Source organism: Tursiops truncatus, chromosome 7 (assembly GCF_011762595.2).
Source record: "Tursiops truncatus isolate mTurTru1 chromosome 7, mTurTru1.mat.Y, whole genome shotgun sequence".
NCBI lineage: Eukaryota > Metazoa > Chordata > Mammalia > Artiodactyla > Delphinidae > Tursiops > Tursiops truncatus.
The window spans coordinates 18,102,432-18,163,379 of NC_047040.1; the positions used below are offsets into that span (position 1 = coordinate 18,102,432).

Below are 60,948 nucleotides of genomic sequence, written 5' to 3' on the forward strand. Positions count from 1 at the left end.
AAAAAAAAAAAAAAAAAAGTTCTTTCCATCCAGCGGAATTCTCTTGCCACGCTCTGCCCTCCATCCACTTATGATCTAACCGAGGAGAGCGGCTGGAATAAGACAAACAACCACAGCCACGTGTACATCAAGTATCAGATGAGTGGCCCAGACCAGGAGGATTTCAAAAGTTCTAACAGGGGAGTGATCCCCAAGGTCAAGAGTCTTCATGTAAGGAGGGACTTGAGCTTTGCAACGTCAGTGCAGCCTTCCCAATGGGCTGCGGAACCTAGTACTACATACCAGTGGGTCCAGGAGAATCCACCTCATCCCAGGTTGGTTGCAGCCTCAGCAGGTCTAGTAGCTGGAGACTGTGACCCAGCTCCCACTATGGACGGGAGAACGCTGATGGCAGAGGGGGAAAACCAATCAGAAAGGCCAACCATCCTTGACAGGTGGGTGACAGCTGGGCAGCAGGCATCCCCCGCTCCATCAGAGCTCCTTCAGCAGATGTAAAGACCCGGTTTTCTCACCTGGTGAAGCAGGACATCAGTACCTTTCTCCCAGAGCAATTGAGAAGAGCAACCGTTACTATGACCACCAGCTCCACCACCATTGATGGAGCTCCTTCACCGGCCAGGTACAGTGTTCACCACTTCACCCACTTTTGTTTTCTTATTGAAGTATAGTTGATGTTTAATATTATATGAGTTAGAGAAGTACAATATAGTGACTCACAATTAATTAATTTATTTTTTTGCGGTACGCAGGCCTCTCACTGTTGTGGCCTCTCCCGTTGGCGGAGCACAGGCTCCGGACGCGCAGGCTCAGCGGCCATGGCTCACGGGCCCAGCCGCTCCGCGGCATGTGGGATCTTCCCAGACCGGGGCATGAACCCGCGTCCCCTGCATCGGCAGGTGGACTCCCAACCATTGCGCCACCAGGGAAGCCCACTGCACCACCAGGGAAGCCCGTGGCTCACAATTTTTAAAGGTTATACTCAATTTATAGTTATTATAAAATATAGGCTATTTTCCCCATGTTGTACAATATATCCCTGTAGCTTATTTTATACCTAATAGTCTGTACACCTTAATCCCCTATCCTTATCTTACCCCTCCCCCTCCCCTCTACCCACTGGTAACCACTAGCTTGTTCTCTATACCTGTGAATCTGTTTCTTTTTTTTACATTCACTAGTTTGTTGTATTTTTTAGATTCCACATGTAAGTGATATATATTTGTCTTTCTCTGTCTGACTTATTTCACTCAATATAATACCCTCTAAGTCCACCCAAGTTGTTGCAAATGGCAAAATTCCATTCTTTTTAATGGCTGTATAGTATTCTATTGTATATATGCGCCACATCTTCTTTATCTATTCATCTGTTGACGGGCACTTATGTTGCTTACAATATCTTGATTATTGTAAGCAATGCTGCTATGAATATTGGGGTGCGTGTATCTTTTCAAATTAATGTTTTTGTGTTTTTGTGGGGTTTTTTTTTTCAGATATATACCCAGAACTGGAATTGCTGGGTTATATGGTAGTTCTATTTTTACCTTTTTAAGAATACTTTTTTTTTTTTTTTTGCGGTACGCGGGCCTCTCACTGTTGTGGCCTCTCCCGTTGGCGGAGCACAGGCTCCGGACGCACAGGCTCAGTGGCCATGGCTCACGGGCCCAGCGGCTCCGCGGCATGTGGGATCCTCCTGGACCGGGGCACGAACCCGTGTCCCCTGCATCGGCAGGCGGACTCTCAACCACTGCGCCACCAGGGAAGCCCTATTTTTACCTTTTTGAGAAATCTCCATCTTGTTTTCCACAGTGACTGCATCAACTTACATTCCCACCAACAGTGTATCAATACAAACCATATCACCCACATTTTGATCTCTGTGAATCCACCCAACAATGATGGGAAAAGCACCATTATTATATCCCATTTTCCAGAGAAGAAAAACATCCTCTAAGAGGTTAAGCAGTTTTCTCAAAGTCACATAACTAATCAGTAGCACAGCAGACTCAAGCCCAGCCCTATCTGATTCCAAAGCCCCTACCCTAAACCAGGACACAACACACAACAGGAGTTTATAACCTGAGTCTGAGACTGGCATGGGGGTCTGTGGGTAGAATTTAGGGGTTTGAGAACTTGGATAGGGAAACATTACACGCTTACTCAGTGGCATCCTGGTGTTGAGGAGGGCGGGGCAGTGGGAATCTTCGGCCCCTGCAGGGATGTTTTTGTCACTGATATTATTTTAAATTGATAGTGCATGGTGATAATAAAAGCAAGATTGACTTCAATTTTGTTATTGTTTTTAAATTTGCCGAAGACTATGTACCTTTTTGCCTGCACTAACCTCTAATTAAAATTTAGCATCTCGGGACTTCCTGGTGGCGCAGTGGTTAAGAATCTGCCTGCCAATGCAGGGGACATGGGTTTGATCCCTGGTCCGGGAAGAGCCCACATTCCGCGGAGCAACTAAGCCCATGTGCCACAACTACTGAGCCTGCATTCTAGAGCCCTCGAGCCACAACTACTGAGCCCGCGTGCCACGACTACTGAAGTCCATGTGCCTAGAGACTGTGCTCCACAAGAAGAGAAGCCACCGCAATGAGAAGCCCACTCACCACAACGAAGAGTAGCCCCTGCTCTCCATAACTAGAGAAAGCCCACGCACAGCAACGAAGATCCAATGCAGCCATAAATAAATAAATAAATAAATGAAATGAAAAAAGCAATAGCTTTAAAAAAAAATTAGCATCTCCCTCAACTATAAGTGTAGGAATGCCCCCCATCCCCCGTGCAGATGTATTAGAAGTACCTGTGATTTTTGTCACCAATAAAAATCACAGACATTTTGTACCATATTACAGTTGTTGCAGGTATCTCCCAGGTTCCAGTATGTCATTTATACTCATTGTTACTTCAAATTTATGGTGGTTATAAGACTGCTGTTAGATCTTATTTAATGGATAATACAGAAGATTAGCTGTTACTACATTCACAGATTTGTTTTGGTTTTGGTTTTAGCGTTTGATTTCTTTTGTAATTTTATATATTATAAAAGGGGTTCCTCCCTCTTGCACTGTTGGCGCAAATGTAAATTGATACAGCCACTATGGAGAACAGTATGGAGGTTCCTTAAAAAACTAAAAATAGAACTACTATACGACCCAGCAATCCCACTACTGGGCATATACCCTGAGAAAACCATAATTCATAAAGAGTCATGTACCACAATGTTCATTTCAGCTCTATTTACAATAGCCAGGACATGGAAGCAACCTAAGTGTCCATCAACAGATGAATGGATAAAGAAGATGTGGCACATGTATACAATGGAATATTACTCAGCCATAAAAAGAAACGAAACTGAGTTATTTGTAGTGAGGTGGATGGACCTAGAGACTGTCATACAGAGTGACGTAAGTCAGAAAGAGAAAAACAAATACCATATGCTAACACATATATATGGAATCTAAAAAAAAAAAGGTTCTGAAGCAACTAGGGGCAGGACAGGAATAAAGACGCAGACGTAGAGAATGGACTTGAAGACACGGGGAGGGGGAAGGGTAAGCTGAGACGAAGTGAAAGAGTGGCATGTACATATATATATACACTACCAAATGTAAAATAGATAGCTAGTGGGAAGCAGCTGCATAGCACAGGGAGATCAGCTTGGTGCTTTGTGACCACCTACAGGTGTGGGATAGGGAGGTTGGGAGGGAGGGAGATGCAGAGGGCAGAGATATGGGGATATATGTATATGTATAGCTGATTCACTTTGTTATAAAGCAGAAACTAACACACCATTGTAAAGCAATTATACTCCAATAAATATGTTTAAAATAAAGGGGCTCCTGGGTCCCATCAGACTCAAAAAATGTGGGAAGTACTTGATACCCATTCTCAAAGATAAACACACTATTTAAATGCTGGAAATATTATAACCTTTGGCCTATTTTACTTTCCATCTATGTGTCTTATTTCCCCAAATCAATTACCAGCTCTTGAGAGCTGGTCACATAGTTCTTTATTTCTTCCACAGGCAGTCTCTCTATTGCTGTTTGTTGATTGACTAATAGAACTCCTGGAAGCTTCAACGATCTAAACCCAGTTTCATATTCAGTAATCAGGAGATGAATAACATGACAGAAGAAGGAAACGTACTGAGATCAAATCTTCCATATAAGTTGGCAAACCATGGGATAACCCCTGGATCTTGCTTCTTGGAAACTAAATATAGCTGTAGAAGGAAAAGGTCTATTGGAATTTTCCATCAAGGCTGATAGAGTAGGGCAGAATGCCCAGATGTCAAAGCAGACTCCAAGCTAGGAAAATACTCCTGGGCAAGATGGCATCATTTTTTTTTTACATACTAGAAGGCTTATAAAATAATACCAGACAGCCTGGGATCCTAGTATTTGCAAGGGACCCCCCTCTGCACAGAACACACATCACTCCCTGGCACCAGAGCTGAAGAGGGTTTGGGGTCCTCAGTTGTACTTTTATACCAAGAGACTCTGACTATTCCAATTATCTTTCTTTTATGATAAACAGCCAGGACTGCATGGCATAAAATAAACACCAGTTTCTTTTGGTCACAGATTCTGTGTCAGGAATTCAGGCACAGTAGGGATGGCTTTTTTCTGCTTCCTGATTATCTGGGGCTTTCAGGTTGGTTTCTGCAGGTGCATGTCTGGCACCTGGGCTGGGATGGCTGGAGGACCAGCCAGAACATCTGTCTACGCGTGGCCTCTCCATGTGGGTTGGGTTTCTCATGGTGAGAAGGGGCTTCCCAAGAGGGGGTCTCTGGAGAGAGAGCATTGTGAGAGGACCAGGTGGAAGCCTCATGGGCTTTTCCAGCCCTCCCGTCATATTCTATTGGCCAAGGTGGTCACAATCTGTCCAGAATCAACAGGAAGGGACACAGACCCCACCCCTGATAGGAAGAGTGCCAAAGAAGTCTGGAGCCATGTTTTACAATCACCACACTGACCACATGAGCATGACTGCTCCCAAGCTTAGAGATAATATACAGAGCCACAAGTGGGTCAGACATGGGGTGGTCTCTCACCTGGTGGGAGAAGAGGGGGAAGTGGCCCCAGCAAACTCCCCAAGCTTGTCTTTCCAGCATCTTGAGTCCACCCTGCCCCAAGACAGGCATCCCGGAGGAGTCTCACCTGCCAACAGTGCTTCACAAATGAAAAGATCCCTCCTGTTATCATCCTAACCCACCACCCCACCCTGATTGCCATTCTTCCTACACATCCTTAAACCTCCAGATTACCCTCCAGCAAAAAACCTGCTCCCACAAAGTGAGTTCAGTTGGTGTGTCTCATTGTTCTTCTATTAATACACATCATTCACAAACACTACATTCCTTAAAAGATACCCTCAGCTGTTACTTACATAAGAGAACTTGGCAAGACAGATGGAGCGCTCCAGTGGTGTCTTTGCCTGAGGCAGTATATATGCTAATATCTCGGCACAGACACCTTGAACTGCTTTGATTCCCAACTAAGTTCCATCAGCTGGGAAGTTCAAAGAGGTGAGCAGGATCTTAGAAGAGTGAGTGAAGGAAGCTTTTCTTTCTCCCCAAGAAAATAGAATCACCTTCTCATTTGTCAAACAGTTGAAGAAATCTACAGAGCTACTCCCCAAAATCAGCAGGAAGGGAGGAAGCTTGATGCTATCTAAAGAAAGGTCCTACACATAGAAAGAAGAGACATGGTACCTAGGACTTAGGCAAAAAGGGCATTTCAGAGAGAAAGAATGGCATGCACAAAGATGCAGAGGCAGGACTGTGCCAGGCTTCTTCCCAGAGCAACAAGATGGATGACCTACCTGGAGAGGAGGGTTTGGGTTTGGGAGCTGGAGAGGACATGTATTATTTTGTCTGCCCAAACCAGGACTCCCCCACCTTCTTTGGGCAACAGCTCCTTCCCCATTTGGTTCTCCATAGCCCTGGAATGGGCATGTGACTCAGGCTGGACTAATTCTCCATAACTGGTCCTTTTGACATCAGTGATTGGCCCAGGGATAGGCAAATGACCCAGTAAGGCCAATCAGAGCCCAAGCTCAGGAATGTTTCCAACTGGAGTTCGTGGGAAGAGCTCACTTTTTTCTCTGCTCTGGAGAAGAGAGAGAAGAGAGTAAACAGACTTGAAGGGCCCAAGCTCTTCAGTAGGAATGACTCCAAATCCCAGGCCCACCTCTTTCCTGGCTCTGTGAGCTTGTGCAGGTTTTTCACCAAGGCTCAATTTCCTCATCTGTAAAATGGGGGTAACCACACCCACCTCACAGGGTTGTGCTGAGGATTAAATGAGAATATATGTCACGCGCTTAGAATAGTGCCTGGACCTACTAAGAGCTCCATAGATGGTTGTTATTATGTTAAAGACAATATCTCCAAAGCTGCCTACACCATGGTACCAGCTTTAGGGGTAAATCAGTCCTCGAAGGAGGTAGGAAAGAGCAAACTGTCCTCCCTGCAGCTTGTTTATAGGAATCAAGAAATTCTCTTTTTATTTAAGCTGATTTGATTTTGATTTCTGTCACTGGCACCCAAAAAGTGGCTGAGTGGTTAAACAAAAAAATTTAAGGGCAAAAATACTTAGAAATACATCCTTAATATGTTCCCCTAATTACACAATTCATTGAATTAATGCTAGTTTGGTGACTATTTCTTTTTTGGGGTTCCTTTCCCCTAAGGTTACTTGCTAAGCTCCTGAAAATACGAGTCAAGCTGGAGGAAGTTCCAAAGAGAAGTTGGGAGGGGGACAGGGATACATGCTGGAGACGTGGAGAAGATTAAGTGGTCCATCACCCTTTGGATTCCAAGCCCTGAGACACTTCGGAGCCCCTCACACCTCTGACTCCCAGCCAATGACAGCCCAGAGCGCTAGGTCAGAGCTCAGGTTCAGTATCCCAGATCATAAATGGGAATCAGAGAGGCAGAATCCTCATGAGAAACCAAATAGAAAAGCCAAGCAAACAGGAGAAGGATGCCCGCTCTCACCACTATAACGTAACAGTGCTATGAGAGTCATAAACATAAATAAGAAAAATTATCATTATTTGCACCTACTTTTGAATCTACACCTGGAATGCCAAAGAGAACCAGGTAAAAAAACAACAAAAAAGAAAGAACTATTAAAATCAGTAGGAAAATTCAATAAGGTGGCTAGCTATAAAAATTTATATGTGAAAATATAGCTTGCTACAGACACATAACTAATTGAAAATATAATGAAAGAAAAAAATCCCATTTTAAAAGGAACCATCAAAAAAAGTCAAAACAGGGGCTTCCCTGGTGGCACAGTGGTTGGAAGTCCGCCTGCCGATGCAGGGGACACGGGTTCGTGCCCCGATCCGGGAGGATCCCACCTGCCGCGGAGCGGCTGGGCCCGTGAGCCACGGCCGCTGAGCCTGCACGTCCGGAGCCTGTGCTCCGCAACGGGAGAGGACACAACAGTGAGAGGCCCTCATACTGCAAAAAAAAGTCAAAACAAAACTAAGGATAAACCTAATAAGGAATGTGCAGAACCTATATGAAAAATAACTTTAAAATGCTAATGAGGGCCTTCCATAACTTTTTTAAAGCTGGGCAGATGATTAGGTAGAGTGAGAGAATACACACATGGCACCAGAGAACAGAGATCAGAGAAACCAGATAAGAGAGAAACCAGAAGCAGAGGTGGGAAGGGAGAACCTGAAATTCTTCTCGGGCCAGTGAGAGTGGTTACAGGAGGTTTCTGGGGGTGCCCATGGCTCTGGGCATGCCTCGGCAGGAAGCTGCTCGTCATCCAGCTCTGAGTCACCACTCCCTCCCTGGGGACAGGTTGCATTCTAAGCCCCAAGATTTAGGGGCAGGCCTGGGGGCTGACCAAGCCAGCAAAGGCGAACACTAGGCGGCAGAGGCATTGCTGCTAACAGAAGTGGCATCCCATTCCAGCTAAATGAAAATCAGACCCTCTGGTTTCTGTTTTTGTTTTTGGTCTCACCGTTCGGCATGCAGGATCTTAGTTCCCCGACCAGGGATCGACCCCCCTGCATTGGGAGCGCAGTCTTAATCACTGGACTGCCAGGGAAGTCCCTAGATCCTCCATTTCTAAATATATATTTTAGTATTATTTAAGTATGGTACAGCCAACAGACCAGGCGATGACTTCCATTGAAAACGATAGTTTGTGTTTTTTCAACAAATGGTGCCGGAACAATTGGTCATTCACATGTAAAAAAAAAAATCTAGACACAGACCTTATACCCTTCACAAAAATTAAGTCAAAATGGATCACAGATCCAAATGTAAAACACAAAACTATAAAACTCCTAGAAGATAACATAGGAGAAAACCCAGATGACCTTGGGTATGATGATAACTTTTTAGATAAAACACCAAAAGCATGATCCATGAAAGTAATAATTGATAAGCTGGACTTCATTAGAATTTAAAATGTCTGCTCTGCAAAAGACAATGTCAAGAAAATGAGAAGGCAAGCCACAAACTGGGAGAAATTATTTGCAAAGGACACATCTGATAAAGGACTGTTATCCAAAATATACAAAGAACTCAAAACTCAACAATAAGAAAACAAACAACCTAATTTAAAAATGGGTCAAAGAGGGGCTTCCCTGGTGGCGCAGTGGTTGAGAGTCCGCCTGCCGATGCAGGGGACACGGGTTCGTGCCCTGGTCCGGGAAGATCCCACATGCCGCGGAAAGGCTGGGCCCGTGAGCCATGGCCGCTGAGCCTGCACGTCCGGAGCCTGTGCTCCGCAACGGGAGAGGCCACAACAGTGAGAGGCCCGTGTACCGCAAAAAAAAAAAAAAAAAAAAAAAAAAAAAAAATGGGTCAAAGATCTCAACAGACACCTCACCAAAGAAGATATACTGATGGCAAATAAGCATATGAAAAGATGCTCCACATCATATGTTTATCAGGGAAATGTAAATAAAAACAAAAAGATACTACTATCCACCTATTAGAAAGGCCAAAATCCAGGACACTGACAACACCAGATGCTGGAGAGTATGTGGAACAACTGGAACTCTCACCGGGAATGCAAAAGGTACAGCCACTGTGGAAGACACTTCAGTGGTTTCTCACAAAGCTAAACATACTCTTACCATATGATCCAGCATTTACGATCCTTGGTATTTACTCAAAGGAGTTGAAAACTTACATCCACACAAAAACCTGCACATGGATTTTTATAGCATCTTTACTCATAATTGCCCAAACTTGGAAGCAACCAAAATGTCTTTCAGTGGGTGAATGGTTAAATAAACTGTGGTACATCTAGACAACGGAATGTCATTCAATGCTAAAAGAAATGAGCTATTAAGCTGTGAAAAGACGGAGGAATGTTAAATGAATGAAACCAATCTGAAAAGGCTCCATGCTGTGAGATTCCAACTATATGACATTCTGGAAAAGGCAGAACTACAGAGACAATAAAAAGATCAGTGGTTACAAAGGGTTGGTGGTGGATGAATACATTAAGCAACAAAGAAATTTTAGGGCAGTGAAAATACTCTGTGTGATATCGTAATAGCGGATACTTATCATTATACATCTGTCCAAGCCTACAGAATGCACAACACCCGGAGTGAACAGTAATGTAAACCACGGGCTCTGGGTCACTGTAGGTTCATCAACTGTAACAAATGTACCACTCTGGCGTGGGGGGATGTTGACAGTGGGGGAGGCTATAAATGTGCGGGGGCAGAGGGTACATGGGAAATCTGTGTACCTTTCCCTCAATTTTGCTGTGGACTTTGAACTGCTCGTAAAAAATAAAGTCTTAATTTTAATATAATAATTAGTTGATTCATTCTTAAAGATCGTCTGTTACACTCACAGGTCTCAAAAGAAAGGCGCCATGCCGTGACACCCCAGGACACACAAGGAAGCACCAGGGCCAGTCAGGAGGCAGAAGGAGCAAGGGGAAAAGGGGGTCAAGAGCCTTTATTGTGGTTTCCACGTGAAGAAAGAGGTGAGGCAGGGTAGGCCGGCTTAGCATTGGCTAATTTGAATGAGTCACTGGGCGCTGGGGCAGAGGGGCTGTCCCTAGTTGGGTGGTACCTGGCCCGCATGTGATTAAGGCGGGAGAATAGTGGCCCAGAGTGTACGAATTTGATGCGGGAGGTGGTTGAGGGTATGGGCTCTGGAGTGGTGGGCTTACAGGTGAGTCATCTGCTATCTCTAGGAATTAGCTCTCCCTGGGAGGGGAAGTCTCTCCAGAGTCAGCAAGGCCCCAAGATACCAAAGCATCAAAAATACAAAACAGGGCTTCCCTGGTGGCGCAGTGGTTGAGAGTCCGCCTGCCGATGCAGGGGACACGGCTTCGTGCCCCGGTCCGGGAAGATCCCACCTGCCGTGGAGCGGCTGGGCCCGTGAGCCATGGACGCTGAGCCTGCGTGTCCGGAGGCTGTGCTCCGCAACGGGAGAGGCCACAACAGTGAGAGGCCCGCGTACTGAAAAAAAAAAAAAAAAAAAAAAAAGACATGATGAATACACCCTCCTGTCACATCTCCCAGCTCACAGAGCATTTTCACTTTCAGGAGCCAGTATCTTCTTCACTACTTCCCTGGGGCAAAATCCACGCACCTTGGGACTTCCCTGGGGGCGCAGTGGTTAAGAATCTGCCTGCCAATGCAGGGGACACCAGTTCGAGCCCTGGTCCAAGAAGATCCCACATGCCACGGAGCAACTAAGCCCATGCACCACATCTACTGAGCCTGTGCTCTAGAGCCCGCGAGCCACAACTACTGAGCCCACGTGCCACAACTACTGAAGCCCACATGCCTAGAGCCTGTGCTCTGCAACAAGAGAAGCCGCCGCGACGAGAAGCCCGTGCACTGCAACAAAGAGTAGCCCCCGCTTGCCATAACTAGAGAAAGCCTGTGCGCAGTAGTGAAGACCCAACACAGCCAAAAATAAATAAATAAATAAATAAATTTATTAAAAAAAAAAAAATCTACACGCCCAGTTTTCTAAAGCTCATCTTGGATAAACTAACTACCCAGGGTCACATGTGGCTCTTTGATGGCAGAGTCAGGACAAGAATTCGCATCTTCCAACTACCAGACCAACATAGTTTTCCTCTATAACACTCAATAGACAACTTCATGCATACATATCTACTTGTTGATATAAAAGATGGGTGAGGGGTGCCTGAAAATCCCTGCCTTAGCAATGAGCTAAGGGTTAAAGGTATTGAAGCTCCCTTTTAAAATGCAAATAGCATCTAGGATTGTGGACACATAAACCTCTATCTTTCGTTAATCCTACATCCCAGACCAGTTTAATCACTAGCTTTTCCCCATGCTGCTCAGAGAACACGAACCTAGGACATGTCTGGACTAGATACTGAATAGGCTTGGGACGGGGTCTGGCAGGACACCTGTGTTCTGGCCTCAGTGTTTTCACCTATAAAACAAGGAGGGCTGGATTATCTTATTCAACAGTAAAATGGTTGTGTTATTTTGATTACATTCTCATTCCTTGGCAACTGTCTCATTTTCCTTTTGTAAAAGGAATTCAGACACCTAACACAATTGTACGTTTATCTCTAAAATCCTGGGGTCAATGCTCCCCTTCCATCAGATGGTAAACTCTAACTAGGACATGTCTTGGGACTCCTGGCAAAACAGTGTCCCCCTGCCAGATCCCTCTCCGTTTGGTATTTTTATCCAAATCTCTTTGTTCTGTTAGGCAGCTGTTTAGGGCTTTTTACTCATTTAACAGGTAGATCTTTTTGAAATTCTCATTTGAAATAATTTGATATTCAAGGAGTATGTGTGTGGTTGAAAGTCATAAAATTATTCATTTGAAGGACTTCTCCTTTTCTCTTGGATACCAACTGAAGTGCGTAGCAGTTCCCTGGAGCAAAGCTCACTGTCTAGAAAAGCCTTTTTTCAGCAGTGCTTCGCCACCATCACTAAATTGAATTATTCCGACAGCCTTTGATGCTCTGGGATTTTTTTCCTACATGTGCATATGAAAGCTGAACAACAGCATAATTTAATTCTTTAAGATTTACTTTTTAATCACTGGGGTGGTTCTTCTGGAGTAGAGAGAGTTGACCCTATTTTCTCAAGTTGAAACTGATTTAGGTCAAATAATTTTTGGAATTTGAATTAGGTATTTTTCTCCTTATCAGCATGAACTTCAAGCTTCATTTTCCAGCAGCTGGGAACATCTTTGCTACCTATGAATCACGGATGATTGGAGGAAACCAAATGTGGACAAAAAGGGTATTCACAACGCACTGAATTCTATCCACAAAATTCTTCATGGTGATCTGAATTGGTTGTCAACGTACAATTGTGTTAGGTGTCTGAATTCCTTTTACAAAAGGAAAATGAGACAATTACCAAGGAGTGAGAATGTAATCAAAATAACAAAACCACTTTACTGTTGAATAAGAAATCTTTCTTTATACACAATGACATATTATTCCAGAATAAGAAATATTTACCCCAAGGGGATTCTATTGAAAAATGTGTAATGAAATGTTAAGAGCCATCTTCCTCTCAACTCCAACATGCATCCCCAGCATTAAAGTCTGATTATTTATTCAATGAGCAGGGGACAAATCTATCTATAATAAAGCACCCAGCTTATATCAAAAAGGTGTTTCTCCAAATAGGGATTGAGTTTAAGTATATAAATACTTCCATATGGTTTGTCAATTACCTTTAGTAATAAAAAGTGCTAACTTAGGTTCCCCCAGTAGAAGAAGATTCTCTTAAAACTAATTGGAAATGGAAGCAGAGGGCAGGTTAACTTAAAGTTCAAGGACCTAAGGCAGAGCATCTCTGGTGATGTCCACCTGCAGCTCCACCCCTCAGCTGCCTGCAGATTCATACCTTCATTTGTTTGACCATCTAGACACCCAGTGAATTAAGCTCCATGGATGTCCAGCTACCCTCTCATAAACCTGGGATAGGATTTTTAGGAGGACAAGGAAGGGTAGATCCCTAGACCTGGTCCCCAAGAGGACATCAGTGTCAGGGAAGTCCTAGAGATTCAGACTGGATCAGGGTATCATGAGAGCATTTTTCTCCCCATCAAGGCAACAAAAACATCCCCAGCAAAAGAGAGAAGACTGAGACACCTTTATATTAATTAAATAGGTACCTCCTAAGCATCAATTATATACCCAGAACGGTAATCAAGAATTCAGAGACAACCTATGGAATGGGAGAAAATATTTGCAAACAAGGCAGCCGACAAGGGATTAATTGCCAAAATACACAAATAGCTCATACAGGTCAATATCAAAAAAACCCAAATGGCCCGATAAAAAAGATGGGCAGAAGACCTAAATAGACATTTCTCCAAAGAAGACATACAGACGGCCAACAAGCATATGTAAAGATGCTTAACATCGCTAATTATTAGAGAAATGCAAATCAAAACTACAATGAGGTATCACCTCACACCAGTCAGAATGCCATCATCAAAAAGTCTATAAATAATAAATGCTGGAGAGGGTGAGGAGAAAAGGGGACCCTCCTACATTGTTTGTGGGAATGCAAATTGAGGCAGCCACTATGGAGAACAGTATGGGGGTTCCTCAAAAAACTAAAAATAGAGTTACCATATGATCCTGCAGTCCCACTACTGGGCATACATCCAGAAAAGAAGAAACTCTAATTCAAAAAGATACATGCAGCCCAATGTTCATAGCAGCTCTATTTACAATAGCCAAACAAGCCATGGAAGGAACCTAAATGTCCATCGACAGATAAATGGTTAAAGAAGATGAGATAGATGGATAGATAGATAGTTAGATAGTAGATAGATATAGACAGATGTAGATATATAGACTCAGTTATATACATATAACTGAATCACTTTGCTGTATACCCAAAACATTGTAAGTCAACTATACTTCAATTTTAAAATAAATAATTTTTTTTTAAAAAAAGGATTCAGGCATAAGACGACACAGGTCATGTTCCAGTACACACTAAGCATTTGGTGTTTATTGAATGAATCAACTGAGGAAGATGGCAGTATGAACCAGAAGAATGAACATAAAGACATTGAGCTCATAATAATCACATAATAATTACACACAAAAAAATTTGAGGAATTAATGAGTGGTTGGATGGAGAAATAAAGGGGGAAATTGAACTCTGGCCCCAAAGGTTTTGAACCTTGGGGCCTATATAACAGGAATACCATGGATGCAAATACAGGATTTGGAGGGGAAAAGTCAAGGATACTTTAGTTTACAGTAACAGCAGGACATTCTAGTGGAAATATGTAGCCTACCTCTCCTCACATAAGGCCAGCCCAGAGCTGGTGCAAACTGCCCTGGGATGGAGCCCCAGGGGGAAGACTCTGAAAGTCCAAGTTATAGTTAAAGAAACAGAAATTCTCACAGTTGGGGGTTTCATTAAAGGCCTATAATTCAGCCATCCATATTATCCATTAATTTATGGTTTATGTTACCCAGATTTTCCTTAGATGAGCCCCCAGTCTGCCTTTCTGTAATAACTCAGTTACATCATGTCATTTCCAAACTTTTACATTTCCATCTTTTTAAATCAATTCGTCCATGGTATCTAAAAACACGTTCTTCAGGTCTTTCTGCCTCGGTTCAATTTTGCCCAGCCTTCTCCCTCAGTGGAAATAGCAGATGCTCATTCCCTTTGCTTTCCTGAGACTTGGCAGATCTGCTCTTTCTCACTTAGGAGTGAGGAGTCTAGTGTCTGGAGAGGGAAGCCATGGGTTCAGGCTCACCCAGGCCGTATCTATCAGTTGTTCACGATCGATCAAAATAATCAGTTTTTCAAAATTCCACTTTCCCGTATAGTGTGACAGCCCCACTCCAGTGCCCTGCACTGAGGATCAGTCTGCCTGTTTCCCCTGGGAGCCCCGCTCCCAGAGGTTGGAGGGGGTAGGGTCATGGGGAGGGCGTGGGCATAGGATGGGGCAGTCACTCGACTGACCCAGTGACTCATCTCTGTGGCCGTTCACAAGTGAAAGAAAAAAAGAAGCCAGGAGGAAGCCAGAGGAAACTTCCTGCTAAGCACCCTCACCCTGAATGTAAAAATGCCCAAAGATGTCACCAATCTCAATATTTTTGTGCTGGAAATTCTTTTAGACAAAGTGACCTAGTCTACTACTTCCGTCAGTTATGTCCCACCGTAATCATTTTACCTTCTTCATTTTCCACTTATATCTACCATTTTCTTAATATTTTTGTTTAAATCAACTTACATTTTATTTAGGTAAAGTTATGTCACTAGAAAACAAACTTATGGTTACCAAAGGGGAAAGGGGGGGTGGGAGGGATAAATGAGGAGTATGGGATTAACAGATACAAACTACTATACCTAAAATAGATAAACAACAAGGATTTACTTTACAACAGAGAGAACTATAGTCAATATCTTATAATAACTTATAATGGAAAATAATCTGAAAAAATATATATAGGCAACTGAATCACTCTGCTGTATACCTGAAACTAACACAATATTGTAAATCAACTATACTTCAATTTAATTTTTTTAATTTTTTTTAAAGTTATGTCACTGTTATAAAGAGAAAGCCAGTTTCACTCGCCATATAAATAGGAGGTAACCATAAAAATAAATATAATGAAAAACAGTACCATTACAGTCTAGCTAACTCTGAAACTAAGCCCTGCTCTCTATTAAAGAGAAATTAGCAAATGCCTAGAAAGGGTGTTAAAGACATGTTAGCATCATACTGAGACCTTCTCTTTAACCAGAATCATTGAAAATAAATTCATCCTCATAACAATAAACACTTATATAACTATGTGCCAGACACAGTTCTCATGACAACCCCAAAAGGCAGATAATCAATCTTATCCCCTTGAGAAATGTGGCAAGTGAGACACAGAGAGATTAAGTAAATGGTAAAGCTGGGATTCAAGCCAGTGTGACTCTAATCAGAATCCCTTTCTCATGATGTTACTTAATGCTGTACGTCCACCACCTAAAATCCCCATCCCTTAGCAACCGCTGAGCAAAAGCAACCTGAATCAGAAGGGAGACATCCCAGCCCAGGTCCACACATCTAGAGTCAGGACTAGTATTAGCTCCACGGAGACCCTGATAAAAAAAACAACTCCTGCTCTCAAGGTCAATCTGCCTTATTGACATGTTACCTTGAACAAGTATTTCTTTTACAACTCACTGGTCGTTTCCGTTTCTAGGTGAGCTCTACCTGTTGTTCTGCTTCTTTTTCAAATGATGTGGTCCTTCTTAAAAGGAACGGACACATTTCAAGAGACTTGAACATTTAGCACTTAATTTTCAGTTTTACCATCTTCAGACTTTGATTCTTATCACATGATTCCCCAAGGGATGGTAAAAAAAAAAAAAAAAAGACATCCAATCCAGGCCTCTGCAATTCTTCCAGAGAAAACATGAAGGAGGCAGAAAACAGGAGCCTCTCAGCCTCCTCGGTCCTGAGACCTGATTGAAGAGGCAGCAGCAATTCCAGCCATTTTAGAATTACTGACGGACGAGGTGCCGCTGGAAATTGCTAAAACCGGGGTTGGAGACTAAAGATACGTGTGCTTGGATTAGTTAATAGTTCAATTCCACGAGGTTATGATTGTAAATCCCAGGACTGCTGGTTTAGCTTAATTTGCGGATCAGGACTGTCTGTAAAGTTGCCATTTACAGTCAATTTCCTGAGAGAAAGAGAGGAGGAAATGAAAAAGGGGAATATTTAAACATCAAGTGAGTCCTTTCAATGGAGTCCCAGGAGAACCACAGTGAAGTTGACAGCACATTAGCTGAGACCACATGTTACACCCTTTGGAGTGACACATCCTTTGATTTAGAATCTCCCATGGTGGGTACTGATGGTGGAGAATGTTTGAGCCTGATCCCACATCTCCCAGATTCATGCCTCATCCGTCACCTCAAGCCAGGTCCCTACCCCACCCCCTGGCTTGTCTCACTGCCTCTCCTGGCTTCAATCCTGTCCAAATCCCTCAGCTGACACTCCCAAAGCCACCTTGATCATGTCCCTGTTTTAAGAACACCCCAGAACCAGTTTCTGGCATAGCCCTGCCAGCCCCGAGGGGCCCAGGAAAAGGCTCTAGAAGCTACACATCTAGCTTTGCTACCTGCTAACTTGCTTATACAAAAGGCTGGGGCCCTGATGAGGCCACAGCAAGACCACTCCCTGACTGGACTGTGTTTATCAAACATGTGCAGGAACAAGCTAAAATAAGTACGAAACCAGCGAAAGGGAAGGAACTGGGGTCATTTGTTGCAACCGATGGCAGCCTGTCCCTTGGAGCCCAGCCGGGAGAATGCCAGCTCCTTTTTCACAGCAGTGGGGTCCTAACGTTGGACTCAAACACTACAGGGGCCTCCACCTACTGCCTTGCCCTCTTGATAAACCCCTATTCTCCTAAAGGTGGCAGGATGGGGTTTCCTTGTTCTCTCCCGAGCTAGGATGATAAAAGGCCACCCCAGGGCTTTGGTGAAGTGAGAAAAAGAGATTCCAGGAACGTATTCATGCACTTGACTTTTGCTCTCAAAGGAGATGGACATTAGCAAGAGAAAGACACGAGTCTTTCCACTCTGGGATGGCTGGAAAAAAACAGGCACAGAACCAGAAGCAGCTTTTCTGAGAAGCTAATGAGGCCCCCTCGGAGGCCCCGGGTGGGGACAGAGGGGTTCTACAAGAACTCACAAGGTCAATGATTTTATAAAATTTACAAAACAAGACATTTTTGTATTTTGTTTTCTTAAAGGAGACTCCCCAGATAGCATAAACTTCAGGCCCTATAAAATCCAACTCCATCCCTGTCCAGACCCGGGACCAGGCCCCCAGCCCCTCCTCCTACTTGCACCATCCCACCTATCAACCACAGGAACCTGAGGGTAGGGGGTGAGGAGTGGGACCAGGGGCAGGACCACCAGACCACCAGGGGAGGAAGAAGGAGCTAGGAAAGAGGGGCTTTCTGAAGTGCCCCTCCCCCACCCCAAGATAGCCTCCAAGGGGACTGGTGAGCAGCAAGGCAGAGATGTTTCCCAAGGTCTTTTGGACTCAGAGTGTAGTCAGGCAGCAACGTCCAGTGGAACCAGACCGCCTGGATTCAATACCGACTCGAACACTTATGGGCTGGGTGACCTTGGGCAAGTTACTGAACTCTCTGTGCCACAGTCCCTTCATTGGTCGAATAAAAGAGTAGCTACCTCACTGGATTGCAAGGATTGAACCAGCATATGCATGTAAAAGGCTTAGAACAGTGTGTGGCGTGTAGAAAATGCTAGGTGGTGGCAGTACCTTCCTGCTCTTCTCAGCACTGAATGCATAGCCAAGTCATTCTGTAAGTAATGCCAAGACCACTATGTTTTGTCACTCCAATCACCTTGCAAATGACAACACTACCTTCCTGAAACATCTGGAGGCCAGCTTGCCTCCTGTGTACTTGCTACCCCAGCAGTAAAGACCTGCCCATCTTCCAGCATCCTCCCCACTTCCTCTCACACAAACTGTCCTTTCCGGCCGGTGGCCTCCTCTCTGCCATGATCAAGTCATGCTTCTGCCAGCCTCAAAGCTTTGCTCTCCCCTGTCAGGCATACCTTTCACCCTCCTCTCTACATCTAAATCTCTGAGTTCCTCTGACACTTAGCTTATTTCCTTCTTTTTCATTCTTGCACTTAATGATTGACCTTTGGCTCAATAAAGAAAGAATCTCTTTGTGTTTCATGTTAATTATCATCTGAGCCTCAGCTTACACATATCCCCTCATCATCCTTTCATTCATTCATCCATTCATTCCAATAATGGGTATGGATGCCCGCCATGTGCTTGGATTCTATAAAGAGGCACAACGTTAAAGAACAGTGAGAGTCAGGATCACCTGAAGGGCTTGTTAAAAACAGATTCCCAAGTATGGGGTTGGTCTTGTGAATGCATTTCTAACAAGATGCCAGATGATTCGAACACCGCTCATTCAAGATCACACTCTGAGTAGCGTTGCCACAGAAGGCAGGCCTGTGATGACAGTGACTGACCTACGATTCCTAATTCACGGGCATCTTACATGCGTTATTCACGCACCTTTGCATGAATGTCTGCCTGTGTCAGGGCCTCTGCACGTGCTCTTTCCTCTAAAATACTCTTCAACCCCTCCCTGCAATGACCCCTCCCTCCACCCTTCATTACATAGCTGGCCTGTCCTCATCAAAAAGTCTCCCCACCGCAACACATACACCCAGACACACACACACACACACACACACACACACACACACACACACTATATTATCTATTTCTGCTCCCTGTGTGTCTCTTCTATAGAACTCCCCAGAATTTGTTTTAGGTACTTGTTTGTTTACTTATCTCTCCCACTAGACTAGAAACTTCATGACAGCAGGAACAGGGTCTATTCCACTCTTCTATGTATCCCCAGTGCCTAGCACAGAGCCTGGGATACAGCAGGTGATCAAAAAATATGTTGATCCATTGACTAATTCCTTTGACAATTATTTCACGAGTGTTTACTCTGTGCCAGGCACTGTTCTAGATGCTGGGGATACAGCAGCGGACAAAAATGGCAAAAACCCCTATTCTTAGAGCATACATTTTCATGCGGGGACTGACAATTATCCATGAGCATAATAAATAACTAAACCATATAAAGTGCTATAAGGTGTTAAGTGCTATAGAAAAAATAGAGCAGAGTGAGGGGAGCAGGAATGATTGATAGGGAACTAGGTTGTGGGGTGAGATTTTAAATTGGGTGGTTTCAGCGGGAGGCTTCTTGGAAAAGGTGGCATTTGCGCAGAGTCAGGATTTGAGGGAGTTTGCCATGTGGATGTCTTTGGAAAGAGCTTTCCAGCCAAGGTAAAGTCTTAGGGCAGCCCTGTCCAGTAGAACTGTCTGAGATGGTGGAAATACTCCATCTGTGCCCTGTCCAATATGAGTCACTAGCCACATGGGGCTGGTGGGTACAGAACTGGGTGATGCAGCCGTCAAGTGTGGGCGTGCCAGGGACACTGAGGGAAGGCTCAGTGGAGAGAGTGGCGGAAAGCAGGAGCAGATGAGGTCAGGTAGGAGGACGCTGCCAGTCATCACAAGGACTCTGACTCTTATTCTGAGTGAGATGGGAGCTATCAGACGGTTCTGAGAAGCACAGTGAAATGATATGATTTATGTTTTAAAAGATTCCTCTGGCTGCTATGTTGAGAATAAACTGTAGGGGCTGAGGGTAGACGCAGGAAGACAAGGCAAGAGGCTGGTAGGGGCAGGCAGGTCAAAGAGGATGGGGGATCAGAGCTGGAGAGCAGCCGTTTAAGTAGGTGCTAAGTGTCAGGGCCTAGATATATTTTGAAGATTGACCCCAAAGGATTTTCTGACAGCTGCTGATTAAAACATATATTAAGCTCCCAATAAATGCCAGGCACTAGCTATGAACTTCTTCTAAGCCAGATTTCCCCAAGAAATGTCACCCAGGTTTTGACTGGTACCAACTTTTGCCAAGACAGATTGCGCTATGGGGCATTTCTCACTTTCAGCCTCCTACGATTTGGTCTTCAAACATTGCCTCTTCAGATCAGAGCCAATATAGCCTGCTGGCACTGGGAAATTTTTTGTTATTATTATTCACCCAGGATCACTCCATGATATGCACATTAAGAAAATAGATGACCCGGGCTTCCCTGGCGGCACAGTGGTTAAGAATCCGCCTGCCAATGCAGGGGACACGGGTTCGAGCCCTGGTCTGGGAAGATCCCACATGCCGCGGAGCAACTAAGCCCATGTGCCACAATTGCTGAGCCTGCGCTCTAGAGCCGGCAAGCCACAACTACTGAGCCCACGTGCCACAACTGCTGAAGCCTGTGCACCTAGAGCCCATGCCCCACAATAAGAGAAGCCACCAGAGTGAGCAGCCCGTGCACCGCAACGAAGAGTAGACCCCGCTCGCCACAACTGGAGAAAGCCCACGCACAACAACAAAGATCCAACGCAGCCAAAAATAAATAAATAAATTTATTTAAAAAAAAAAAAGAAAAAGAAAACAGATGACCCAAGTTCTCCATAAATCCTTCATTCTCTTGTTTTATTCCCCTGTCCATCACCTCCTCATCTCTTCTTGATGTTCAGGTTTTGCACTCAAGGCCAGCAGCTCTCTGGAAGACTTACATCTTCCTCTTCTCACATCTGCTCAGTCCTCCTCCTGGGACTCACACAGCCTGAGGATGGGAAATTAAGTCATCCGTCTTCTGTAACCATATGGATAAGATGTAGTCATTACCATTGTCGGCATTGTTGTGCTTTGGAAGCTAATTAAGACAATTAGTACTAAATACCAGAAACAGTTAAGCTAATTGAAATAAAGTATATGCAGTTTACACCCTTGCATAGACAAAAAAGTTAGCATGTGGCTGGGTGGCGGCACTTACAGACGTTCTGGTGTCAAAATAAATCAGGGAATATGGGAGCCAAAGATGGAGGTGTCCTAGCACGCAATCAGTGTACCACCACAAAATGTTTCTCAAAACCATTTGGCTTGATTCTTGGAGGTTTCTTCTATATTGGAAAAAAAAAGTGTATTCCTACCCAAATATTTTTTTCAGGCTATAAACCAGCAGATTCGTGCTGTTACCCTGCCTCTGACTCAACTCCATGGCTGGCTGAAGCATCCAAAGACACTCAGAGGAGAGAAGCAGCCTACTCAGGGGCCCTCTGAAGATTTTCTGTAAGTTCACCAGATCCCTAGGTGGAAAAGTGTTTCCCGGGGTTTTAGGTTGTGACTGTCAGTTTTAGATCACATAAGTAAATTCCAAATCAAGAACAGGAAAAGGGAAGAGAAGCCATGGAGACCAGGGAAAACTCTATAAGGAATATGTGTTCATCTGGAATTTTGGGTGGTGCACGTGCCAAAAAACTCTACTAGAATTTGCTTCTGCAAAAAGTGGAATTGCCTGGGAAGGATGAGCTGCCAGGAACAGAGCCTCAGGGGCTCCCCGGAACTCAGCCCAAATAGTACTCTGTCTGTCTGTCTGTCCCTCACCTCTGCCAAGTTCTGTGCTGGCCACACTCGGGCTGCAGAGAGGTCCTCTCTGTGTGGCAGGGGGCATGGAGGCTGCAAGTGCCAATTTAGCAATCCTAGTGGATGAAAAGAACTCACACCAAATGTCCATGTATCCCCTTGTCCGTGTGTGCCGACACTTTGGACCAGTCACTGTGGCCAAAATATGGGATAGGATGGTTGATTGGATCCCCATCCACAGGTCCACTGCCGCCGACTACCATGCCACATATAGGCAAATGGAGAAGCATGGGAAGGAAAAGTTTGCTGGAGGAGCAAGACCAATAGCTACATGGGTCCTATACTTGGTGCTAAAGAAAGAATCAGAATATGATAGAGAGTAGAGAGGATATTGCCTAGGAAAATGTACAAAGATACCTGAGCCTTCATACAGTTCCATTTTTTTGTAGTTCCACCATCTTGCCATTTCTTTACTGAATATTCAAAGAACAAGATAATCAACAGTAACGATTTCATTCCGCCAGAGCCCTCCTCACCTGCAGTCCACAATTGCCTTGTATAAAATGAGGGTGGCAATGAACTAGAGAAGAAGTATCCTTAAGAAGAACCCAGTTTTGGGCTTCCCTGGTGGCGCAGTGGTTGAGAGTCCGCTTGCTGATGCAGGAGACATGGGTTCATGCCCCGGTCCGGGAAGATCCCACATGCCGCGGAGCGGCTAGGCCCGTGAGCCGTGGCCGCTGAGCCTGCGTGTCCGGAGCCTGTGCTCCGCAACAGGAGAGGTCACAGCGGTGAGAGGCCCGCGTACCACAAAAAAACCCAAAAACAAACAAAAAGAAGAGCCCAGTTTCTTCTTCCTCTCATAGTGATCTGAATCATTATTCATTTTTTGATAGACATTTGTTATTTGGGGGGTGAGGTTGTCACCCAGTATCTAAACCCACTTTCTGTTTGGGAAATTCCTTACCTTACAAGCAGTGGTGTCCTGGTAAAAGTTTAACAACCTGCTATGAAGGGAGAGGAGACCTAACTTGCAGTGTTTGCCCATTTCTGTGGTGTAGATCCTCCCACTATGGCTGATTGTAGGCTTAGCAATGTGATGTCACCGAATGCAGAGTTGGGAAGAGAGGCACCGTGGCACATCATTACAGAATGTTTCCACCATCCAGATACAAAAGGCATAAAAATCTTCAGGAGCATCAATAATGATAAAAGCAATAAAATAATTAGGAAGTGACAACCTTTGAGTATTTAACACCTTTGTTTTTAATATAATGTATTCAATTGAGCTTATACGATTTACTTTTTTTAATTGTTTTTTTATGCTGATATCAATATCACAACAAGGATACTGACCTTGACACAGCCAATATATATAACACTGCCATCACCATGATGACCCTTCATGGTGTCCTTTTATAACAGCCCACTTCCTTCCTACCCACATACCCTCCTTAACCCTTGCAAATCACTAACCTGTTCTTTATTTCTATAATTTTGTCACTTTAAGAATATTATATAAATGGAATCTGGGGACTGTGTAACCTCTGGGGACTGGCTCTTTTCACTCAACATTATGCTCTGGAGATAAACACAGGTTGTGTGTGTATCAAAAGTTCATTCCTTTTCATTGTAGACTATTATTCCAGTTTGTTTAACCATTCACCCATTAAAGGATATCTGGGTTTTCCCAGTTTTTGGCTATTATGAGTAAACTGCTAGAAACATTTGTGTACAAGTTTTTGTAGGAACATAATTCTTCATTTCTCGGGGATAAATGCCCATGAGTTCAATTGCTAAGTCATATGATACTTACATGTCTAAGTTTTTAAGAAACTGACAAACTGTTTTCCAGAGGGGTAGCTCCGGGCTTCCCTGGTGGCGCAGTGATTGAGAGTCTGCCTGCCGATGCAAGGGACGCGGGTTCGTGCCCCGGTCCGGGAAGATCCCACATGCCGCGGAGCGGCTGGGCCCATGAGCCATGGCCGCTGAGCCTGTGTGTCCGGAGCCTGTGCTCCGCAACGGGAGAGGCCACAACAGTGAGAGGCCTGCGTACCACAAAAAAAAAAAAACAACAGAGTGGCAGCTCCATTTTACCTTCCCACCAGTAATGCATAAGTGATCCAGTTTCTCCACATCTTCATCAGCCTTTGGTATTGTCACTATTTTTTATTTTAGCCATTCTGATAGGTATGTAGTGGAATCTTACAATTTTAATTTGCATTTCCTTAAAGGCTAATAACACTGAACACCTTTTAATGTGCTCATTTGTCATCAGTGTATCTTCTTTAGTGCAATGTTTGTGTGTTTTGCCTATTTTTTCAAATCGGATTGTTTGGGTTTTGCTGTTGAGTTTTGAGAATTCTTTATACATTCTAGATACTACTCCTTCATCAGATACGTAGTTTGCAAATATTTTCTCCTACTCTGTAACTTATCTTTTCATCTTCTTGGGGTCTATTCAAAGCAAAATTTTAAATGTTTGATGAAGTCAAATTTATTAATTTTTCCTACTATGGGTCATGCTTTTGTTCTCAAGTCCAAGAACTCTGCCTAGCCTTAGATCTCAAAGATCTTCTCCTATATTTTTCTGAAATTTTTATAGTTTTAAGTTTTACAATTAAGTCTGTGATCTATTTCAAGTTAATTTTTATATAAGGTGTGAGGTTTAGGTCAGGGTTCATCTTTTTGCCTATGGATGTCCAGTTACTCCATTCTCTTTTGTTGATAAGACTATCTTTCCTCTATTGAACTGTTTTTGCACTATTTGTCAGGACTCAGTTGGGCACACTTGTGTGGGTCTATATCTGAGGTCTCCATTCTGTTCCATTTATGTGTCTGTCCCTATACCAATACCACACAGCCTTGATTACTGTAGCAATGTAATAAGTCTTGAAATCAGGTAGACTGATTCATCCCACTTTATTCTTCTTTTTAAAAATTGTTTTAGCTATTAGTTCTTATATCTTTCCATATAAATATTAGGACAATCTTGTATATATCTTCAAAAAATATTGCTTTGATTTTAATAAAAATGAATTAAAACTATATATCTGGATGAGATTAGAGATTATCATACTAAGTGAAGTAAGTCAGAAAGAGAAAGACAAATACCTATGCTATCACTTATATGTGGAATCTAAAATATGACACAAATGAACCCACCTATGAGACAGAAACAGAATTAGGGACATAGAGAATAGACTGGTGGTTGCCAAAGGGGAGGAGGGTGGGATAGGGCTGGATTGAGAGTTTGGGATTAGCATATGCAAGCTGGTATATATAGAATGGATAAACAAGGTCCTACTGTATAGCACAGGGAACTATATTCAATAGCCTGTGATAAACCATAATGGAAAAGAATATGAAAAAGAATGTATAACTGAGTCACTTTGCTATACAGCAGTAATTAACACAACATTGTAATTCAACCTATACTTCAATAAAAAAATTTTAACTATATATCAATTTAGGGAGAATTGACATCTTTATGATGTTGAGTCTTCCAATCTGTGACTACAGTGTGTCTCTCAATTTATTTGGGTCTTTTTTGATTTCTTTCATAAACTTTATATAGTTTTTTAGCATGTAGGTCCTGTACATTTTTGTTATATTTATGCCTAAGTATTTCATTTTTCTGCATGGCTATGGATGGTATTGTATTTTTAATTTTGGTGTCCACATGTTTTTGCTAGGATATAGAAATGTGATTGATTTCTATATGTTTATCATGTATCCTCTGACCTTGTCAACTCATTCATTAGTTCTAGGAGTTTTGTTTTGTTTTGTTTCTATAGATTCCTTAGGCTTTTTTATGTAGACAACCATGTCACCTGTGAACAAAGACTATTTTATTTCTTCCTTTCTGATCTGTATGCCTTTTATTTCTTTTTCCTGCCTATTGCACTGGCACAATGTTGACTAAGAGTGGTGGGAGAGGACATTCTACCTTGTTCCCAATCTTCGGGGGAGTGCATTCAATCTCTCACTATTAAGTACAGATTAGTTGTAGATTTTTTGTAGATGCGCTTTATTATGTTGAGGAAATTCCCCTCTATTTCTATTTTTCTGAGAGTTTTGATCATGAATAAATGTTGAATTTTGTCAAATGCTTTTTTCTGTATCAATTGATACAATCATGTGTTAACATAGTGGATTACGTTGATTGATTTCTGAATATTGAACCAGCTTTGCATCTCTGGAATAAACCCCACTTGGTCATAATGTATAATTCTCTTTTATATTTCTTTCTTTTTTTTTTTTTTTCTTTGGCAGCAATGCATAGCTTGCGGGATCTCAGTTCCCCAACCAGGGACTGAACCCAGACCACAGCAGTGAAAGCCTGGAATCCTAACCACTAGGCCCCTAGGGAACTCCCTCTTTTTTATATTTCTGGTTTATATTTGTTAATTTTAAAAAATATTTCTTGCATCTGTATTCATGAAGGATACTGGTCTTCAGTTTTCATTTTTTGTATTATCTTTGTCTGGTCTTGGTATCAGGGAAATAATTCATCAAATGAATTATTTGGAAATAATTCATCAAATGAATTATTTGGAAAAATCTTTCTGGAAAAGATTGTGTAGAATTGGTGTTAATTCTACTTTAAATGTTTAGTAGAATTCTCCAGTGAAATGATCTGGGCTTGGAGATTTCTTATTCTGGAGTTGTTAAAGAATTCAGTTTCCTTCATTGTTACAGGACTATTCAAATTATCTCTTTTATATTGGGTGAGTTATGATAGTTTGTGTTTTTTGAGAAACAGTACATTTCATCTAAGTTGTCAAGTTTATACGTACAGACGTCTTCACAGTATTCCCTTATCGGTTTTTTGATGTCTGTAGGGTTGGTAATGATACCCCCTGTCATTCCTGATAGTGCACACCTGTGCCTTCTCTTTTTTTCTTTGTCAGTCTTGCTAGAGATTTGTCAATTTTTTTGACTTTTTCAAAGAACAAGCTCTTCATTTCATTGATTTTCTCCTTTTTTTTTTTTTTTTTTTTGGTTTTCATTTCTATTGATTTCTGTTCGTTATTATTGGGTTGGCCAAAATGTTCATTCTGGTTTTTCTGTAACATCTTATGGAAAACCCAAACGAATTTTTGGCCAACCCAATATTTCCTTCCGTTTGCTTTGGGTTTAGTTTTGCTCATCTTAATTCTGGATTCTTTAAGTGGGAACTTGGGTTATCAATTTGAGACTTTCCCTCTTTTCTAATGTATGCATTTAGCACTATAAATTTCCCTCTGAGCGCTGCTGTATCTGCGTCCCACAAATTTTCATATGTTGTATTCTCATTTCATTCAGTTCCATATTTCTTTTACTTCCCCAAGACTTCTTTTTGGACACATGGATTATTTAGAAGTGTGTTATTTAATTTTCAAGTTTGAAGTTTTCCTGTTATTTTCCTGTTGTTGATTTTCTAGTTTAATTCCACTGTGGCCAGAAAATAAATTCTGTATGATTTTGATTCTTTTAAGTGTGTTACAATTTGTTCTATGGCCCAGGATATGGGCTATCTTGGTATATGCTCCATGATCACTCGAAAAGAACGTGTATTCCGATGTTGTTGGGTTACTGTTCTATAAGGCTCATTTGATCCTACTGGTTGATGGTGTAGTTGAGTTTTTCCACATCCTTGATGATTTTCTACCCATTGTTCTATCAATTGTTGAGAGAGGAGTGTTGAAATCTCCATCTAGAACTGTGATTTGTCTTCTTCTCCTTTCAGTTCAGTGTTTGCTTCACGTATTTCATTGCTCTGCTGTTTGGTGCATACACATTTGGGATTGTTAAGCCTTCTTGGTGGATTGACTCTTTTATCATTATATCATATTCTTCTCTGTCTCCTACTGCTGGGAAACAGTGAAAGTTCCAACTCCCCACTAGGTCTCTTCTGAAACCACCCTGATGGGAGGGAGAAGGGGCCTCATCACCGCTACGTGGGGTGGAAATCCAGGCCCCCTACTTGGCCTCTATGATACCACGCCAGCAGGGCTGTTGAAGTGCCTTGCCACAGTCTCTCAAAGTTGGAAATCAGGGCTCCCCACTTATCCTTTCTTGGCATGGGTGGGAATGGGGCCACAGTTTTCTATGGTGTTTGGTGGTTACTGTATGAAAGTTTTCTGTCTTGCTGTGTTGTTCCTTTCCTGGTCCTTTGGCTAGAAAAAGCAGACTTTGCTGGAGTTTTTTTTTTTTTCAAGCTCATTGACTTTTCTGACTTGCCAGCTACTTCAGCTCCAAATTTGGGAAATATGAGGCAAAAAAAAAAAAAAAATCCCAAGGAACTCATTGATGTGTTCTTCCTCAGGTCCCAAGGTCCCTCCTGGTCTGCCACCTTCTTTCCTTTCAGTTTTCTTGTGTTTCTTTTACATATAATATCCAGGGGGTTAGTTGTACTTTTCAGGAGGAGTAGGGGAGAGTATACCTACTGTCATTTATTTTTTAATAAAAGCTGTATTCAACAACCAGCTCACCAGTCCCTAAAATTTAACAACTGGCTCTTGTAAGCTGGCTCCAACATCACACTGCTATGAGTTTCAGAGGGAGTCAGAGACCATCTGCCACCACAGAAGCTAAAAATGCCACATGCTCTCATTCCCAGCCTTCCCTGCAGCTTGGGCACAGACACATGATGTCAGCTTGGCCAAGGAGATGCATCCACCTGGGACCGTGGATCAGGCACTAGTGGTGCAACAGGGTAGTGGAGGATCCTTCTGGTGGCCATTCCAGGGGCAGCCATGACAGCAGTACCAGGGATGGCATGCACCACCAGGGGCTCAAACCGCGGCAACTCATGCTCAGTGGTGACAGCAGCGTTCTCGCCAAACTTTTTCTATGACGTGTCTTTGTGGTTCTGGCCAATGTCACTTCTGAGTTGAATTCTCCTACTTTCCCAGTGGTTCTACGAGTGGCTTTCAACAGCTCTGTTTCTGCTTAAATTGGCTAGGTCTGGCTTCTATCGGGTGCCAATAAGCATTCTGACTGATTGCACACTGCACTGGCTCTCAGCTGCAAACCCCTCTGGGAAACAAAAACCTCAGCCTCTACCACAAACATCTTTATTCTTACTTAGGGGAAATGATTTGGGGAGTAACTTACAGCTAACAGAGCAGTGGAACTCAACCTAGAAGGGGCTGCTGAGAGGGGCTGCTAGGAGCCCAAAGCCACAACGAGGCAACTCACTGTCTTAGCGGCCAAATGCCCCCGTCGGCTATTCCGACCGCCCACACAGTGACTTAATTATAGTCTCTCCCTGTGAGATGAGCAAGTGGCCATTGGGTGGAATGCACTAACTAGCCTGACCTTGGGAACAAGACAATCCAGATGACACTAAAATCTTATTCTCCCTTCTGCACTTCCCACTCATCCCGCCCCCGCTTCCACACTGCTGAAGACCTGATCACTGGTTCTTTATGTCCTTGAGGGTGGCTTTTGTGCGTGAAAAAGACCACTTATAGCTTTACTCGGGTCTTGAAAATTAGAATTTGATTTAATAAATGTGTCGATTCAGAAATATATGGCTCTTCCTTAAGCTTTAAAAAATCAGCCTATTATACTATTTATAAGTCTAGCAAATATTAACAATCACTTTGGGAGGGCTTTTGATTAATGTTTAGTCCCATTTATACACTTAGCTAATTAAACCTCTTTAACATTTTAAGCAGCTTTTATAAATGTAACATATTCAATTCCTTTTTAAGTACTTCATCTGACAAACCTTCCCGAGTACTAAAGTGACTCATAGATTTAATAAATTAAGCATACAAAAAAACAGTCAAGCTTAAATTCTCTTAAATTTCCAATATTTCCAATCAAATATTCCAATCTATATGTAAACTTAGATTTCAACTTAAAATCACAAATCTCAATCAATTATTCAAGTGAAAGCACAAAAGAAGAATGTTAGTGGTCTATTATGCTAATAGCCAAATTCTCTTTAAAACTGTATGAACATTGGGGCTTCACTGGTGGCGCAGTGGTTAAGAATCCGCCTGCCAGTGCAGGGGACATGGATTCGATCCCTAGTCCGGGAAGATCCCACATACCGCGGAGCAACTAAGCTCATGCGCCACAACTACTGAGCCTGCGCTCTAGAGCCCGCGAACCACAACTACTGAGCCTGCGTGCCACAGCTACTGAAGCCTGCGCACCTAGAGCCCGTGCTCCTCAACAAGAGAAGCCACTGCAATGAGAAGCCCGTGCACCGCAATGAAGAGTAGCCCCCACTCGCCGCGACTAGAGAAAGCCCACGTGCGGCAACAAAGACCCAGCACAGCCAAAAATAAATTTAAAAAAAATTGTATGAACATAAAGTATCATTGCTATTGACTGAATGTCTGTGTCCCCCACCAAAATTCATATGTTGAAATCCTAACCCCCAAAGTGATGATATTAGAAGGTGGGGCCTTTGTGAGGTGATTAGGTCATGAAGGTGGAGTCCCCATGAATGAAATTAGTGCCCTTATAGAAGACCCCAGAGATTTCCCTTGTCCCTTCTGCCATGTGAGGACACAGCAAAAAGACAGATGGCCAACTGCAACAACATGGATGGACCTGGAGGGTATTATGCTTAGTGAAATAAATCAAACAGAAACAAATATTGTATGTTTTCCCTTATATGTGGAATCTAAAAAATAAAACAAATGAATGAATATAACAAAACAGAAACAGACAAACAGAACAGAGGACAAACTAGTGGTTACCTCTCCCCAGGGGTAGGGGAGAGGCAAGATAGAGAAAAGGGATCAAGAGGTACAGACTAGTAAGTATAAAATAAATAAGAGGGACCTCCCTGGTGGTCCAGTGGTTAAGATTCCATGCTACCACTGCAGGGGGCAGGGTTTGACCCCCAGTCAGGGAAATAAGATCCTGCATTTTGTATGCCACATGGCACAGCCAAAAAAAAAAAAGAGAGTGATATATTTATTTTATAAATAAATAAATAAAGATATCAGTATGTAATGCACAGCACAGGGAATATAGCCAATATTTTAGAGTAACTTTTAAGTGGAGTATAATCTATAAAAATATTGAATCATTATGCTACACACCTGAAACTAATATGATATTGTAAATCAACTATACTTCAATTTTTTAAAAAAAGAAGACAATTGCTATCTATGAACCAGGAAGTGGGCCCTCACCAGACATCAGATCTTCAGCACCTTGATCTTGGACTTCCCAGCCTCTAGAAGTGTGAGGAATAATTTTCTGTTGTTTATAAGCTACCCAGTCTACAGTATTTTATTATAGCACCTTGAATGGGCTAAGATAATAACATACGCACAGGGCTTCCCTGGTGGCGCAGTGGTTGAGAATCTGCCTGCCAATGCAGAGGACACAGGTTTGAGCCCTGGTCTGGGAAGATCCCACATGCTGCGGAGCAACTAGGCCCGTGAGCCACAACTACTGAGCCTGCACATCTGGAGCCTGTGCTCCACAACAAGAGAGGCCGCGACAGTGAGAGGCCTGCACTGCGATGAAGAGTGGCCCCCACTCGCCGCAACTAGAGAAAGCCCTCGCACAGAAACGAAGACCCAACACAGCCAAAAATTAATTAATTAATTAATTTAAATAATAATAATATATGCACAAATTCTTTGAACTTGAAAATATTAAAACTACAGCTTTGATTCCCTTAAACAGTTGTGTGCTGAATTTTCAAGTTTCCCTAGGCTTCTGAAATGTCTATGCATAAGGGAGATAATTTCCTTTGCTCTGAAGTTGTTAATCCATGAGATTTTGGGTGGGATGCTGACTGCATCCTCACTGGTGACCCTGTGGACCAGTCAAGCCCTACTTGCAGTCTCTAATTTTCTGACTTAAAGATGGAGGTGGCCAAAGAGATCACTCCCTTAGATACAAGTGGTTGATTACTGGCTTTTGAACCAGAGCCCAGTCCATAACCCCCATCCAAGACCCATACCTGATTTTGTAATTATTTGATTCTTAAAGTATGTAGCTATGGGGCTTCCCTGGTGGCGCAGTAGTTGAGAGTCCGCCTGCCGATGCAGGGGACACGGGTTCGTGCCCCGGTCCGGGAAGATCCCACATGCCATGGAGCGGCTGGGCCCATGAGCCATGGCCGCTGAGCCTGCGCGTCCGGAGCCTGTGCTCTGCAACGGGAGAGGCCACAACAGCGAGAGTTCCGTGTACCGGGAAAAAAAAAAAAAAAAAAGTATGTAGCCATGTTTATTCCCATATAACTTTAAAGAATCCTGCATTCTTTTCATATGATTCCTCTCCCTTGGGGCTGCACAATTCTTATGGATGTTAAACTTCTATCTAATTTAATTCTGGTTATGTCTCAGAGCTTTGTCTGATTATTCAGTCATAACTCCCAAGGTCATTCTCCAAGGTCACTGCTCAGCCCCATCTCTTCACCCTACTTTACCCACTGTGGTCCCTGAGTTCCTAATTCCCCTGGGAATAGAAGAGCAGGGTCCCTCCAAGATCTATGCTCCCTTCTACCTGGCAAGGCTAAGTAAGAAACTTCTTAAGCCTAGTACCTTCTCCCAGAGATTGTCTGGAGCTACCATGGCACTACACCTTCCTGCTTCCCACCCTCCCAAAGCAGGCACTACAATGACCAAGGTCTCTTGGAAGAACAAGGTCCACATCAGAGGCACTGGAGCAAATCCCTAACCTCCCAGAAGGATGAGAGGACATAACCAAGTCACCAACCAGTTCCTGGACTAAGGTTACAACCCAGGACTCCCATCTCCCAGCCCCGCACTAAGACCACTCAACCACAATGCCTTCAACAACAGCAAAGTCAGCAGAGCCAGGAAGGAGTTCACAGATTACAGCCCCAGCCAACCAGCCCAAACATTAGAGTGTGCTGCGTACAGCCCTTTCAGTTGCTTGGTAAACAGCATAGAAATAGGCATGGTTCCTGCCCTCTCTAAAATAAATATACATACCATGTATTTGTGTTTTCACACTAGGGAGAAGCGACAATAAGAAATGACTGTCAGCTATAGTGGGAAGAGGGGGTAGGGCTGGGCCCCAATGAGCAGAGGCTGGAGGAGAGAAAACAAGGCATAGGGGTGGCCTCCAGGGGTCCCATCCTTGGGGAAAACTCTTACCAAAAAAGCCCTGTACACAACGGGCCCTCCAAAAGCCGGATTGATGATGCTCTGGTCCCTCCATCATTAGCATTTCAAAGAACCACTGGTGGAGGAGGAACAGGACAGCTAAGAGAATGCAAACCTTCCTGCCGCTGGAACCCCAGGGCCATCTCCCAGGCTCCCGTCCATGTCCCATCTTGTCTCCTACGGCTCCTGGGGCTTCTGATGACGCTTCCTCTTTCCCACCGGCCACTGTCTACTCATCAGCCTGGTATGCAGCCTCGCCAGCATCTCTCCCTCCAGCTGGCTGGGAAAGAAACCCACGATGCCTCTTTGGGTTTTGAGGGGATTTTTACTAACAGACACAGAGAAAGTGACGGCTGTAATTGAAACTAACAAACATGAAAACCGAAACATTCTCAGAATTCTTTAAAAGTTCTATTGCTGTCACCTTGGTTGTCACTGAATCCTCGGCGGGGCAGTGTCCTTGACCCCTTGGCCCTTCCTCCTCTGCCACCTGCTCAGCCGTAGGCCCTGAGCACCCTGTGCCCAGGCATTGTTTTGTTGTTGTTCAGGGTACAAAAAAGGTACAGGCTGGGTCTCTGCCCATCTTACGGCCGAGAAGGGAGATAGACAAGTACGAGTCACGGGGGTGCGGCCGGAGCGGCGCCTTGGCAGGCATGTCAACAGAGTCTCTAAAGAAAGTCTTGTCAAATGTCGTATGATACTGCTTATACGTGGAATCTGAAAAAAGGCTACAAATCAACTTATCTACAAAACAGTAATACAGTTGCAGATGTAGAAAACAAACTTATGGTTCCTGGGGGGTAAGGGAGGGGGAGGGATACATTGGAAGATTGGGATTGACACAAACACACTATGATATATAAAATAGATAACTAATAAGGACCTACTGTATAGCACGGGGAATTCTACTCAATACTCTGTAATGACCTATATGGGAAACGAATCTAAAACAGAGTGGATATATGTATAACAGATTCATTTTGCTGTACACCCGAAACTAACACAACATTGTAATCAACCATACTCTGATAAAATTTTTTTTAAAAAGTCTTGTTTCGCGTGCTCCTCAGCGCTCCCGTCCCCCTCCGTCATTCCAGCAGCGTCCAGCCCCTGCTCCATCTCCAGCTGTACCCCACCTGCTCTCTATCCCTCCCCTCCCACGGTCCAGGCAGCCTTGTCCCCGGAGCTCCCTGCTCCTCCTCTCGGTCTCCAGATCCAAGTGGGACTCACCCACCACCCAGAGAACATCCCAACAGCTGTGTGCTTACTCAGCACTTGATAAAGCGTTGTTCAAGACAAACATTTCTAACTAAATTAAAAATAATCCAAGCAGAGGCTTCAAATATTAAATCTTCCTTCTAGAACATAAACCCTACAAATATTGAAGTTTGCTCTTGGCACAAGTGGTGAACCACACAACTGATCAAGTTCTCTCTCAGATAATTATATCTTTTATTTATCTAGAACCCAAACTCCTCACTCTGAGTTTCCTATCTGCCACATTGGATTCAATCCCTGGCTCAATGCTTGCCCGGAGCCTGTTTGATTGTTATTTCCAGCAACGGCTTAAGCGCCAGCTGTACGGGCAGCATTTGGTGCAAGTGCCCTTGAGCTCCGTTTCGTCTTTCCACTTTCAGAATTCCCTTTGAGAGCTCTAAGTGTCAACAGGCACGATCATTATTTGAGTCACCTGATACAAGAAGAGATGTCACACCGGCTGCCAAACGGGACCTATTATTGCCAGGTTCCGTGCCCTAAGGGAGAGGGCAGGGGCAATCCAAGCAGATGGTCTGTGAGCTTTGACAGCCAGAAGTTTTCACGGGGGCATCAGACCACGAGTGAGCTGAATCTTCAGCACAGAACAAGGAAATGCCAGCCGCTGTCTTTGCTCAAAGCAGAAGAATGAATTAGCACTTCTCTGGGCCTGAAGTGGGCTTGAACTAGACCAAGGATACTGAAAGCTCGGGGCAGCTGCCCAGGATGCGGCCCTAACCCCACACAGAGAGCCACAAGGAGAAGGCTAAGATGGCGACGGGCCCACTATCCTCCTTACTGGAAGGGTCCTGTGCCACCTGGGATGTGCCCGCTCGCCAAGCTGCTTCCACTGTAAAGCAGACGGTAGCAGCTCCTGTCACTCAAAAGTACCATGGCCTCTACCCTCCCTCAGTCCCCCAGAGCTGTGCCACCAGGCCCGGATGCAGATCCTCTCCTTTGGCTCCCCTCCACACCTGGAAGAAGGCAGCCTCGGTCAAGCTGCAGCCCCCCAGGAAGATAAGGTTGAAGTGTCAGTGAAGAGAAAGAGAAAACACCAAGGCTTCAGGACAAACTCTGAATATCCCCAAATGTGATGATCTCTGAAAGGCCAGGCCACTTGTCTTCCGGTGGGTTTGCCACTGTCCCATCACCCCTGTCTTTTCCTGGCCCCCACTGTCATTCTGTCCCCTGCCTTCCTTCAAGGGACCCATCCCTGGCAAAAGTTTGGGTTCTTTTGAGCTAAGTGCTGAGTGCTCTCAGAGCCTCCACAGGCCTCCACCCTGGGTGAGAAAGAATCCCCCCTAACCAGGCCCAGCCCAGCGCGTGTGTTGGTCAACTACAGCCTTGTACTGCACTGAACTGCAGTTGCCTTCCCTTGGGGAGCGGGGCCGGGGGAGGGTGGTTTACAGGCCGTGGTCTTTAAGACTCCAAGCTCTTAGGGCTTATTCATGTCCTTTCCCATTGGGGGAACGGAGGGGGCATGTTGATAGCCCGAGGTTATGTCTGGCTCGATCTTTCACTGAAATTTGTTCACCTATTGTTCCAACTGGGGCCTCAAGGCCCTGTCATACTGGAGGCCGCCCTGACCCACTAGCCAGGACCAAGACTCATTCAGTTTCAAAAGCCCCCGCCCTCTTGTTTCTCACTTTCCAGCTGAGCAACACCCATACTTCTCAGCTATTCGCTAAGTAGAGATGACTGACACAACCTGTGTCCAATGTAGAGCCGAGTCTTCAGGGCTCAGGTCACTACTTTCTCTCAGGGGCTCTGGAAGAAGCAGGTTCTTTCCCGTGGGGTCTCAGCATCCCACAGACCCAACAGGGAAGTCCGCCCACACCAAGGCCCCGATGGGGGGACCAGGCAACCTGATTTAGGGCTCAGAAAAGGAACAGAGTCCTGCGTGCAAAGCTTCTCAGCCACGCCTATCTACACGTGTGGCCCCTGCCATCTCTGCGTTTGGAATCTTCTCTGCACACGTCTGTGTTCTAGTTTTTTGTGTTTGACCTTCACTTTGCTCCTTGGCTAAGTTACTCTGAAATTCCACCTGGCCTTGGCCAATCTAAGGGAAAAGGAATCTTGCCTTCATGTAGGCCAGGAGGATCAGTCAGAGGCCAGATGCAGTTGGAGGCTATCGCGGCGCCAGAGACCGAAGCGGCCGACTGGACTGAAATACTTAAATCTGAATGACAATCCAGGACAGCTGGAGGGGCACGTCTCTTCCTTATGAACAAAACAAATAGCCTCACAGCAATCTGTCCCTTCTCTCTTGACCAACTTCAGGGCTCTAGCCGTTGGCCTGAACACCTGGGAGGAACCTGGGGAAAGGTAAGGAAGAACTTGGGCCACCTCCAGAGTAAATGGGTAACGTAGGGTTGAGGCATCCTGGCACTGGATGCTCAGAGCTGCCCAGGGCTTTGTAAGTCCATGGAACCTCTCTGCCCCAGCCGCTTGCATCCCAATGAGGAACTAAATGTGCTTGAATGGGATCTTTGATCATAGCGGGTCCACCAGGTGGCAGTGTTACCCGGGCCCAGTCCAGACAGAGCCTGCAGTGAGAGAGCGGCCACCAGAGGGCAACACAGGGACGGACGCTCAACCACGCAGCTGGTTGCCTAGCAACTGTGACGAAATGGGCTCCCAGTTTGCACCCTCTGCAAGGCCTCCCAGGTTATTTCTGGCGTAACAAAGACTGTTGCACGCAAGGAGTGGCCTCAGGAATCCCAGAACTGCCTCTCTTCTAAGCCTGGAGACTCTAAAATGGTCCAGGGACCCCAAAGCCAGCACGACCCTGGCGCCTAGGGGATTGGGCAGCTCCTGTCCCTGCCCTTTGGACTGCCAAGGATCAGGAAAAGAAAATAAACATTTTCCATTCCCCTCTGTAGCCCCACAGCCATTGGGACGCTCTGATTTCCCTAGTGGCTAAAGCAGAGCAACCTCCTCCCCCTCCCATCCCCCAACCTCCCCCTTCTAAGCAGGGGCTGGATTAACAGCGTGTGACCTTGAGCCAGACCTTGAGCCTCCAGCTCCTCAACTGTACTTGGGGGGGGGGGGTCGAGGGGGTGCTGATAAGATCCAGCTCTGACCTTCTGTGGTCTTGATTCTCTCCCTTTCCTCCAAGAATTCTGTCCTTGCCTCAAAACTCTCCCTGATTTGGATGACCCTGAAAATAGAATTCTTCCAATTCCAGATGGATAAGTATGACCCGAGAAACCAGAGATGGAACCAAGAAAGTGAGGCAGACACAAGACAAGGAGTGTGGTTATAATGAGCTCAAAGCCTGTGCCGGTCTGGTCTGTGAAAGGGCCTGGGTGAGACGAGGTCAGTGCCCAGGGCAGAGTCAGGGGGCCACTCTAGTCGTGGCATCAGTAGTGGTTCCAGGCACATCTCTGGGTCATGACAAGCCCGCTGGCCCTAGGGCTGGGCTCTGACTGGGGCCTGGTGTCAATCACTAAGGTGTCGGGGTCTCCAAGGGGCACCATGGTGGAGGATCACACGGGCATGTGCAGCTCGTTGTACTCATCCTGGCCGTCCTCATCAAAGTTTGGTTCAGCATCTTCAGAGTCCAGCTGCAAAAGGGAGCAGAAGGTTGGGAGAGGCCGGGAAGCGGACTCACCGCCTCCCGCTCCCCAGCTCCTCCTTGGGCCGGCAGCCCTCACTGCCCCTAGACCTCTCCAAGCCTCACTGTCTACAGGGACTGTGGCCCCAGGTTGAAGCACTTCCCTCTGGCCAAAACCTTGAGGTCACCCCCCAGCGATACCTCCTAATAATAATAATGATGATAGCAGCTACCACACAGAAGCACTTTCCTGGGGCTCTGAGCTCCTGTGGTACCTTTGTATAACGTGCGTGGGCGGAGGATTTTCAAAAAGATGTCCTTTCCTCTAGCTGACAAAAACAGGGCTCAGAATGGATCTCAGCACCACCCCACGCCCGCTCATCCCTCAGCTGTGTGCCTTTGTTCAGGACACAGCTGTCTACAGCAGCCCTGTGCCTCTCTCACACCAAGGCACCGTTCTCATTGCTTTACCTGGAACTGTGTTTAATCCTCACCACGATCCTATAAGGGAGAATCTATTAGTAGCCCCGTCATACAGATGAAAATGAGATTTCGGAACGTTAGGTAATTTGTCTGTGGTCACACAACAGCAAAGACTGGCACCCAGGGCCCGAGCCCCTAAGACTGCCCCAAGCGCCTTCCCTTACCGCCTGTAGCTCCCTGTCCTGGAAGAGCCGGGGCAGGAGGCAACGCCTCAGGGGCACCGTGAGCAGCAGCAGGAAGGGAAAGGCGAGCGAGGCCGCCGTGGACTTGACCACCCAGAGCAGCGCGATGCAGCCCAGCTGGATGCACGTGAACAGGTGCATCCGCCAGGTCTTCACCTGGGGAACAGGCGTCAGGTCTCACCACATCTCTAGGAACTCGGGTCCCCAGGTCCCAGCTTATCCTTCAGAGTCCATCTCCAGCCCAGAGATCCCTCGGCCCTCCCGCCGCTCCCCATCACCCCGTCGCCCCACCTCTGTGCCTCCTGGCCCTACCTTGGTCACATAGGGCTGTTCGGGATGGTGTTTTGCTGGCATGAGTATGAGCAACAGACGCTGGGACAGCTGGATGCCAGACAGCGATGTGACCCCCATGTACAGGAAAATCCCAAAGAGCACAGCCAGTGGGATCCGGCGCAGCACAGCCCCCATGACAATGGACAGGCCTGGAGGAGGTGACACACACCTACGTGACCCCTCAGGCAGCCCCCGTGAGGATGGAAGGGCCTGGTGGGGAGGAGATGAGCCGGGCCTCATCACTGTGACCAAGAGAAGATGCAACAGGACAGAGAGCCAAGAAAGGGCTCAAGCAAAAAGGCACATGGAGTGTCAAGAAGCAGGTCTGGGGGTCAGAGCAGGGGCTAGTCACGATGTGTTTGGAAACTCAGAAGGGATCTGGGTCAAGCCTGGGATGGAGAAAGGATTTAAGGTCCAAGAACGCAAGTCTGGGGGGTGGGGACCGGGGCCGTGCAAGGTGGGCGCTCTCACCCACGAGGCTGGCGATGAGCACTCCAGTGACCCGCTGCTCCCGCACCTCCTGGATCTGGGGCTTCTCGCCGGGAGCAATGGCAGTGCGCATAACGGTCAGCGCGTTCACGTGGGTGACCGAGCGGACGGTGGCGGCCGTGAGCCAGGGCAACCCAAACAAGCCACAGAGCCCACCCAGGGAGCCGATGAGAAGCAGGTCCAGGTGGAAGCCGGAGCCTTTGAGCAGCCTCCGCGCCTTCTGGCTGACAATGAGCCTGCGGGGAGAGGATGGGAAGCGGGGGTGAGTCGGGGGCGGGGGGGTGGCCAGCGACAGGGTCAGGCACTCACAGCAGGGACGGTGTAGAGGGGACAGGACATGCAGAGCAGAACTCTCCCAGGACCTGCCCGCTTCCTCTTTCAAGTTCTCAAATTGAAGTTCTCATATTTAAGCAAATCTGAGGCAAATTCCCATACTGTGGATACTTAAAACACCACAAAAGCCAGATGCCAGCTCTCACCACATCATTGTGGTTTAACCAAAATGAGACACATGTGAGCGTCACTGAGAGAAAATGCTGCCAGGGTTTTCTGAGGACTGTCAAGTGCCACCCTGCAAGTGGTGGTGGTAACAGACAGATATCATGTCAAAGCACCACGGGGGGACTTCCCTGGCGGCGCAGTGGTTGAGAGTCCGCCTGCCGATGCAGGGGACGCGGGTTCGTGCCCCGGTCCGGGAGGATCCCACGTGCCGCGGAGCAGCTGGGCCCGTGAGCCATGGCCGCTGAGCCTGCGCGTCCAGAGCCTGTGCTCCGCAACGGGAGAGGCCGCGACAGTAAGAGGCCCGCGTACCGCAAAAAAAAAAAAAAAAAAAAAAAAAAAGCACAACGGGGAAACCACGCCCCAGGCCCACGGACACCCTCTGGCCGCCAATCCCACGGCTCCCCGCCCCGCCCCCAGCCCTCTCACGCGGTGATCTGTGTCTCCATGAAGATCAGGATGAGGACCAGGAGGGCGGGCACGGCGGCTGCCACCATCATCCAGGGCGGGAAAGGACGGGCGCTACCCAGGGGCGGGATGAACCATGTGCGCTTATGGGGGGAGGTCACTGAGAGTCCCGTGGGCACCGTCAGCTTCTGCATGACCAGAAGGAAGACCGGGTTCAGGGCCGCTAGCAACTCCACGTAGCAGCTGCTCCCACCCAGCTCTGTGTCTCCAGTACCAGGACTCCAGGGAATGTGGGTGTGAACAGGTTTGGGGAAAATCAGTTTTGTATCCTCCAAAGTCACTGTTCCTCCAAGGGGTCTGGCAGCGAATGAGGAAATGATATACCTTCTCCCTGAGCCCCGGAGCTGCCAGGAGACCTGCTGCAGGGGCACCTGTCATTCTGCCCCCAGTCCCACACCTGCTCCTCCAGGAGTCCTGACTAAGCGTCACACACAGCCCCAGACTCCCTGGCCGGCCTCCTCAGCTGGACCACACAGCTGCTTCTGAAACCCCCAGCCCACCCACCCCTGTGCAGCCCCAGCACGTAGCCATTCCACTAGGAAAGCTGGGTTCCAGCCCTGACCGGCTGCTGGCGCAATGGGGACATGTTATGGCCTGCCTCTCAAGGCCCTGGGGTGAGAACCAGCTGCCAGAGGGGGTCGGGACTCACTCACCTGTGTGTAGGTGTCTGTAATGGAGTAATCCACCAGGACCATCACCAGAATGGAGATGGGGATGCCGAAGTCCCCGATGATACGGCGAGCCTTGAGAGGGGCCAATGAGGGGAAGGGAGCAAAAGGTGGATGGAGCGGAGGGTCAGGAAACTAACATGGGGGTTTTTTACCCGGACCCCTCTTGGGCCTGAGCAGGAGCCAGAGGTCCCCTGACCTGTCCCTTTAAACCCCACAGGTGCCAGCCCAGCCCAGCCCAGGAGAGCATTCCTCTCCTGATTACACCTCTCTGAGGCTTCAGACAGGGGCAGAGGCTGCACAGACTTGGATGAGGTCTCCCATGACCGGGAGAAGGGGACAGCCCCTCTCTCGAGCGGAGCCTGGCAGAGACAGCAGGAACCGAGGGACACCCACAGGGGGTCCACAGGCCCTACTCCCGCCGGCCACGCACCTTGCCACCCAGGAAGCGGCTGTTTCTGAACTTGCGCAGGAAGAAGGCAATGAGGAAGGTCCCGAGCATGAGGATGAGGGACAGCAGAGCCGTGTTGGGTTGGTTCCTGGGGCCCGGCGGCCCCTCGGTGGGCGGCAGGGCACTCACATTCAGGTCCAGCTCAGAAGCCAGGGCTCCCGCAGGGGGGTAGAATGGCAGCAGTGGGTGCTCCGTGAACACCTGTGTGGGTTACGAGGTTGCCCTAGTGCTCACCTGGGCAGGTGCCTGATTTCATAGCATCAGTACACCTGTGAGGGAGAGGGCTGGCCCCTCCCACACCTGACCGGGCAACATAACACAGGACATGCAGCTCCATCTCACACACAGACGCCCTTCCTCTACATACAGTGACCCAAGGACCCCAGACCCGTAGCCCTGACAACGCCCCCTTTCCGTCCCATACCTGTTCAGGTGAATCCTGGACTTCAAACCTCTGGGTTTGACTCCCTGCCCTTCAGCTCAGACGTAGCCCTAGGGCGTCCTCAACCCCCAGGCCCACAGCCTACAGAGCCTTCCTCCTCGTCCCTCCTCCCCCCAGGCTCTCCTTCCCAGGGTGCTGCCCAGCCCCCACCTACACCCACCCCCCCAAGACCTCTCAGGGCCCACCTTGTAGAGCTTGTGGAAGGTCTCATAGATGAAAATGAGAGAGATGAGGAAGGCGAAGATCTCCTGGGTGAAGGGTGAGATGTAGCGGACCAGGAAGCTGCCTTCCGCGGCCACCAGGGCAAGAACAAAGACCACCAGCCAGAGGCCAACCCACACCCGGCCTGTGAGGTACTCCAGGCCCTGGGCTCGGCAGAACTGGAGGGCGGGAGAGAGAGGCGGTCACCACAGCCATCTGACCCGGCCCTCGGGGCCCCACGGGACGGGCAGGAGGTGCACCCCGAGGGAGAGGAGGGGGAAAGACCGCAGGGGCCCATGCCCTGGGCCAGGGGCACAGGGTGGAGCAGGTGAGCCCTGGGGAGGGGCAGGGTGGCTGTCACCTTGAAGAAGGCTTCTTCGAAGACGAGCAGTGGCCCCGAGAAGCCGACCACAAGCAGCGGCTGGGCCCCCAGCAGAGAGAAGAGGACACCAAGCACAGCCGTGGACACGATCAGCTCAGACACACCCATCAGTCCTTCTGTCTTCTCCCCTGGGGCGGGCGAGGGTCAGTGGGACGGCCCTGGCCTGGCTCTTTCTACCTGGCCCCTCTTTCTCGTCTAGTTTCCCCTAACCTGGGGACCCAAGAAAAATGGAGCAGCTCCCCAGAGTGGTAGCTAGGGACCCTCACCACTCTCAGCCCTCCTGCCTCTCACCACCAGCCCCCCACCCCGGATCTCCCACCCCTTGCACCCACCCCCTCTCACTTTACTGTCATCCCAGAAGTGACCACTGGGACACCCTGACCCAGCAACCCTGCAGATGACAGTGAGCCCCCTCACCTCTCCTCCCGCCCCTCACCTAGCAGCCCCCCGAAGGTGATGGCGGGACTGAGGGCGGCGAAGTAGATGAAGAGCACGGCAGCCACGCACTGGGAGTGCAGGGCGTCCCGCAGGTCGCTAGGGTAGTGCGGGTACCGGCGCTTCACGTCCCGGACAAGCCCCCCAAACACCGAGCCAGTGCGCAGCAGGGGGTCGTCGTCAGGGGGCACCTCGGAGCCCCCTAAGTCCATCGCCAGCTCTGGGGGAACAAGAGGCTGCTGGAACCTCGTGCTTGGAGCAGGCCCTGGGCCCAATCCTTCCCAGCCTGGGACGCAGTGCAGAAACCTGGGTCAGGGATTGGAAGCTGACGTGCAGGGCTCAAGAGTCGGGATGGGGCTGGGGTCAGAGCCGTGGGAGCCGCGGAGGGGGCATAGGTTCAGGGGGCTCCGGGCCCCAAAGGGTCTGACCTTTCCCAGGGGCCACGTAGCCGCCCTGGGTGGTCATCTCAACTTTGGTCTGCTCCCGCTCCCGCCGCTTCCTGAGCAGCTCGCGCTGGAAGGCAGCCACGGAGCGCAGCAGGTCTCGGCCCTCCACCTCGGACGGGGGGATCACGATGCTGCCGTCCAGGAACTCGCTGATGGCGCTCAGGAGGTCCTGCCTGTCATCCGCCTGATAGGCAGCATCGTGGAATAGCTGGAGGCAGGAAAGCCAGGGACTGAGCCCACAGCCCAGGGAGGCCCTGGGAGGGGGCGCTTCGGGGAGGAGGTGTTGGGCCATCAGAGACCCAGAGGCAAGGTGGACGTTCAGCCACATCCACAGGTCCAGTCCACTTGTCAAAACTCTGGCTCATGTCCCTGCTGGCCGGCAGGCAGCCACGGCCCTGAACACCTCCCAAACCCCCATGACTGCCCGCGCTCTTCCCCTGGGAGCCTCCAGACTTTTCCACAATGCAACAACTGAAGGGACGACGCCTGGCATAGCGTTACCAATCCAATCTCCATCCTCACTGGAGAGTGCCCACATCCTGTTGGTTGGGAAATATTTCGAACATCACCCCTGGCTAGAGGACCCTCCTGTCCAAGTCCAGCTTCCCTTTCGAGTCTCATGTCACATCCAAAGCTTCAGCGTCTGGGCTTCTTCGTTCCGGCATCCACCTCCCTGTCCCCTCCCATAGCCCCAGCCCAAGGCTCCCTTTTCCCCCTCAGCTCACCCCTCCCTCCACCACTCCAGAGCGCTGCCTCCACCCCGAAGGGCCACTAGCACCCCTGTACCCATGGATACCACTGGGGGCAGCGCGTGGGACAGAGAACAAGCAGGGCTCAGGGGAACAGGCCTAGAACGCCCAGCCTGGGGGCTGCCGGACCCACCTTGTCAGACATGAGGGTGGCAATAGAGCGCCCAAGCTCGTGATAGTCAGTGCTGGTGTGGCCGGGCCCCAGCATCACGAAGAGAAAGCGAACCGGCACGGGGACCTCAAGCACAGACTCCAAGAGTACAGCTTCGTTCAGGCGCACAAAGGCTGCCGCTGGCTGCTCCAAGAAAGGCACACAGCCTGGGGGGACAGAAAGGCACAGGGTGCTGGGCAAAGGGGAGCAGTCAAGGCAGGCCCTGGGGGGATATCTGGGGCCATGATGTACAGTTGAGCAGGTTGTGCACTGCACAAAGAAACCCCAATCTAAAGAAGCCCTATTTGCTTATATGTCTGTACATTTATTACAATTTACCAGCAGATGGAAATCAAGGGTATTGAGGAAGGGGTGCTTTTTCCTAATTCTCACAACAGTGTTATATGGACTAGAAGCAATCCAAGATAGCAGAAAACTGGATGGGAAGCAGGCAGAGGATTAGGGAAGATGGGTTGAGAGAAAGACCAGGGGCAAGGTGGGGGCCTGGTTGGGGATGGACGAGGCAGCCTGCAGGCCAGAGCTCAAGACAAGCAGACCATGGTGGGGGCATCCACGCCCTGTAGCCCACATGCCCCCAGGGCCCAGCCCTCCTTACCCACGAGCACAACAGTAGCCTCAGCATCTTCAGGGATCTTCTCCAGCAGCTTCAGGCTTTTCCCCCGGTGACCATCTCCCCCAGGCATGTGGAGGGGCTTCTGAGGACGCAGAACTGGAATAGGGCTGGGACCCAGACCGGAGGCCATGGCAGGCCCTCCCATCCCTTGTTCCAGGCCTGGACTCTGCCCACCAACCCCTGGATCTGGGCCCTGCTTTCTCCGTCCCCAGCCAGGGTGGAGACTATTGGTGAAGTGCCCCACAGCAGGATCTGGACCCTCCTCCATCTCAGCCTTACCTTGTTTAAATGGCTCCCCTGGGTCTGCCCCGTCATCCCCTTTAAAATTTCTGTTTCTCCAGGGCAGGGGTCCCTCCTGAATGTATGTCCCCCACATCCCTAGTATGGTGCCCGGCAACCAACCTTCCTGACCCACTCAATGAAGCCATCCGTGGCCTCCACTGAAACTGGAAGCCCTCCTCATCCCCCAGCCCAGGTCAGAGCAAGGTGACTGACCTCCTTGGCCTCAGGGTCATGAGGCCAGAGTGGGGCTGGCTCCCCCAGGTCATCAGCCACGGTAGGCACTGCACCATCGGGGCCATGGCTGGGGGTTGGGTGATGATTCCCTAGGACCGAGTTCACGCTGGAACTGGACGCATTTCGGGGAAAGAAGCCACTGTCCTTGTCATCATTGGGATGGCTGGGGAGAGGGCAGAGGGGGCAAGGCAGGTTAGGAAGACAGCCCCTTGGTGGCCTGAGGTCATGAGGAAATGAGAAACGGAGGGTCAGGGCCTCCATCCTTTTTGCCTCAATGTAAGAAGGAACTTTCTAACGGTTGGTACTGTCCAAAGATAAAGAAGGAATGAGCTCCCCATCATTTGGGGTATTCAAGCAGAGGCTCGAGAGCCACTCAGTAGAGTCTGTGCTCCTGGAAGGCAGCTGAACCTGAAGGCGCCCTCCCAGGCGCCCCACCCTGGCACCTGTGTTTCAGCAGCAGGGTGCGAAGGACACTGGCCCTGTCCTCCGGCCGGATCTGGTCAGACACAATCATGGTCTCCACCACGAGGTGTGCGATGCCTGGCAGAGTGGTCTGCTCCAGGTCCAGGAGGGCAGCTCCTGGGGGCACAGTCAGGGGAGGGAGCACGGTCCCGTCAGATAGAAAAATACCACCCCCCAGCGGCTTGCTCCCCAAGGGCAGGCAGACATGCTGGGTGAGCCAAGCATCTGATGTGCCCAGGTGCATACACAGCTCCATGTGGCCACAGCCCAGCCCGAGAGGATGCAAAAAGAGAGCACGGGGTGAGGGCACAGCCCCTCCTTGCCCAGAGAGGGGGTCATCTGTTGATTTACTGCATGTGGGCAGATACCTGCTGTGCCCCAGGTACAGTGCTAGGTACCTGGGCAGTCCCACCCCTCAGAGCTTATGGCTGTGCAGGCAGCTGGACCCCATGTCCCCAGAGTGGCAGCCAGACCTCACCTGGCCCCAGGGCTCCAGGGAGCAGTCCCTGGAGCTGGGCAGCCCAGCACAGGCCGAGCTCTGTGGTTTGTGAAGAGGGCCTGCGGCTCTCGGGACAGGTCTGCAGGGCCCCTACCGTGGGCGATGGTCCTCCGGAGCTCCAGCAGGCTGCGGAAGGAGAGCGAGGCCACGTGCGGCTTCCCCCAGCGCTCCGTCTCTTCCTCCACGTCCTCTTCAAACTTGATCCAGCGAGCCGTCTCCCGCCAGTGGGGCTCCTGGCTGCGGTCCAGCATCAGCTCATTCAGCTCCACAAACACCTGGGGTGGGCGCCAAGGGTGAAGGCCTGGGAGCCGCCAGGTGGGACCGGCTGTCCTGGGGACATGGCGATGGGCCAGGCAGGGAGGGAGGGAGAAGGGGGGAGGAGAGGCGAGAAGAATCCAAAGGCCCACTTCCTCGGGGCCTGGTACCTCATGAGGCCTCCGGTCCAGCTGCTGCTTCTTCTTCTTCCTGCGCAGGATGGGGGCCAGGCCACTGGGGCTGCCCCTCCCGCCCTGCATCCGAGACGGCTTCTTTACCAGGTGCCGGCGCACGCCAGGGTTGTCCTCCAGCCGGTGACCTGTGGAGAAGATGGGCTTGGCGGTCCCAGGGTTCCAGCTCAGGGCCTCGGGGTCATTGCCAGCCCCTCCAGCTCTGCCCAGCCATTCTACTCGGGGCGGGGGGGGTGCCACAGTCACCCAGGGACCATGCCGACAAAACCATATCGTCCAGCTGGGCCATTTCATACATAAGGAGACTGAGGCCCAGAGAGGGGAAAGGACTAGTCCAAAGTCACACAGGGAGACTGGCTAAGCCACAGTAAAAAGGCAGACTCTCAACTCAGTCCACAGCCCCGGTCACGGCCACTGCCTCTTACTCGGCAGTGCCAGGACCCACATTAAGTCACCAGGCCCCGCGCCCTCGGCACCTTCCCTGTGCCCCTCGGCACCCATGTGTACTCCCCCATGGGTACACATCCAGACGGACTCAGGCAGAGCTTCTCTCCCTTCCTTCCCATCTGCCCCTTCCAGGCCCACAGCTGGGGGAAGGCCAGCAGCCCAGTTACTCACAAGCTGGTCCGCCCACCATGGGGCTCAGCTGGCCCCTGATGGATTCCCACAGGTCATAGTCCTCAAGGTCCAGCACAAACATCTCTAAGTCCTCTGAGGCCAGCGAGTCTCGAGGGCTGGGGGCTGGAGCCCTCTGAGGGCTCTGACCCTCAGCGTCCCCGGGCCCAGGGCTCAGTGCCCTGTTGGGCTCTGTGACCTCCTCCAGCGGGCTCATCATTCCCCAGATGGCCAAGGCCTCAGCCCCTGTTCCTTCCTAGAGCCCCGGCTCTCCTGAGAGGCAGGAGCCTGGACAGCAGTGGTCTTGGTCCAACCAGAGCTTGAAGATGGCCGGGCCTCCTGACCCCGACTCCCCAGGTCCCCAGGCCTGCTCCCTGCTGCTTCCAGCCTGCACCCTAGGTCTGTAAACATGCCCTCCCCCTGACCACCCCCCATCCCACCGCTGCTGCCACCGCCGCTGCTGCTGCTGCTGCCATCGGATTGTTCCTGTCCCTGTCCTCAGGCCCTGGCAACTTTCCATGACGTATTGCACTCAGAGCCCTCCCCCCTCCCACCCCACCCCTGCACACACTGTGGTTCCAAGGGGGAGGAGGGCGGGGTCGGTGATGCCCCTGGCTGGGCACAGAGCCCCATGGGTGCGGACAGGTGGCACAGAAACCAGGGCACTGATAAGACGGAAGGAACGTGCCGAGATCACAGCCAGGCCCGGCCGAGGGTGGTGTGATGGGAGTAGGAGGCTCCTGACACAGGGAGAGGCAGGGCCTGGTGGAGTGGCTGGGACTCAGGGCCCTGGTTCCAAGCGGGTAAAAAGAGTTTGCCCCGAGAAGAGGAGCGTCGGAGGAGGGGGGGTACAATGATGTCTCCAAACGTCGTGTGGAAAAAGGGCTGCCTTATTCCAGGGGTGACTCAGAGGACACAACCAGGACGGAAGGGCAAAGGCATCATGAGGGGAAGTCTCAGCTCTGGCACCCGAGGCATGGCTTGGTTAGGTAGTGAGTTCCCCATCACTGGCCACATTCCAGCAGACAGGGATACCGCAGAGGAGCTCAGCCCTGGGTGGGGGAGAACACAGAGCCTCTCCAAGGTCCCTCACAGGCTGGGCACCCCTGGAAGTGGGTGTCACTCACTCTTCATGTCGTCCAGGTCCGCGGAGCCCAGCATCTGGGCCTCCGCCTCATCAGTGGGCACCTGCTGCTCCGGGCCACCCGGGCTGCCCAGGGCACTGCCTGGGCATAGCCGTTCCCGCAGGTCATAGCTGGCTGACGGGCTCCGTGGCCGACTCTTCTCTCCGGCGACTCGGGAAACCCGGGCCCGGGGACTTGGGGAGCTGAGGAGGCAACACGGCAGCCTTGAAACTGGCAGGGACCCTCGGTGGAGGTGGGCCAGGAGAGGGGGTTCCTCTGCCCTCCCCCAGCTTGGGGCAGGGCCTGGAGAGGCCCCCTGGGGACTACACACAGGCTCCTCCTGAGCAGAGAGAAAAGCTTACCTCCACCTTCCTGCCCCCGTTGCACTGGTCCCCAGTTCCTCTTTGTCCCCATCCTCCTTTTCACCCAGACACCCTCTCTCTCCTGGAGGACTCTCCCTGCCCGCCCTCTGGTGCTCTCCTCCTTGCCAATCATGCAGAGAAGGGGCACGCCCTCCCCGGCTCCTCCGCCCCGCCTCCTTTCCTCCTAGCTTCTCCACTGGGGTCAGGAAGGAGCCTGGGACCTGCTCTCGGCTGGGCTGGAGGCCAGTACCTGACCGAGTGCTGGGGGCTCTTGTCGGAGCGCGGGCCCACCGCGGGCAGGGGCTTGGTGAAGGCGGCCCTCCCCGAGAGGCCGGGACTGTCGTCCTCGTCACTTCCAATGGAGAACTGTGGATAAACCCCGTGTGACCTGGGTCCCTGCCCTGACTCAGCCCCAATACCCCACTCAGCCCCGCCTCCCCCAACCCTGCCGGGCCTCCCCTCCCCCCTCCAGGCCTCCCCTCCTCTCCCTGAGCAGCCAGCCCTCCCTGGGGACAGACCTTACCTTTGCTTTGGGTGGGGACCCTGCGGATGGAGGTTCTACAGGCTCTGCCTCAGACTCCCCTTCCTCTTCCTCCTCCTCTTCCTCCTCCTCATCCACTCCGGCTCCCCCCTCCTCCTGGATGGGAGGGGTCCCCTCAGAGGGGGGAGCAGAGGTTCTCTCCTTCTTCCTCTTCCTCCTGGTTTGCCGGGCAGAGGTGGCGGGCAGTCGCCGCAGCTTGTGGGGTGGAGGCAGGCGCACCGAGAGCGGGTGGTGGGTGTGGTGGGATGTGTGCCGGTGAACTGGGGGTGCAGGAGAGCTGGTTGGGGCCCCCACAGCAGAAGGGGGCCCCTCACCACCCTAGGGACGCATGCCTTATTCTAGCTCAAGGCCTCAAACAAGGGCACCCTAGTCCTTCCTCCAGAGTCAGGCTCCCCCCAACACCTGTACCCATAGCCTGTCATTGGGAAGGCCTGGTAGAGTCGGGGGGATGGAGTGATGGAGAGGGGAGGTTGTGACAGGGAGGATGCGGGGATGAGAGGACAGGACACAGCAAGGAAGGGAAAGGTAGAGTCAGCAGAGCTAAGGAGGGGAGGAGAGGTGGCAGAGAGACGAGAGCAGGGCCAGAGGTATGACAGAGCCTTGAGGAAGATGAAGGTCACCAAGGAAGGCCTCAGGCCCATCTCCCTACATCTCCCCTGTGTCTGGGGCTCAGCTCCCCTAGCAGACAGACAGGTGACGGGTAAGTGAGGCAGGATGACTTAACATGGCATGGTGGCCCAGCACAGCATCCAGCACAGCATCCAGCATAAGATGACACCGGGTGACCAAGCCAGTGGTGAGCACGGTGATGGTGGCAATGAAGGTGATGGCGGTGAGGGCGGCCACACTAGGGGTCCCCAGGCTACCCACACTCAAAGTCCCGCTCGCTGTAGCTGCGGCTGGGCTTCTTGGGGTCCCAGGCCGGGGGCTTGTTGATGAGGTCCCCAAACCTGCTCACAGCCAAGGTCTTGCCCAAGTCATCATCCTCCTCCTCCATGTCTGGACTCAGAGGGGGCTCCTCCAAGGGCACCCGGACCTGCAAACCCAACAGCCTCTTCTAAGGAACCCTGACGCATGAACGCCACACACCCACCCCAACTCCAAGCCCTAGGTGGAGATGGGGGAGACCAGCAGACTCGTCTTCTACTCCCTGTGGCCCAGGCTGGGGTCAACCTCCCAGGCTTCCAGGGCTTGGGAGGAGAGGGGGCAACAGACCCGAGAAATACCAAAAGACCCCCTCTTTCTCCGTATCTCCCGCCCAGCTCTACCCCTGGATCTGGGGGTCCCAGGGTCGACCAGAAGACCCCCCTATCCTCCTTGAGGTCCCTCCCCCTCCTCTTCTCCCACCCCCGCGAGCGTCAGTCACCTGGGGTAGGGGGGAGGCGCCCCCGGGCGGCGGAATCACTCCATTGGCCATGTCCGGAGAGGCGGCTTGGGGGGACTTTGACTCACTGAGGGACCCGTGACCCGGGTGAGAAGAGGGCGCTGCGCGGACCTAATGGGGAGCCCTGGGGGAGGAGGGCGGGGTCAGGAGCCTCGCGCGGCCGCCCCCCCCCTCCCCCTCCCCGGAGCTGGATCCCCCGCCCGCCCGAGCGCCCATCGAGGCCCCGCCGCGCCCGGGATGCCCCGGGGCCCGGCCCGCCGCTCCCCGCCCCGCCCTGCGGTACCTCGGGGCTCCGGAGCGTGCGGGGCTCGGGCCGACCGCCGCGCCCCATCTCCTTCCCGCGCTCGCCCCGGGGCCTGTCGCTGCGCAGGGCCGGACGGCCTGGGGGCGCCCGCGGCGGCAGCGAGCCTGGCGGGCTGGGCGGACGCAGGCGCCGGAGCCCGCACCCCGCGGCTCCACCTCCTCTCGCTCGGCTCCGCAGCTCCGCCGCCGCCGCCGCCGCCGGGCCGCACAATGGGAGCGGGCGGGCGGTGACTCACCCCGCCCCGGCCGGCCCGGCCCCCACGCGTGGGCCCCCGCAGGACCCCACCTGCCCCGCAATCCCTTCTCCGGCGCCCCACGCGTTGCCGAAGGCGGGTGCGCCGCCCTCCACTCCCACAATCCCCAGATGCACGCACCACCTTCCTTTTAGCCTCCTCTCCCCGCAAGAGCCGTGGAGGCGACCCCTCCGCAGACGCCAGCCCCTCCAATCTTGGGAACTGAGCACGCAGGCCTACGGGAACACCCACCACCTGTCCCTTCGGTTCCGGTATAGCCTCAGATGCCTGGCTTCTGCCACCAGGCAGCGCCCAACATTTGACCTTGGCAGTTACCTCCCTGGCCTCGGTTTCCTCAACGTAGCCAGAGGGGCCTGGAAACGGGGTGTTCCGAAGTTCCATCCAGCTCTAAGATTCTGCACCTCAGTTTCTACACCCTCTCTCCCCCTCCTCCACCCCCCTAGGTCACATCTCCTTTTCCAAGGGCAAAGGTGTTTGGAAGGAACGACTGGATCCCAATTTGACCTTCTGGGGGTCTCGCTGAAACTGAGCATGCCATGTCCCTAACAACCCCTCATAATAGCTGGTGGAGTCACGTCCCTGAATCCTGAGGAGAACTTAGGAGGATGCTGGGGGAGAACCCAGGGTGGAGCTGCTGGGTAGGAGAGGGGCCAGGCCCAGGAGAGAGAAACCAACGCCTGCCCCGGGGGGGGGGGGGGGGGGGGAGGGGCAGGGGATGACAGGATGCTGGACACGATGGTCTCTGTGTGGGGAAGAGGTTTAACCCTGTGACCTTGGGCATGTAATTTACCCTCTCCCAGCCCTGTCCTCACCTGGGTCTCAGCTCAACCTGAGGGAAGATTCTCTACGTTCGGAGCCGTCAGGGGGAAGAGGGGAAGGCAGCTAGTATCTGCTGAGCCCTTGGCTTTGCACCCGCAGCCCCGTGCTGGGCCCTCTCCATACTCATCCTGGCTTCACCACAACAGAGATTCATGGAGCCTTGTTACCCTGCCATGGTCACAGCTGGGAAGCTGGCTGCTGACAGGGCATCATGGGTGTATGTCCCAGCCACAGCCGTTTACCGCTCCAAGCCTCTTTCAGGGAAAGAGATGTGCTCGGCCTCGCCGTCTCAAAGGGTGTGCAGAGCATGAACCATAAGGCCAGCTGTGTGTAAGTAGAGTGTGTGAATTGTGCCCCAAAACTCAGGATGTGAGACCCATCTGTTATGGGTTGAATTGTGTGTCCCCCTCCACCACACACACACACACACACACACACACACACACACACACACACGCCACCAGTTCATAGGTTGAAATCCCAACCCCCAGTACCTCCGAAGGTGACCTTATTTGGAAATGAGGTCATACTGGGGTGGGGTGGGGTGGGCTCCTTTCCCAATATGAATGGTGTCCTTCTAAAAAGGGGAAATATGGACACAGACATACTCAGGGAGAACACCAATGTGAAGATTGGAGTTGTGCTGCCACAAGCCCAGGAACTACCAGAGGCTGAGAGAGAGGCTTGGAACAGATCCTTCCCTTGGGCCTTCAGAGGGAACAGGGCCCTGCTGGCATCTTGATCTCAGACTTCCGGCCTCCAGAACTGTGAGACAACAGATTTCTGTTGTTTAGGCTGCTCTGTTCGTGGACCTTTGTTACAGCAGCCCTAGCACACTAATACACGGCCCAATCCCTTATCGCTCTGAGCTAGGTAACGCGGTTCCAAGTCTCTACCTTGAGCGTTTCGGCAGGGCATGCCCTTGCTCAGAGACACACAGGAGACTTGGAGTTCCCCGATTGGGAACCTTTCCCAGGGCTCTCTGACCTTCAGTCTACCTTTGACACCTTTGTCCTGCTCATGGCCCCCGTCCCTGTCTTCTAGCCTGTAAAGTCGGACAGCACCTGCTTTAATACCAAGACAGCCTGGGGAGGGTCTTGCCAGCCTGGGTCCTGGACATTGATGCCTTACCACCCGACTCATCCCTCTGAGGCCCCACCCTCCCCAGGAAACAGCCTGAGCCCAAGCCTCGTCTTCCTGGGGTCCTCAGAGTCCCATTCTCTTCCCAGTTGGGGAGTCCCCCCACCCCATGCCCAGTCAGCAGCTTTGATCTCTAGCTTTGCAAGCCCCTTCCTCTATCCCCTAACCCCTGGGAGTGAGATGGAGTGAAATCTCCCCTCAAAGGATCTCTAGACACCCATGCTCATCTCTCCTTCCAGGGTGGAGAAAGAGATGCTGATGGCCCCAGTTGTTTCATACCAACTCATCCTATTAGACAGCAGTGTGTGCCTTCGTTATTCCCACTCAGATCTGCTGGCATCCGGGAGGCTTTTTCACTGTGCATCTGTAATTGTCAGTCCCCTGCGGAAAGTGCCCGATGAGGTCTTCATTCCTATGACAAAAGAGTGCTCCTTGCGTGCACAAAGGATGGCCACTCTGTATGCATGTCGTGTGTGTGTGTGTGTGTGTGTGTGTCTGTGTGTGTGTGTGTGGTGGAGGTTTTGTTGCCCAATGACAGGAGACAGAGGCTCTGGTGATGTGGCTGCTCATTATTCCCAGCTCTCTCTTCCTCCCCAAACTACCACCTAATATTCACTATTCCCTTTAATAAATTCCTTTCCAGCTTAGAGTAGCTGCCGTTTGCAGCTCGGCGTCCTGACTGATAGAATCAGAGAAACGGGGTCTGAGTCCAGGGCACGAGCTGTACAGGCATCAGGCATTAATGGTACCAATGTCACGGAGCTGGGGGAGAGCAAGAGAGAGAATAATATCCTATTAGCAGGCCCGGGTAACCCCTGCCTCTCTTATTACGACGTCATTCCTCACCAACTCCATCCTTCAGTCCTAAAGATAACAACCATGATCATCTTATTACCTTAAATTTCGGCACAAGCCACTTTAATATTCATATTCTCATGAGCTCACAGCAACCCTCTAAGGTAGAGCATCTTTTTTTTTGTTTTTTGCGGTACGCGGGCCTCTCACTGTTGTGGCCTCTCCCTTTGTGGAGCACAGGCTCCGGACGTGCAGGCTCAGCGGCCATGGCTCACAGGCCCAGCCGCTCCACGGCATGTGGGATCTACCCGGACCGGGGCACGAACCCATGTCCCCTGCATCGGCAGGCGGACTCTCAACCACTGCGCCACCAGGGAAGCCTAAGGTAGAGCATCTTAATCACATTTGACAGGTGAGAAGAATGAGGCTCAGGAAGTTTAAGTGACTTGGCCAAGGTCCAAGGCTCATAGGCAGCATAACGGAGGACTGAACCCGAGGGCTTCTGGCTTCATGTCTCGTGTTTATCCGCACACCCACAGCGCCCCGTGCCCACCCCCACCACGCCTTGGTGCCTTCCCACAAGTGTTAAACTTTCCGTGCCATGAGCACAAACTGAAATATACCACTCGCTCCGCGGATGAGTTTTTTAAAGAGACTTCCTCTTTGCTACTAGAAGCCATATAGGGGAGTGATCAAGCAGCACAAGTTCTTAGCCCAGCTCTGCCATTGATACTTGCATGACCTGGAGCAAGTTATTCACCCTCTATGGGCCTCAGATTCCCCATCTGCAAAATGGCAGTAAGAACAGAGTTGTTGAGAGGATGACATGAGTTCATCTGTGTGAAACACTCAGACCAGTGCCTGGCGCATAGTAAGTGCTCAATAAACGCTAAGCTAGTTTCAATATTACTACAAATCAGAGACACAAAAGCCTCAGGTAACTTGAGATTTGAAAAATGATGAAATGTACACACCTGAAATAAGTAGAAGTTGGCTTATATCTCAAAGCGCAGTAAGTCTTCCAGCCAAACTGAAGATACCAACCACGCCAATTCAAAGAAGACAGAAAGATCCAAGATCTAACTCCATCAGGGTAGATTCTGACAGTCCTTGGCCAATGAACCAATCTTTGCAATTATAATCCTAACTTGGCAGGCTGAAGAGTTTCTGGAAGACGATAGGGTGTGGGTTCAGGTAGCCCCAGGTTGTCACTGAGACTGGCCTGGAATTCTTTCTTGCCAACGGTACCTCCTCCCTGTTTCCCAGAAGAGAGCACCCAGTGCCGTATGCTGTTGACTGGCCTCATGGTGAGTAAGACCTTATTTTATTTTTACTAGAGAAGTAACGTGGCTTTGATAAAAAGCCTAGACTCTGGAGTTAGAGATACCGTATATAAATGCCAGTTCAATGCTTGGCACAGAATATGTGCTCAATAAATGTCATTCTTCTTATTTACTATTGTTGTTACTCTGCAGTGGTTTATCCTGTCATAATCCATGTGTCCATCAGTAAGCCTGGACTCAGTTTTGAAACAAACCCAATCCCAGGACAACACCGCCTGCCCTTGAAGTTTCTCTCGCCCTGCGGAGCCCACCTTTCAGCTCCAGAGGAATGGATTCATCTGTGCTAGGGTGACATTTTGACATATGAGTCTAGGTCCTTTCTTCTCCCCTAACCCCGCCCAAACAGTTAGCCTGCTTTGGATTTTGTCATTTGGGGGGAATGGGTGGGACGGAAAGCCAGCAAGCCTTTTTGCCTTTTGCTCATACAGAGCCGAAGTCTCAGGAAACCCAGGGAGGCTCGCAGAGGAAGAAAAAGAAAAGGTTAGCAAGACCCTCAGTGTCTTGGCCAGAAACTGGGGAGGGGAGGGAGGGATGGAGGAGCCACCCTTTGCCCTCCCCGATCAGCAAAGCAGAAGGAGGTTACCCCCCGTTCCCCGAGATGGGGGGAGGTCAGTGAGTCCTGCCAACCCCATGGAATGGGGGCTTGAAATAAAAGGTTGTTTTGAAAATGTTTGTAATGTTTCTTTCACTCCCAAGTGTGTAAACTGAGACCCACACACTCACTCTACACTCTACTCCAGGTGTTGGGTATACATCAGTGAAGAAAATCTGACATGGTCCCTGCCCTGGGGCAGCTTACAGACAACAAACAAGCAAAAACATAAATCATAATGATGACATGCAGCAAGCGCCACGGGGGGAAGCCCATTTACAGGGAACATTCATGTAGCAGAGTTAAGAACGTGCTCTGTAAAGAGGAGACAATTAAGCTAAGACCTGAAGGGTACGAAAGAATCAGCCATGCAAAGAGGGGTGAGTTGGGGAAGCAGGAGAAGCATCCCGGGCAGAAGGATGAGCTCGGGAAAGGCCCCGTGGCAGGAAAGGTTGGCATCTGCACAGGTATCTGGGTGCTGAGGGTCTGGATGGTGGTAGGATGCAGTATCCCTGGAACCTGGTGCCACAAGGGGGCAGATTGAAAAGGACTAGAGGGTAGGCACCCTGGAAGGTCTAAGAGGCAATAAGGTTTCAGAGAAAGAGAAGAAGGGCCGGCGTTGGAGATCCAGCATCCCCTTGGTGAGAATCACCTTGCTTAACCTGAGTCTCAGCTTTCTCCCCTGTAAACTAGAGATCACACTTTTCCCTCAAGGTTGTACCAAGTGCAATGATGTCAATGAAATGATTAGTACAAAGTAGATGCTCCAAAATGCTGTTAGGATGATAGTCTCTTTCCATAATCTTTCCTGTCCTCATGACCCAGCTCCAAGGTGCTTTTCCCCCACTCCCTCCACGGACTCCCTCCACCTCCTTGAGAGCCAGAGCATGTCTGGTTCATCCTCATATCCCACCCCCTCCTCTCACAGAGAGCCTGGCACACTTTAGGAGCTCGGTAATGTCTGTGGCATTGAAGGCGAGTACACAAGTAGTTATAGTAACTAATAAACTGAAGAATGTTTTTGTGGAGGGCGTAGAAGTCACTGAGTCCAAGATGATCAAATGACTGAGGATGGGCCAAGAAGAAAGCATGCCATGGTCTGCTTACGTCCCCAGCAGTGTCTGAGGTTCCCTCTGAAGCACACTGGAGAAATAGCCACTCATAAACACACAGGCAGGAAGATGCAGGCTTTCCCTCTCCGCTTACAAAGGGCATTTCTAGGCAACATAGCAGGTTGTAATAACAAACAGGCAGGGTTTTTTCGTTTTTTTCTTTTTTTCTTTTTTTGCGGTACGCGGGCCTCTCGCTGTTGTGGCCTCTCCCGTTGCGGAGCACAGGCTCCGGACGCGCAGGCTCAGAGGCCATGGCTCACGGGCCCAGCCGGTCCGCGGCATGTGGGATCTTCCCGGACCGGGGCACGAACACATGTCCCCTGCATCGGCAGGCGGACTCTCAACAACTGCGCCACCACAGAAGCCCCCAGGCAGGGTTTTTAAAAACAGCATTTATTTACTGCTTTATGATTCACATAGTGCTTCCATGTACATCACTGCACTCAACAATTTGGTGACCTGGATAAGATATTGATTAGTCTCCTCTCCTCACTGTAGATGAAGGAGCCACAGAGCAGCAAGGGCAAGTTGCTTGCTTGTGGTTAAATAGTGAGATGCAAAACTAAACCATAATCCCGGATCTTTTGGGTCTGAATCCCCTGTGCCTTTTCCCATATGACCATCACACACACTGACTCTTGATTAGGTGGATGCAAAATGCTGCATGCACCCAGAGATAGGCAAAGCAGCCACACAGAACGGCGCGTGAAATTCCAGCCACAGCTAACCAATCTGGACGGGGTCTTCTTAGAAGCTACCGCAGCATCTTGGCAACAGAGAAGGACGTCACCCCTCACTCCTCATGAAATGATTCATCAGCAAAGATGGACCCTCTCGCATTGAGAAAGAGGGATGGGTCTTCAAGCTGACCTGTTCCCCTCTTCCAAAGTCTTAGGAATCAAAGCTTACACCACTCAGTTGGGCCACTGACCGCCCCCCAGGGCTTCATATAAATTTTTAATATAATTTTTGAATCATAACACATTGAGAGTTTTTTAAAATACTTTTCAGCTAAAAAGTAAATAAAACATAAAAGTCAATTCCACCCCTCTCCCCCTTCTGCCTCGTTCTCATCTTCATCCCCTACCACAAGTATCTGTTTATTCCCTCCAGAATTTATTTACACAAATAGGAGCAAACAGGAATGTATATTTTATCCCCTCCCACCTTATTTCTACATATGTTGTTATGTGCAATTTCAGGGAATGAATCCTTTCCCTCCACTGCCTTGGGCCTCCACTGCCAGCAAGCCCAAGGCCAGACAGGCAATCGATAGGCACTCATTGGAGGGGAAAGGCCAGACTGAGCGGACAAATCGATCTCCGGTGTCAGTCCAGGGTGTGTAAGGCAAGTCCTGCAGACTGACGTCTGTGCACAAGTGTCAGTGGCAAAGCAGCCCCAGTTTCTCAGAATGTAGCAGGGTCTGAGGAGGAGGTGTGTCCCGGCGACTCCTCCAGGTGGGGTGTGTCCCGGCAACTCCTCCAGGTGGGGTGCAGAGCTAAAGGTCAGACGCTCCCAGGAGTGGTAATGACCTCGGCAGGCAACACCAGCACCTCTGTCCTCTGGCTCACCAAACAAAGAGCGTCCTCAGGACAAAGGGCGCAGAGGACATCGTTGAATTGTTACAGAAAACAAAGATGTGCCCAGAGATTTTAAGCACAAGGAAATGGAAGAAGCTCCTCTTTCAAGTCCCCCAGCCTCACACGGCTTTTCAGATGACCCTAAAATGACTGGAGATTATTCTGCTCCATCCGGACCATGACCTGATGGGGCTTCTGGGAATGTGCTTGTTGACGGGCCCGGCTTCCATGAAAGGTAGCTCTGGGCCAGAGGCTGGGGAAGGCTTTTGTCAGGACCAGCACAGGCTCTTGTTTGCAGATGGTGCAAAATCACTGATGGGGAAGGGGGGTGTGCACACTGCCAAGAAAGTGGACTAATATTTTTGGGAAGTTTTAATTTGCTTCAATTAAAAATTCAGGCCAGCTCCGCACAAAACAGAAGTAGGTGAACTTATTTCCTGAAACTCTGCACCATCCTTTCTGGGCCCCTCCACCCCTGCAGAAGGAGGCTTGTCGCTGAGAGAACCTCCACCCCAGCCAGCTTTTCCCAACTGGCCAGTTCCAAGAGTCACACAATTTCCTCCCCATTCTCCGGCCAGTTCCAAGATTCACACAATTTCCTCCCCATTCTCCGGCCAGATCAGACCTGGGCCCTGCTGGGGATGGGAGAGAGAAACCACCTGGCTCCAAGAGACAGGAAAAACCTGTCTCTGGGGCCTCAGCGCCAGCCTTCCAGGTCTGGGTCATGTCTATACACTCAGGGTTCTTTTCTTGAGCTTATTGGCTCTGTATCTTACAACCAGAGGAACAGGAGAAACACTTGAGAAGATCAGATGCTTTGAACAATGCATGGAACACAGTAAGGGCTCACTAAGCCACAGCTGTTAGGTTGTTACCTTCATCAGTATTTAGGGGTGTTCCTCTATAAATCTCTAACGGAGCCTCAAATACTGGCCCCACCACATCCTCCCTGCAGTCCTGGCCCAGAGAATGTAGTTGTTTCGAGGGAGTAGTTTATGAGCCACTGGGGAACACCTTTGGCCCTGACATATGCTCTAATGGACTCTGCGATAGAGCCTGTGTCCTATTAATCTCTGTGGAGTGAAGGGATGAATAAATGCGTCCATTCCCTGGGTTTATGAATGAGTATGTAATGCACATGCTTCAGGAGAAGAACAAAGCCGACCCACATGGAGGTCAGGAAAGGCACAGCTGCTCAGAGTGGCCCTAAACACCCTAACGCCTTCTCCCCCGCTGGGGCCCAGCTGTTCTTTTCCCTCCCTGGAATCCAGGGACCTCGATATGGGACTTTCAGTCCTTCATGAGGAGGGCCTGAGGCTAACTGTCCTCCAGTGGCACTGATTCTTTCCCACACGGTTCCATCCTGCCGGGGCCCAGGGTTTGCAGAGGGCTGGCTGGGTCAAGGGTGGAACAAGATCCCAGGAGGATTTAAGTCTTCTCCCCGCCCCCCAGTCCCAGGAGCCACCCCCCGCCTTGGACTTCCCCCAAACAAAGCTTTACAGTGAGGCCTAAGTTATCAGAACACATCCCTCCCTGGGGAACCCTAAGTTGAATGCCTCTAGTCAGGGGTAGGGAGTCACCCTCTAGACCACTGTGAAAGACCCACTTCCCTTGCCCTCTAGGGCCACACCTTCCAAACACTCAGTGTTGACCTTTCCAAAGGTAACAGATAGGAATTCCAGAAACATAGTGGTCTCCCAAATTCAGGTGTGCAAAAAACTAGAACTTCTTCCTCTAAAACTCAACTTTATCTTCGTGATGAGTCCCCATTTCTAACCGACAGAAAACTCAGCCCAATCAGTGATTTAAACTCAATCAATTCAAGTCTAACTTGGTCACTTCCCCACATGGGGGCCAGGCCTATCCCGCTCTCCTGAAGTGACCCCTGCAGCACTCTCTCAGCTGATCTCCAGGCCCCACTGCAGGCCTGCAGGATCTTCTGGGCCACCTCCCTTCTCCAGTCAAGAGAAGTCTGAGCAAATGTCACCAGCCCTATTCATTTTTTTTTTTTGATCTTGCTCAGTTTTTTTTTTTTTTTACTTTTTATTGGAGTATAGCTGATTTACAGTGTTGTGTTACTTTCTGCTGTACAGCAAAGTGAATCCGTGATACATGTACATATATCCACTCTTTTTT

General features: G+C 49.5%; 1 protein-coding gene and 1 long non-coding RNA gene across 4 annotated transcripts; both read right to left on the reverse strand.

Moving 5' to 3' along the window:
- Positions 1-20,750: 20,750 nt before the first annotated feature.
- On the reverse strand, positions 20,751-34,243 carry LOC141279136 (uncharacterized). The gene is made up of 3 exons (XR_012332968.1): positions 33,095-34,243; positions 31,933-32,122; positions 20,751-23,192 (listed from the first exon to the last, which is right to left on the reverse strand). It is a non-coding gene; the product is annotated as an uncharacterized lncRNA (long non-coding RNA).
- Positions 34,244-37,452: 3,209 nt separating this feature from the next.
- Positions 37,453-51,387, reverse strand: SLC4A3 (solute carrier family 4 member 3). Of its 3 annotated transcripts, XM_033859668.2 has the most exons (23): positions 51,158-51,384; positions 50,857-50,998; positions 50,361-50,526; positions 49,473-49,750; positions 49,200-49,315; positions 48,591-48,790; positions 46,828-46,976; positions 46,497-46,677; positions 45,885-46,020; positions 45,421-45,604; positions 44,908-45,007; positions 44,274-44,458; positions 43,374-43,599; positions 42,947-43,165; positions 42,490-42,638; positions 42,113-42,307; positions 41,468-41,686; positions 41,020-41,109; positions 40,328-40,494; positions 39,383-39,636; positions 38,891-39,060; positions 38,561-38,734; positions 37,454-37,923 (listed from the first exon to the last, which is right to left on the reverse strand). In XM_033859668.2, the coding sequence occupies exons 2-23, from the start codon at positions 50,905-50,907 to the stop codon at positions 37,846-37,848; spliced, it is 3,687 nt and encodes a 1,228-aa protein (XP_033715559.1). In that variant the 5' UTR covers positions 50,908-50,998; positions 51,158-51,384; the 3' UTR covers positions 37,454-37,845. The 3 variants fall into 3 exon arrangements, with proteins under 3 accessions (XP_073663308.1, XP_033715559.1, XP_073663307.1); XM_073807206.1 differs by lacking the exons at positions 37,454-37,923; positions 38,561-38,734 and having other exon boundaries at positions 39,013-39,121; positions 51,158-51,387; XM_073807207.1 differs by lacking the exons at positions 48,591-48,790; positions 49,200-49,315; positions 49,473-49,750; ... (1 more) ...; positions 50,857-50,998; positions 51,158-51,384 and adding an exon at positions 47,467-47,853 and having other exon boundaries at positions 37,453-37,923.
- Positions 51,388-60,948: the final 9,561 nt, after the last annotated feature.

Bases quoted from the DNA above. Each gene is read 5' to 3' on its own strand.
- SLC4A3 (XM_033859668.2), bottom strand. From the start codon at position 50,907: ATGGCCAATGGAGTGATTCCGCCGCCCGGGGGCGCCTCCCCCCTACCC. The intron at 49,751-50,360 runs GTGGGTAGCCTG...CTGCACCCCCAG, and splicing joins CAGCGAGCGGGACTTTGAGT to TTCACCGGCACACATCCCAC. The intron at 38,735-38,890 runs GTAGGGCCAGGA...CCTGTTCCCCAG, and splicing joins AACAGCCCTATGTGACCAAG to GTGAAGACCTGGCGGATGCA.